General features: G+C 46.1%; 1 long non-coding RNA gene and 1 other non-coding gene across 2 annotated transcripts; one reads left to right on the top strand and one right to left on the bottom strand.

Moving 5' to 3' along the window:
- Nucleotides 1–4,965: 4,965 nt before the first annotated feature.
- TRNAW-CCA (transfer RNA tryptophan (anticodon CCA)) lies at nucleotides 4,966–5,038 on the bottom strand. The gene has a single exon. It is a non-coding gene; the product is annotated as a tRNA-Trp (tRNA).
- Nucleotides 5,039–26,509: 21,471 nt separating this feature from the next.
- LOC146170870 (uncharacterized) lies at nucleotides 26,510–59,451 on the top strand. Its single transcript, XR_014703090.1, has 5 exons — nucleotides 26,510–26,629; nucleotides 30,762–30,800; nucleotides 39,217–39,252; nucleotides 47,075–47,219; nucleotides 59,331–59,451. It is a non-coding gene; the product is annotated as an uncharacterized LOC146170870 (long non-coding RNA).
- Nucleotides 59,452–72,089: the final 12,638 nt, after the last annotated feature.

Raw genomic sequence — 72,089 nt, 5'->3', positions numbered from 1 at the left:
ATGCGAGTAGGACCCGTTAGCACACAAAAACACGGCTGCAAATCCCCAGTGTGTTGCCAAACAACATTTTATATCTATTTGATAGAAAACATGCGCGCTTGTGTAACTCCCAATTAGCCGACCTTGTGGTAATGCAGATTTCACAACAGCTGTTAGCAAGGCAACGGGATGCTTGCAGTATCTAATAAAATTAAACCATTATAAAAAAACACCGTAAATCACCCGAAGAAGTGAAAGCAGGAATACTGAATCCGTGCAATGAACATGCAGATTGAATCTTAGAAAGATAGAGATTTCGAAATAAGCATACATGTCAGTTAAAAAAAAAAACATTCCTTTAGTTGGATGGCTCGTTTATTGTTATATTTCACGTCAATGTATTTTTCATTTCAATGCAAGCATTTGCATTCATTCCATGGCAGCGACTGCATTTCGAATACTTTTTACTAAGCAAGCCGCTGTGCCACAGCACATGCAATCGCTGTGGTGCTGTTGTTGTAGCAGTCGACCAGAAATCACTGAAGAGAGAACTCCCACAGACGGCGGCACCTGTCAAGGCCAAATTCTGCTCTGCATACAATAATAGTCGTCAATGAAAACATAATTGACAGTGCTCTTTTGGCATCTTACTACAACTCCTTCTTTCAGACTGTATTTGTTATGCCGCCAGACACGTATGACTGAGCAACCGCCGTTTACGGAACCACATTCAGCAATGTCTGACAAAAATAACGTACTACGCATTCAGCAGAAAAAGTGGTTCTGTCGATTTTACCGAAAAGAAATCGAATGGTCCAGATGGCATACCAAATGAATTTTTACATAGGTACGCGGAACGGATTTCTCACTACCTGCTAGTTATTTGTTGCACCTAAATCAACATAAACAAGTCCCAGATGATTGACGATTACCTAAGGTAGTGTCAACACACAAATCAGGAAGTCGACAAAACATCGCAAATTATAGGCCAATGTCTTTAACATGCGTCATTTGCAAAGCTTCTGGAGAATATCACTTCAAAATCCATCTATAAATATATGGACGTAATAAATGTCATTTTCCCACCAGCACAGTTTTAGGCAAAAGCTTTCCACTGTAACGCAACCCTTGGAAACAACGGACCATTTTGCCAGGCCATTAGACAGCAGGAGAGAGGTTGACGCAATTTGTCTAGACTTGTCCAAAGCCTTTGACAGTGTCTCACCCGGACCTTATTGCAATACTAAAATTAAGAGGAATCAATTCTAACCTGATACACTGGATAGCTGCATACTTAACAGAGCTCAGTATGCTGAGAACGGTCATAAGTCAGAATTCTTATGCATAAATTCCGGCGCCCAGCAAGAATCTGTCCTTGGGCCAGAATCTTACCGTACGTCTTTTCGCTGCTGATTACTTACTTTATCGAGAAATAAGGACCAAGGCAGATGAATTCTTGTTAGGTGATCGTCTGATCAGGAATAAAAACTGGTGTGAGCAGTGGAAAATGAAAACGAATGACAAAAACAGTCATCCTAGGAATCACTAACAAGACTAAGCAAGTGCTTGATTATATTTACATGATGGGCACTACGGAACTAAAAACGGTCACTGCCGCAAAGTATTTGGGATGAACAATTGCAAGTGGTTTGAGAAGGAATGCCCACATTAACCAGACTTGTTCATCTGCGCAAAAGAAACTGTGGTTCTTACGTCGAAAATTACAACTCAGAACACAATCCTCTAAACTGACAGCCTACTTAATCTACGTGATGCCCACGTCAGAATATGCCAGTACTCTTTGGGACCCCTTCCGAATCGACTTATTTCAATTGCTTGAGAATGTGCAACGCCGAGAAGCCAGATTCAACTTATCGCTGTGTTCACGACAGGATCACACAAATGCTGAATTTACTACAGCTACCCTCTTTAGCAGATTGCCGAAATCTTTCAAAGCGTAAACTTCTTTTTTTCTTGTTATCAAGGAACACCTACAGCATTGACACAGCCGAGTATTTATTTTTAAGAGAAACAAGGAATCTGCGTAGAAGGCATGATTATAATTACCACACCCCACAAACACACATTAATGTATACACCTATTCATTTTCCCCGCACTGTAGCTAAATGGAATTATTTACCGGGTGCTGTTTCAGAGTCACATACGCTGTCGTCGTTTGAAAATGTAATTATAATAAACCTCTGAAATGCATCTTGCCCATACACTGTGACTATTTATGTTTTTTTTGTAGTGTTTTATTTTTTACAAACATTTACTTTTTGTTATGAAAAAGTGTATTATCTTCCCCCATCCTGTAACTGCCTTCACCGGCCAACATTATTGGAAAATAATAATAATAATAATAATAATAATAATAATAATAATAATAATAATAATAATAATAATAATAATAATAATAATAATAATAATAATAATAATAATAGAGGTACACATAGAGGTGGAGGGAAATGCGGGACTTTTCTCTATATGGTATGTTGAAAGCTAGGAACGTCTAGAGAGTACGTTTTGTGGCGGGCGTGGGATAGTCGAATCGAAACTTGCAAACTCGTTTCTGGTAATTTAAGCAGTCGAGAAGCAGCACTGTGATCCTGACGGTACGTGACAATGGGAGACCAGAGCCTTTCAAATATGCAACAGGAGCTGTACAGCCGTATTGCTCTCGGCGAAATGGCCGCGCCCAAATCTCAATATTGACAAGCACAGGCGGGATATTTCAAGGCAATGTGAAGTAACTAGGAGAACTTGCCGTTATGCGCAAAGGAATCTTGAGCTGAAAATAGCCACGAATGTATTACGTTTTTTCTCGTCCTTTGTGTATATAAAAAACCTAATGTATACGCTGGAGTATGGTAGCCATGGTTACACAACACACAGTGACACCCGATACCTGATAAGCGGCGTTCTTATTAACGGTGTACCGATGAGTGCGTGAGTAATAACTTTATTGAGTGTCCAGCGGTGTTTAGAGCGACTGTCGCCCACGTGGGGACCTCGAGATCTTGTCTCGCCACCGCCTTGAGGGCTTACTGGGAGGCCCAGAATTGAGCGTTGTGGCTGGAGCTGCGCAGAGCGGCGGACCTCTTGGACGAGACAGTTTCGGCATTCACGTGCACTTCCAGAATATGTGTTTTAGTGTGGCAATGTATTTTGTAGACCTTGCACGCGTTCGTGTTATATATTTCACGGTAAATCATGTTATGCTGCAGGGGTCGAGAGCGTTTTTGTCATTGAAGCCAGACGACTTCCTGAGCTTTGTATAGTTTGTTGTTAGGCACAGAGAAGGTCCGGCCAGGTTGAATGCTTTGGTCAAGTCACTGAAGCTCAACGGTCTGCCCTCCCCTCTTCTGAACGGCTCTCGGGACATCGTGCAATGGAGTGAGCGACGTCACTTCTTTTCGTCCGGCTGTATACCTCACTGACTGAGCGACCTCCTTGTGATTAGTGAGGTGCGGAGGAGCAGCGGTAGTTACGTGCATTTGTGCTTTAACTGCTGGTTGCCAAATGTTCGCAAAATTGTTGCCAAAAGGTATTTCTCCTCTGTTCTCATTCTCATGATCTACTCAGTTGTAAAGCAAGTTGTGTCTATCTCAATTCTACTGCACACGCACAAGCAGTCCTCCCCCCCCCCCCCTACACTTCTTACAAAAATACAAATGCACTCACTGCGCACTATGGCACACGTGGCAAGGACAAAGAAAATAAACTACGCAAAAACTTTTTCGGCTTCCGCTAAACAGATGCTGCACATGCGTCGCTTTACGCACGTGGAGTAAAATAAAAGAAAACAGCCAACGAGTCACCTGCTGAAACTCATCACTAGCAACGTTGCAAAAGAAGCATGCATCTGAAAAGAGCTCATATGTTTCATGTCCAACATAGGGGATAATGGTGGCAGTGTGCGTATGACTCAGTAAATATTTACAAGAGAAATTTTCCTTTGCTGGAATAAAGTAAGGATATATTCAACAATATCTAAGCATCAAAGCACGGCTAGAATTCGTTCAAATACAGACAGCATTCGCCTCAGCAGTCACTTACAACAGTGTGAGCACATCGCAAAGCATGGCAGCTTCAGCATTTGTTATTTGCTTCAGTCTGGCGGCCTCATTAACTGTGGTCCTCTCAGCTGACCCAGGAGAAAGCGGTGAGAAAATATTTGCTGCTATCTTGTCCTTACTTGTCTACCTTTTTCTGTCATAAATGATCTAAACTGGAATGGGATAGTGAATGTACATCAGCTTGCTTGCTTTGATTGTTGTATTTTAACGTCCCAAAGAGACATACACGAAATGGCGCCCTGTAGTAGAGGTCTCTAAGTAATCTCCACTACATAGAGTTCGTTATAATCGTTATGATCTCGCAATAAACGGGCGCCTTGCGTTACAGCTACAAAAAAACACGGATGCTGAACTTAGAACAAACACCGAGTCTTCTGGTTCAGCAGGTCAGTACCTTGACTAAAACTTTGCACTGCGTCGGCAGTGACCGAAGCTTCAGATTGCTCCTCCAAGAAAAACGTTTTAGATTTACTAAACATGCATCTTGTGGTTTGCGATCAGATTACGAAAATTACACGTTTCGTTGGCGCACACTAAAAGAGGTATCCTACTCAGATATACCACTGATTCAGTTCGAGTTTAAAACAGAACATGCAGTTCGCTTCCCAAGTCAAGCCATCGTTTCGCGAAGGGCGCTTGTCTTCCTCTGAGAGAGGAAGCCCCCTTTTCACTTAGAAGCAGAGCGTGCAGATGATGCCAAATCGTTGTATTTGCTTGTGAACTGTGACGTATATATATATATATATATATATATATATATATATAAGCAGATCAATTAAAGGGAAATGAGGGTGCTCGTTATAATACATGAAGGAAAGAAATGTTTACTTGAATAATCACATAAATTAGTAATGTAATCTGTTTAGGGGAAAGATAATTAAACACAAAGTAGAAGAAAAAACAACGTGCCGATGGTGGGAACCGAACCCACGACCTCCGAATATGGCGTCCGGTGCTCTTCCAACTGAGCTGCATCGGCCGCTGTCCCCCCTGCTACTTTCTTGGGTATTTATGTTGTCTGTATACGAACCTTGAGAGTGTTCACCAGCGCCACCCTCAGCCAATAGCGGCGGACGTGGAACGTCCTTTGTTACCGCCAGTGTCACGTAGAATTCGATCAAGAGCGAGGGCGAAAGCTGTGATAGAACCCTCTTACGCTACCTATGGCTTCAAGACTGCCAGAACCGAGACCCCCGTAAGCTACAAGCAGATCAATTAAAGGGAAATGAGGGTGCTCGTTATAATACATGAAGGAAAGAAGCCAACAGTCGGCGAGGCCAAGGAAAGCTTGGGATGGTACTTTGTGTCTTTTTTCCAATGTTCACTTGGATAATCACATAAATTAGTAAGTAATCTGTTTAGGGGAAAGATAATTAAACACAAAGTAGAAAAAAATACAACGTGCCGATGGTAGGAACCGAACCCACTACCTCCGAATATCGCGTCCGGTGCTCTTCCAACTGAGCTACATCGGCCGCTGTCCCCCCCTGCTACTTGCTTGGGTATTTATGTTGTCTGTATACGAACCTTGAGAGTTGTTCACCAGCGCCACCCTCAGCCATAGCGGCGGACCCCCATTTCCCCTTCATATATATATATATATATATATATATATATATATATATATATATATATATATATATATATATATATATATATATATATATATATGAAGGGGAAATGAGGGTACTCGTTACAATACATGAAGAAAAGAAGCCAACAGTCGGCGAAGCCAAGGAAAGCATTGGGTAATTTACTTTATGCCCTTCATATTTATATATATATATATTGTAATGTGGACAAGGCCGCTGACAAAAATGATGAGTCTAGGAGTGCAGGCAAGAAGCTCTTTATTGGGCTCACTTTCGCCCGCAAAAGAACTAAACAACTCGGCGGCGGCGATAGCAACAAACCTGCTCGTCGATCGTCGAGCTAAGCATGCCTGTCGCACACATCAAAGACCGATTTAAAGGATTCTCCGAAGGATCTAGATAACGTCGCGAACTGTTGCTAGCTCAACCTGGAATATTGTAGAAACATACGCGACTGGTCGACATCTTCGAGACAGATCTCGGGGCATCTTGCGCGACAAGGAAATTGATAAAGGTGCGTCTCGCGACATCGAGCATTAACAAACGAAGAATACATAATCGATATGCGTGCCAGAATCACAATGAATAGGCCGCATGCCGGCGGCTGTTAAAAAACAACAAACACAGTTTTGAAGCTTATATGTATATATGTATATAGTACTGCTAGGCAAAGCTTTCCCGACGGCTGTTTACAAGATCAGTGATATCAACAACATTGCTGAAAACGAAGCATTTAGTACGTCATCGTTTCGGCCAGCAGCTGACCATCGTCAGAACTCCGTATCGGGATTTTAAACATTGGCTTAAACAAAGAGGCCAGCAAGAAAATGCAAGGTGGCGTGAGAAACACTAACAACAACTAGAGAAAGAAGAAAAGAAACTAAACTCGAAGCGGAGGAGCATGGAGGAGCATGGATGGGCGGGAGAGAATGGCGGCTCATCAAAGCAAGCCCTCAAGTAGGCATGACCTCATGCGATGTAGTTAAGAGGTTGTGCGAGGTTCCCTATGCGTGTGGAGGGCGAAAGGAAGCCGGAGGGGGGGGGGGAGGAGCAGCTATCATTCTTTAGGGCGTTTTTCCTTTCCCTGGGGGGTGCTAGGAAGTGCAGTTTCTACCGTTCTATGGCTCATGTTGAGGATGTGCTGGCTCAGCATGCGCTTAACACGAGGTGAAATTTCAATAGGCCTCAATCATCTGAAGTGCGAACAGAGTGCCGGGTTTCTCAGTTATACCGATCTGAAGGTTGTTATATTAATAACCAAGTATGACTCCCTTTATTCCTGCTCATGGGAGTTGTTCAAACCGCTCTGCAGAAGGGTAACCCTTAGCTTGTGTAACTGATATTTCTGGCTAACGTGTTTTGATAAAGGAAGAAGGGGAAGAAATTTTATGTGAGCTGTGGTTATTAAATCTCATTCGGAATGTATTCTCAATCTCACCAGTACATTGAATTTGACACTCACCACACTCGCGCATGTACGAAACATTACTGCTGTTACAATTTAAATATTCTCCAGTGGAATTTTTTAGATTTGTGCTTTGTGCTATCGTTGGTGTCTGCGTATGCTAACAAACTTGGCATCAATTTTTTTCACAAGGTAGGCACCCTACAGACTTTCCTTTGCCGATTGAAGAGTGAACTATGGAATTTTGCAAATGTTCGGTTGTCTGTCCGCAACCAGAGGATTATTGGAAAATTTTTGGAGAGCCGAGGACTTTTCGGACGACGTTGAAGGGCTTTTTAAAAATTTTTTTCGATATCTGGAAGGTTGTTCGTGACAGTTAAGATGAGCTTGGAGCAATGTTTATTTGTGAATGCTGACAGAGGCTCAGTAAACACTTCATTGCGTTATACGTATTTATTTATTTGGGGTCGACGTTTGTTAGGAGCCCGGTCATAAGATTGTTGTTGCGTAAGCCCGTGTTAGGCCGAAACCTCGACTCCAAATAAAAGTAATAGGGCATTTGGGTGGAGGAAACAGTGGAGTATTCTGCGCACTTGTGCGCTAGTGCACTTTCGGCATGCACCCACTCTTGCAGTGCAGTGCGTTCGGCTGCAACGAGCAAGACACGAGTGTGCGACACCGTGCCGCCACCATAGAGGTCGACATTGAGGCCTGTAGCGCATGCTAGCATACGCGCCATGCAGACAAGGTAAACGCAGTCGTAGTTCTTTCTACAGTGGGTGATAGCAAATGTCAACGAAGAGAATTAAGTGACAAAGCATATCGAGCGGGCATGCATTAAAGCGACGCTGAACACCGCAATGTGGGCTGCATTCACGCAGCCACCGGCCGATGTCCCGTGCTTACCTTAGTCTATAATGTGTGCAAAAGCATGGGGCGCATAGAAACCGGCAAGCATGATGCCGTGGTTTGGTACATCATATAAGGCAGCAAAATTGCTTCTTAGCACTCGCTGCAAGCGATTCTGTGAACCTAGTATGGCCTCCGGTAACTTTCTCTCGGAGGCTACGCAGGGCAGAAACAGGAAGATTAACGTCACTCTGCGACCTGCGAAGCAGCATGGAGGCATGATCCTCAACTAAAGACGCAATAAGTAATCTCTATGAAACGTTTCTGCGCTGATATATATACAAACACAGTGTATCTGTTCCGTCTTTATTCGCTGCTAAGTTATGGGATATTGAGTTATAGGAATACATTACCTATCTGTAAAGCTGAAGTGTGTGTAAAGCACCTCTCACAAGAAACAAATTATTTTGTTCCTTTATTTACTTTTTTTCTTCTTTGGAGTATTGAAGAATGCAGTTCAATGTCATCGTAATCTAGTGGTGCATGCCTTAAGGAAGATAAGGGTGCGTTTGTGGTTGTGGGCGGACGCATTTTGGGGGCGACATGGATAAAATGCCTGTTTATAGCCTAAGGGTTCTGCACCGATGAATATTTACGGCACGTAAACGGCTACTAAATGTCCCAAAATATGTTGCCTGAGATTCGAGTCATCAAAAACAGGCGAATTTCTACTACCATGTATAAAAAAAAAATACGCAGACGCGCAAACACTCTTGCACACTGTTGCAAGCTCTCGCGTTGCCTAAACAGGTTTATACGGAACCATAATTACCTGTCCTACATATTGACTAAACATCTGTATACTGAACTCGAAGCCGGAGTAAAGCTGACAGATCAAATTCGTTCACAGCAGAAACTGGAAGAACCTACCCGTTTAGGGCACTATCCGGACAGATCATTTGGGTTCCCAGCTTGCCCGGTATCATGATATACTCTGAGAAGACATTTGCTGTTCGGAGCTTGAACAGCATGGCCCACTTCTGTATAGAGCTCAGATCGGACCGACTATGAGATGCTTCCATTTTTATAGGGCAGCACACTCCAGTTCGGAATTCTAAAAGGGAAGGCCATGGTCTCTCCAGCCTGATAGACCAGTCTAAGTGGATAATAAATCACAGTAGCCAGTCGCGTGTCTAAATATGCACTGTGTAAGTGTCCTTGAACTCCAAGACGTGTGTTTGCAGTCAGTTTAATTTTTATTGGGAGATTAGCGCTATAATAAGAAACGTAATATATGCAGTAGGACCTTTCTGTGTCGTAGTGGCATTATTGTTGCTCTATGAATAGCTCGAAGTTATGAGGCCATCGGAGTGCACCGCAGCTACCGCTGAAGCTCATCGCATTTCTTCTTAAGAGTTGTACTTCGTACAGCGCTTCGTTGAGTATTTTGACTTTCAAAAAGCACACTCTGAAGTGAATTATTAGAATCGATGCTCTACGGGATGTACCGTCTTTGCCAAAAGTAACCAGGCTGCTGCGAAGGCTGGCGGAGCAAGTGCGCGGCCGTGTGGCGGCGTTGCGCTCGCTGTGGCTTATCGGTGCTCTTCAGCTCCGAGGGTACAACAGCTGACGTAACTTCGCACCCTCACTCTCGCTGGTTGGATGATTAAGCGCGTATGATGTGCGGGCTGCGGTTTCACGTGTGCGAAGCTTGGTTATGCCCAGCGAGGGCGCTCAGTATAGCGACGGGGCTATTCGCTCTTCTCGGCAACTTCCCTGAAGCAGATGTCGTGTTTCTCGCTACATAATTATACGTGCTTGTGTTCTGCAATCCGCCACTGAAACACACCAGCAGAATTGCGCTTTCCCGCGTGTTTGATGCGCCTGTAAATAAAGAAAGATAACGCACCTTGAAATTTCAACATGCTTACTCCGAGATGCCTTGCGTACTGCAATTTTATGGGCCGTAACTCCGGTACAAAGTTATGGGAAAGCTTGTGAACCCTTCCAAGCCACCTTATCTCTCTTTTAGGCTTGCAAAATTATGCTAGTACCTTGGGGAGGCTGTGTATAAATAAGATCAATGTTTTGATTCTAACAAATTCTTGCATATGCTTGTAGGTAAGTTTTGGTATAGGTAACAAACGATAATGAAAACTTCCTCACGCTTAGCCATTACAGGCACATGACTACTTTCTCGTTCACGGAACCCTTATTTCAGAGCAGCATTGTCTGGCAAATCTAGCACATATTCGTCCTAGAAACGAACAAGAGCTCACCGTGTCTGCTATCGCCTGCTTTTTTGTTTTCCGCAGTTGCCGAGAAGAGATAATAGCCCCGTCGCTATACTGAGCGCCCTCGATGGGCACAACCAGGCTTTGCACGCGTGGAACCGCAGCCCGCACATCATACGCGCCTAATTTTTATCATCCAACGGGCGAGAGTGAGGGTGCGAAGTTACGTCAGCTGTTGTACCCTCGGAGCTGACGAGCACCGGTAAGCCACAGCGAGCGCTACGCCGCCACACGGCCGCGCGCTTGCTCCGGCAGCATTCGGAGCAGCCTGGTTACTTTTGGCAAAGACGGTACATAAAGCTAACTGACGTAATATACATATATTATTCCGGCAGATATCTGTGTACGCAGCAGCAATTATGTGTGTTCTAAGGCGATGACAAAACAGTCAGCACTGGGGCACTAGAATATCCTGAGATGCCCGTGAAAATAACCTTCTGCGTGATAAAGATTGGTGACGTAGGGAACACTTCTTGGCAGCTAGAAAAAAACGATTCCGCAAGCTTTAAGGCTAATCAGCAAAATACGGATTGTGCCTAAACTTGAGACAAAGCGTCGAGCTGGCAAAGAGCTCAGTAACGCTATATAAGAAGCAATATTAAGCTCTATTTCAACTCTCCTTGTAGAGTAGCCGTTAGCGTGCTCGGGTCTGACACCAAAGACTGGTGGTTAAGTTCCGGCCTGGACACATTGTTTATTTTACACCTTTCACTTTTTAGTAACCCCGTAGCATATTATAGAATTGTACGTTTTCCACCCTCTTTTGGCTTTTTGAGATCGAAACTGGAATCACACCGCTCCATTAATCTTTACACAATGTAGCAGGCACCACGGTAGCATATATAACTGGAAAGCATGATCAACGTGCCGCATTTCTTTACCGTACACGCCTCGTCCGAGAAGAGCGTACCGGAAACGCCGCTATAATTCGCAGTCGTGTCCAGAAAGCGGAAGAGACCGATTAAGAAGGCCTCTGTTTTGCCACAGCAGGTCGAATGCGGGAATTATTAATCAAAATAATGTGTCCTGAATGCGCGTGTTGGCTGCAAACAGTTCGCTCGAAGGGACGTGTCTTATTATAACCGCCAATGGGTTAAGTACGACTTTTGTTTTCGAAACTCTGTTAACATACAGCAATTAAGAATTTGGCAGACACCGTTTTTGATTAGTGGAGCACCGCAAGCATTCTGAATATGAACATTTTAAATACTTCATGCGTCTCATTACTACAATGTGAATTATAAGGGGCGATGTTGAATATCAAGATTAATAATTCGCATCGGCTTTACACCTGAAGGCATTTCGCGCTAACTGGACAAATGCAATGCTTTGTAATCGGCTTGAGTTCTGACGTAGGTTTGTGACCGCAAATAATGAATGATTTTTTATCTTTCATTAGGCTTTTGTGTGAATCTCACCCTGCCTGACATTGCTGGATTGGGAGAGGTAAGGCTATCTTCGGCTTATGGACTTTTGGCGCTCTTTTTGGCAAACCCAATAATATGCACTTGTACAAAAGCGTATATTGTGTCAATTATTCACCACAGTCTCTTGAAACCAGTTTGGGTAACTTCTTATATTACATGTAACACTTCTGACTAGAAGGATATCAGTAATGTACCCAATGGCGTCACATCAGACGAGTGAATACATATAATTACAGTGAAACTGGGCACGCTAATTCAACACAAAAAAAACTGCCCACGATTACGTTACTTCCGAAACAAATTTTCGGGCAGCTCATAAGCTGTTTCAGCTTTCTGATATGTTAAAGCAAAGAATTCCAGCAAGATAAGTGGCGAACGGCGGCGGCTATGCGCCGCCATTGATCCGGCGCTCTGACTGTCGCTGCACAGGGGTTGCACTGGAGGAGATGCGAAGAGAGCACCTTAGTTATCGGGAGGTTGCGGGAGAGAGCCGCGGGCTCATAGGAAAGTTGCGCGGAGAAGAGGCAGCAGAGACTAACTGGTGTGATGAAAAAACAGCGCTACAGATGTCTCTTCTGACTGATACCACTGATGCCGCTAGCGAGTGAAGTGACCGTGAGTTTCGCCTTGGGATGGACGCACAGAGATCCTGAGATGCCAAGCCGGCGCTTCGGCAACCAGAGAACACCATCGCCGCCACGCTGGGACAAGGGGGAGGTTACACGCATTGTTGAACACTGGCAGCAGAAGTGCGTGCCGCATTCGGATATCACACGCGGTAGCCGCCACGGACGAGGAGGGTGGGCGGAGGGGGGAGGGTACACGCAGCTGCTGGGTACGGTTCACCTTAAAGCAGCGCGAAATCTCGTCTCCTGTGTTTTTTTTTTTAGTCCTGTGTTTCGCGCTGCTTTGAGATGAATCCAATCAAACTCGAGCAGTTTTCTATACTCGTGCGTATGGTGGCGGCAGGAGCGCGCACATCAATCGGAGAACACGAGGGAGGTGGGGTATATGCAGCCGCGAATGGTGTTAGAAGGAGCGCGCGCTGCCGCTGTTGCGGAGCTGGTTACGAAGGACAACGGTGGCGCCGACGGCGACGCGAAGTGCAAGAACGGGAACCATGCAGCTGCACACTAAAACGTCGCGCAGTGTCACCATGACATGGCACTGTGGAATATACCGGGCCGCAACTGCAATCTCTCCAAACCGCGTGGCTCAGTTTTCTGCAAGTTCGGAGCCCTGGTACTAAGAAATGTGCTGTAAGACTTCTTCTCCTACTGTGCGCCGTCCTTGAGTGGCTTATCCCAGGGAGGCAACTAGACTGTAGGCACAAACAGTACTATCTTCCGATGCTTTAATCCACTTTAAGCAGTTAAACGTTTGCTTCAGCACACAAAACGCAGATCCGGTAAACGAGGTTCGACAACACAAGATGCGTGAGCTGGTGCAACTCGAGGCTATCTCTCCGCACAGAACGACATGCACCTACGCCACGCGACACGCTCCCGCTGCGACCGTAGGTGCACCAAAAAGCCCTTGCACGTCTCAGACTATTGTCTTTACCCTAGCGCCATAGAGTAAGGATCTGGCAAAAAGCGGACACTTCCACTGGGTCCAGCGGCTCAAATGACTGTAGCACACCAAGTGGCCGGTGCTTGACGCACATGCGCTTTCGGTTTAAAGCACGCAGTTTTAATTCTACCTAGCTATGTCGCACTGCCGCGCCCTGTTGGCACATTATTTGTGATCTGTACTGTATGGTGCTATTTTACTATTTATTTTCAACATCAAAATATAAAATTAGATTCCAGGCGCCGTTGACTGGCCATCAACCCAGCTGCGTCAAGGCGTTTGCCAAACAACAGTATTGTAGAAAAAACGCCAGGTGCTTTGTGAAATGAACGTTTGTTTTGCTTCGTATAAAAACAAAACCGACACATGTCTGTCATAATTTGTTGCATAAAAACAACCTGAAAGACAATTGAAACGTAGGATACCTAAGCCGACGTGTACATCACAAAAAACTGCCAAAAATATTACGCATGGCAAGAAACAATACACAGGCAGACAAATGTAGCGTGACAGCCAGATATACAAATTATGGCAAAGGATACATAATAAAATAGCCATATAATACAATGCTCACTTCCCTGTATTTGATTTTACACAAATATTTCAAGTAAATACACTGGACGCAGTCTTGGCTATTATTCCACAGAAGAGACAACACTGATTTCACCTTAAATGCGCACCCCTTCCCCATACCATATGCGCTTTTGGGTACGACCATGGCAACAAAACTCCAGCAAACGGTTACGTCTTTCATCCTCAGCCCTACCTTTTTCAGAAAGTATGAAGAAGTTTATAATATAAATATGCTGTAAGCCCGAAATAAAAGGAAAAACATCCAGACTCGTGTTAAAAAGTGTGTTGCATTCATTTCGCGATAAAAATATAACTAGCACTCGTTCAGTGCATAGCCACAATGCACAACAGTTTCAATATAAAAATGGCTCCTCTATTATTCGCGTCGTTATGGCTTGTGTCTCTTTGGTACGGTTAACAAGATAAGCCGATCAAATTTAGCACGAAATACAATGAATGTCATAGTCAATTTGTTGGAATGTGAAAATGTGTACTGATACAATATCTGTCAGGAAAAATCAGGAACATTTATTTCATGCTTATTGGCACATTTTTCAGGTAGATTCACTGCTATATCGTTGCAAAATTACATGATACGCCCTAAGTTATGTTAAATTGCAAGACGAAAGTGAAAGGTCAACAAACCTATCGACTTGTGGGATGCGTAAGATGGTTTCAGAACCTCTCACACGTATGCTGCAACGTTTTCACTAGGGCCCACAGCAGAGACTTCCGCTTCCTGGCATTAGCTGGAAGGTTTACAGTGGAAGTATTTGTCATTGCGATGCACCGTTTTTACCGAAACTCTGCAAATAGGCGAAACGTGATAAAGCTGTGAAGGAATGAAATTACGAACATGGTCAATGTGATTTATTGAATCTCGCGTCCATACCAACGTAAAATAAGCTTATTAAACTACACGGCAAAGATCGTATCAGTAATTTCCAAGCGTTGCTCAATTTTCAACGCTAAGTTTTGGTTTTAAAAGCAGCACTGAAAGCCTACTACGCGTTTCATTCGATAGATATATCTCATAGAAAGGCGGTAAGAACATAGGGGCTATCAGCCAGACATTGACAAGGCGCGTTAGGAGCGCGGGTGGAAGGAGTTTTCAGAAACGAACAGGACGGAATTTATCGGTGCGCCACTTGTTTAGTATCAAGCTTTTTAGAAAGACCTCGGCGTCTTGTTTTCTAATGCCATTTCCTAAAGCGCGTTCCCTAGCTGCGCGTTTGAAAAGCGGGTTTTTCGTCGCCGATGACAGTCTCTTGCACAGGTTTCTAGTTTTCCTGCTTTTCTGTGTTATCTTTTTTTTTTTTCGGCCGTCTTAAAAATAGCGGTACCTTATGTACTACGCGAGAACCTCGTCTTTAACTTATTAGCCTACTATTTCGATGCTGCTCAAGTTTCCCTTTGCCAACAAACATTACCTCAAAGAAATTGGGCGCTGGTGGAGGACATAAAAAACACCCAACACTCACAGCTCAACGCGAAACCACGCAAAACTAACCGCTAGATAAACCAAGCAAATAGCTCTGGCCATGACTTCACTCTTATCTAACTGCGCACCAACCGCGCGTGTCAGAGTGCCGAGCTAAACAGCGTGAAATGGATAGTATTTTGCAACCAGAAAATATTTCTCATCTTGGAGTTGCTGGAAGCTGCCGGGGTGTCATGAGCTGATTGGTCCATGACCTGTGTACCGGCGCCTCTTCACGAGGTGTGCAATTTGAGGGTCCGGCCGGCGCGGTCACCCTAAACTGACTGAAATGCAGCGTTTTGCGACGAAATAGCATTCCTCCAATTGGCATTTTTACAAACTAGAGTAGTTGCGCTTCGAAGGCCACGAAAACTGTAAAAATACTCAGTGAGTCCGCACGAGCAAACCCTCAGCCCGCGTAGACGGTCCTGCTCTTCCGCAGTCTTCTTTGGTCTGTGCCGGCGGCAGCCGCACGCGTGTGACTAGTGGGTCTGGCACCACCAATTTGGTGTTGCTGAACTAACGTTACCAGTCATGCATCATTTCTTGGGGTCAGATTTTGGCGAGTGTCCGCTTTTTACGAAATTATTCCTCTGTGATTGCAACGCTTATCATCTAGCGATGTCTTTTGCCAGGTCATTCATTCTCCAGATAAGCGATATTTCCAACTCTACGAAACGAGCATATTTTCGCTCGTCCACTGTGTTTCAAAAATCAGTGAGCGTAAAACTGAATAATTTTGGATATTTAGAGCGTAAAAAAAAGAGAGCCTGTGAAACAATGAGAGTGTGCTAATGTAGAGATAACTATCTGGGCTAGAAATACTTGAACTCAATATGTGCCCAAGACGCTGAGTTGTAGAGCTGTACTGACGCGCAACTAATACACATTCCTCACCTAATAATGAGCAAATCAAGCATGCAGCGCCGTATAAATATCACTCGAAGCGGCCGGATGCAAACGTCCTGTACCGTGTCGAAAAATGTTCACAAACTTATAAAAGTGGCTTGCGTGTGCACTAACGTTAATCTCTCTTGGACGCAGTGTTTGGGAAACACGCTCGTGACATGTGGAACCTCGCAGGTAAGGTTGTCTTTATCTTTCACGCCAAAGATGCTTGCTTATCTATTGATACGTCTTGGCCAATACTGCATTTAGACTTTAAGATATTGCCGCAATGTTATCTTACTGGCGCCGCCATGTGGCGAGCTCGGGAGACTGGCACACGCTCGTCTTCTTCGCTTTCGGTGCTCGCCCGCTAGTTGGTTCCGTGCCTGATCTTGCCGGTGCTTTTACTTAGTTGTAAGTAAACCTGCTGAACCAGTTTCACTGGCTTCTGTGACATTTTTTCTGGAGGTGCTGGGTAGATCTCATGTACGAAGTGCCTCTGGCTGCCCCCTACGCCCATCTACACACCGTGGACACGACACCTGTGCACAAGGCGAGCCGTCGCTTGAGAGGCTTAGCACCCGAGTGTGGCCCTTTTGTTTCGCCACCCCGAACCACGATGACTACAGCGGCAATTCAGACCACTCAGCTTCCCGTGAGTGCCCAGCAGCTGATATGCCATACTCCACGTATGCCCACGCCGTTTCATGGCGGCAAGTTCGAAGACGTTGAGGACTGGCTGACCAGCTACGACCGGGTCGCTGTGTTCAATGCGTAGGACGAGGAGCGGAAATTGCAGAATGTTTATTTCGCACTAGAAGACGCAACCAAGATGTGGTTCGAAAACCATGAGGCTACCATTTCCACCTGGCAGGATTTCCGGCGGCAGCTGCTCGCAACATTCTCCAACGATGCAAGAAAAGACGGCCGAGCTCGCTCTACAGTCCCAAGCACAGCGGCCTAATGAAAGCGTCGCCATGTTTGTGGAAGAAATGACTCGCCTTTTCAGCCGGGCGGATCCGTCCATGTCGGAGGTAAAGAAGGTGCGCTACCTTATGCAAGGCGTCAAGGAGCAGCTGTTCGCTTGCCTTGTACGTGACTTTCCACGTACTGTTGCGGATTTTACGAAATAAGCAACAAGCATCGAGCGTGCCTCGAATCAGCGATTTTTACAATTTGATCGCTCTGCGAACATCGCTGCCGTATACTTCCGCTTGCCAATGGCTGGAAACGACAGGGAAGCCCTTCGCGAACTTATCCAAAGCATCGTGCGCGAAGAGCTGCCAAAGTTGCCCTCTCTCGAACAACATCCACGTGTTAGGGGCATCACGGATATTGTGCGCGAAGAGCTCCGCCAAGGAGTGCCATCAGTACCGTCACCCCAGCCGCCTGTGCCACAGATCATGACGTACAGCGACGTGTTGCGTACCCCTGCGCCTGAACCATTGGCACCCTGCAACCCTGCTCCTCCCGCTCGCCATCCACCCCAATATCCACTTTCGACTGGTGTGCCTGAAGCTCGACCACCCGTTCGCAAAGCACACGCGTGGCGCACGCCGAACAATCTGCCTTTGTGCTTTCACTGTGGCGAAGCCGGTCACGTTCTGCGCCACTGCCCGTACCGTCGGATGGGCTTGCGCGTATGTTCCCCGGATGCCCCTTGGCCGCGCCATGCCGAACGACCTCGGGACATCGACCAATACCTCAGCGACCACGTCCGACCTGCGTCCCTCCAGCGACGCCAGTCCAGGTCGCCACCGCCGAGGCAGTTTACAATCAGCCTCCGTTCTTCCCTCAGGCAGTCCCAAAGTCCGCACGGGGAAAACTAAAGACGGCGACCCTCGGGGGTAGGGCCGCCGTCGATGGAATCTACGACCAACATCCTCCACTCACCAATTCCATCACACAGACCGACCTTCGACCATTCGCTCCGACGAACAGTCCCACCACTTTTCGACAATCGCCGAAGCTTTCCTCCGACGTCCCCAATCGACGTACCGTACGACCAACGAGTCCGACGACCTCCCACGATCAGAGAAGCTTACCTTCGACGCCGTAATTCGACGCAATGAACGACCCGTCAGCCCGACGATCCCTGACACGCCGCACTTTGACGATGGTGAGCTACATTCCGCCGAGATAGCGATCGTCGTTGATAACCATAACACGACTGCCCTTGTAGATACCGGCGCTGATTTTTGCGTTATGAGTCGTGGCCTTGCTACCATTCTGCGAAAAGTCCTGGCTTTTTGGCACGGAGCCCCGATACGGACAGCCGGAGGGCATGTGGTGACGCCGCTCTGAGTGTGCACTGCTCGCGTAGATATTCACCACGTAACTTTCTCGTGTTGCTTTGTTGTGCTAGCAGAGTGCTCCAAGGACCTGATTTTTGGCCTTGATTTTCTTAGAGAAAACGAAGCAAACATCGACCTCCGTGACTTCATGGTGACTTTTTCCACTAACCGCGCAATTTCCGACGAGTACAGACAGCACAGCGACGATACACAGACAGGCCAGTTTTCCAAGTGTGCGACGACCACGTCACTCTACCTCCACGCACCAGCTTGTTTGTTACAGTGCAGTTCGACAACCCCCCCGCCTTTCAAGGCCTCGCGGAAACGAACGTGAATTTATTGTTGAGCCTACAAGTCTGCGTCGCTCGGGTGATCTTTGCCTTGAGAAATAAACGAACTGAACTACTTTTAATGAACTTTAGTGCCGAATACCGCCATTTACCACAAGGTGTAGCTATCGCTTATTTTGACGAAGTCAGTGCGCCATCCGCCCATTGCGCCCTTTCGCTGGCCAACGAGAACCCTTCCGAGAGCACTGGACATACTGTTCAAACTGACGTGAACCCAACTTTGTCTCTTACCCAGAAACGCCGCCTTCAAGCAATTCTAGACACTTACCGTGACTGCTTTGCCGTCACTTCCAAAGTGAAACAGACGTCAGTGACCAAACATCGAATTATAGTTGATCCCACCGAGCGCCCTATCCGCCAACACCCCTACCGAGTACCGCCGAAAGAACGAGAGGCTATTCGGGCGCAAGTTCATGAAATGCTCCGCGACGATGTGATCCAGCCGTCCACAAGTCCATGGGCCTCACCAGTTGTGCTGGTCGCTAAAAAGGACGGAGCACTCAGATTCTGTGTCGACTATAGGAGGCTTAACAAAATTACGAAAAAGGACGTCTATCCATTGCCTCGAATCGATGACTCGTTCGACCGACTTCGCCACGCCCGATACTTTTCATCGCTCGATCTACGCAGTGTGCACTGGCAGATCGAAGTCGATGAAGTAGATCGAGAAAGAACCGCATTCATTACTCCTGACGGACTGTACGAATTTAGGTGCTTCCATTCAGTTTGTGTTCCGCTCCCGCAACCTTTCAAAGAATGATGGACACTGTCCTATCTGGCCTGAAATGACAGACGTGCCTCGTCTACCTTGACGACGTTGTCATTTTCTCTGCGACCTACGAAGAGGACCCCAAATGATTGACGGCCGTCCTAAATGCCATCCGCGGGGCCGGACTCTCACTAAAACCAGAAAAATGCCACTTTGCATTCCAGCAGCTCAAGTTCCTGGGTCACGTCATGAGTGCTGAGGGAATTAGCCGTGATCCAGAGAAGGCGGCTGCCGTAGCTGCTTTCCCGACCTCCACTGATAAAAGTTTCGTGCGTCGGTTTTTGGGCCTCTGTGCATATTACGGGAGATTTGTGCACGATTTCTCCCGAATAGCGGAACCATTGACTCGTCTAACAAGGGACGACCAGCCTTTCATCTGCGCCGACGAGCAGCAAAGGGCCTTCGAGGAGCTTCGCAAGCGCCTTCAAACAACGTCCATACTTGGCCACTTCGACGAGGAGGCCGACACAGAATTGCACACCGACGTCACCAACGTTGGCCTCGGTGCAGTTCTCGTTCAGCGGCTAGAAGGCGTTGAGCGGGTAATTGCTTATGCAAGCCGCACCCTGTCTCGTTTCGAAGCGAATTATTCTACTACCGAAAAGGAGTGCCTTGCAGTTTTGTGGGCGGTAACAAACTTTCGCCCGTAGTTGTATGGTGGGCCGTTTAGAGTGGTCAGCGAAAACCACTAACTCTGTTGGTTAGCCAACATTAAAGATCCTTCAGGCCGGTCAGCCCGCTGGAGTCTCTGCTTACAGGAGTTCGACGTCACTATTGTGTACTATGAAAAGGAAATAACAAGAAGAATAAGATTGGGATGGAGCGCATTTGGCAAGCACTCGCAGATTATGACTAGCAGCTTACCGGTATCGCTCAAGAGGAAAGTATACAACAGTTGCATCTTGCCTGTACTCACCTATGGGGCTGAAACGTGGAGGCTAACCAAGAGAGTTCTACTTAAGTTGAGGACAACCCAGAGGGCTATGGAACGAAAAATGGTAGGGGTAACATTAAGAGATAGAAAGCGTGCAGAGTGGGTCAGAGAAATAACGCAAGTTAACGACATTCTAGTGGAAATTAAGAAGAAGAAATGGACATGGGCAGGACATGTAGTGCGAAGAGAGGATAACCGATGGTCGCTGAGGGTAACAAACTGGATTCCAAGGGAAGGAAAGCGTAGCAGGGGGCGGCAGAAAGTTAGGTGGGCGGATGAGATTAAGAAGTTCGCAGGGGTCAAGTGGATGCAGCTAGCACAGAACCGGGTTAAGTGGAGAGATATGGGAGAGGCCTTCGCCCTGCAGTGGGTATAATCAGGCTGATGATGATGATGATGATGATGATTGTGTACAAGTCCAGTAAGAAACACAGTGACGCTGACTGCCTATCTCGAGACCCTATCCCGTGTTCTTCAAGTGAAACAGATGAGTCCGTCTTTCTCAGCGCTCTCTCGACGCCAGATCTCGCTCAACAGAAGGGAGACGACACCGAACTGCGGCCCCTCATCCATTACCTCGAAGGAACCGCCTCATCGCCGCCTTGCCTTTTTACGCGTGGCCTGTCGTCGTTCTGCTTGCGTGACGGCGTCCTCAACAAGAAAAACTACGCTTCCACAGACATTCAGTATCTGCTGATTGTCCCAACGCCGCTCCGTACCAACGTTTTGCAGGCATGCCACGACGAGCTTTCTGTGGGACATCTCGGTTTTTCGCACACCTTGGCACGAGTACGACAAAAGTACTACTGGCCCAAGCTTGCCGCTATGGTTCAGCGCTATGTTAGGTCGTGCCGTGATTGCCAACGTCGGAAGGTATCACCTGTCAAGCCGGCCCGCCTGCTGCAGCCTATTGTTCCTCCGCGAGTACCTTTTCACCAAGTCGGTATGGACTTGCTAGGCCCATTTCCTACGTCATCATTGGGCAAACGGTACATTATAGTCGCCACAGATTATCTAATCCACTATCGTGAGACGAAAGCTCTTCCCAGCGGCACGTCTACTAATATTGCGAACTTTTTCATCTTAATCTAGTAATTCGTCACGGTGCCCCTGCCATAGTTTTAACCGACAGAGGCACGGCATTTACTTCAGCTCTAACCAAGGAAGTGATGCGGCTCAGTGGCAGTTGCCATCGCAGGACAACAGCTTACCACCCTCAGACGAATGGCCTTACTGAGCGACTCAATAAGACCATCGCCGATATGCTTTCTATGTACGTCGACGAAGATCATGAGAACTGGGGCCAGATACTACCGTATGCAACATTTGCTTATAACACCGCATGCCAGGAAACGACCCGCTTTACACCGTTTCGTTTGGTGTACGGTCGCGAAGCTGTCACCATGCTGGACGCAATGCTACTGCCAGATGTTGCCCACCCATCGATTGCCGGTGCCGACCAATTCGTGCAGCATGCCAAGGCTGCTCGCCAGCTGGCTAGACTGATTGTGCGGACACAGCATTTTAATGATGCTCGACGGTATAACCTTCGTCACAGGGAGGTAATTTACCACCCTGGCGATCAGGCTTGGGTGTGGACACCTGTTCGCCAGCGGGGTCGCTCCGAGAAGCTCCTGCGCCGCTACTTCGGCCCGTACGAAGTACAACGCAAACTCAGCGACCTCACCTACGAAGTGACCCCGCAAGAAACTGTTCGCTCATCCCGACGGCAAGCACAATCGGAAGTTGTACATGTGGCCAGGATGAAGTCCTCCTACTCACGCTAGGTCAAGCTACATATGATTTTTTTCTTTGCTTCCTTTAACTACTTGATGTGAACGCGCATCCTCACTGACTACGGTTATCCTCCACCTCGCCACTCGGCATCGGGACGATGCCTTTCCCACCGGGAGGGTCAATCCGCAATGTTATCTTACTGGCGCCGCCATGTGGCGAGCTCGGGAGACTGGCACGCGCTCGTCTTCTACGCTCTCGGTGCTCGCCCGCCAGTCGGTTCCGTGCCTGATCTTGCCGGTGCTTTTAATTAGTTGTAAGTAAACCTACTGAACCAGTTTCACTGGCTTCTGTGACAATATCGTGACTAACCCTGCGGCTACGATTTCTGTCGTTAATGCCTCATCCCTCTAGTTAAGCGCAAATTCCCGCTGGGTCAAGCATTGAAAATGAGTGCAGATAGTCGCGTTTTTTACTGCTGCCCCTACGCGCAAAATGCTTTTCACCTTTTAATATTGCTCCTCTTCTACAGTCGTGTTTCACCTGACCAGGCAATATTTTTTTTATATCTTAGCAAACGGAAGCAGACCTATATTTGGGCAGTGCAGCCTTACTGGGTAGATACATTTAAGTACTCAATGTTGACAGCGCTGTGATTACTTGCTTGTAGAAATAAATCAAACCGTCTATTTGGCCGCAGACACCGATCGAAATACTACAGCCTCTCCTAACGGTGAGTCCACTTTTCTTTAATTTAGACATTTTGAAACATACAGCAATATACGAAGAAATATGTCTCCAGGTTTCCAAGCCCTTATTGTGTAGGGAGGAAGCATATATTAGTTGCCGAGAAACATATTGTCTATTAGTATAATGATTATTACAGTCGACGGTTATTGTGAATAAGGAACATAAACATGGCTCTGGTAAAACAAAAGGGCCTTCAATGTGCAGACAATTGGAAGCACCACATATTCGCAAGAAGCTAAATTTTTGTCACGCCTGTTAATTGCTCTAGAATTGCAAGATATTCCTCCGCTGCTAATTTTAAAATTCTCTGTACGCTATCAAAGTGTAATTAATATTTAGATGGCACTTTTAAGGCGTAACTTTTCAAAGAAATTAATTATGTCTTCACTGCAGCCTTATCATGCAGAATAAGATTTCTCATTCTGCAGAAAAATAGTAACACTAGGGACGCACAACATGTTTGACATATCCTAGAATTCGTCCTACTTGCCGTGTACAATACCTGTATTTTCTTCCAGGGATGGCTTCGTTGAGTTAATTCGTTGCGTTAGTATTGTTCGTTGCGTTCATTTTCCTATAAAAAAGGATTCACTTCGACAGTCTTCTGGAGAACTCAATAATTAAACATAGCTGCAATGACATTTTTGCGGAATATTAACATTACTCAGCTTAGTTAGACGCAGCGATCATTTTAGTAAACGTTGCTGCTAAATCACTTCGGTTTGCAAACACCAAGAATAAACAAAACTCCATCTTCAAACAAATGAAACACGCTTAGCATGCTTCTTCGATTAGGTAAGAACCAAAAATGACCTTTCACGCCACGTAAAAACGAGACTTGTCGGCATCCAAGACATTGCTTTATATAATCGTCATATTGCTAGAGAACCTTTATTTAAGACTAGCTCTGTTTAGATTCCATACCACGTTAAATGCGGTATTCAAATTCTCATGAAGCATAAGCAATTCAGGTAAATAAGGCAAAAGTCATTTCTAAAGCAGATCCTAAGCACCTCTATGCGGCGCAAATTTAGCGGACAGAACAAAATTATCCACATATTTGTTTACATGAATTGCTAGTTACGTAACAGCCAGAACTGCACATGGTTTGACTCTAAATTTTTTATCAACTTGATGCTGTGTTAATAAAGTTACCGGCATTTAGGCGGCTGGCTTACAGCACCGTCGCAATGATTTTCATTGAGCTTGGTATAAAAAAGTATGCTTGAAACCTTCTTCGCATTCAGAGCCCTAAATTTATTTACGTTCCCACCTCATGCAGTGCACATTACAAGTACTCGGAGAAAACGGATCCCTTTCACAAGTGTTGAAGTCCTTTGCTAACATATTTTATTTGCTTCTCAACGCTGTCAACCAAGGATGTAAGTAGAATGTGCAGATGACCAATATGACTGGCAAAGTAGCATATGCATTAGGCGAAGTGGTCACTTCTTCATTTATGTATTATTTGTTTTTTCATAATATTGCAGCTTTTCTCGCATTTTCTGACGACTACAGACAGCGGGATTTGGCAGCATCATTCAGTCTTGCAATCACACCGTTAGAGGGCGCTACCTCCCCTACTCTCGACCCAATGCAAAAAACACAGTGACAATTAATATTTCAATCTCCATTCAAATTTACCGCATGAACATTTTCCATGCTTTCTTCTTCTTCATGCCAACAATGAACAACCAGTTGGTAGTGTGCGCATCATCGATGTGAACGTCTTGTTCTAATCTCTTGCGTGTGCGTGCAGCGATGAAAAATGAAGGGCCAGAAGTCATCAGAATCATCCTACCAACTAGCCCGCACGCAAATTCTACTAATCGCTCATCACATTCCTAATACCACTCTTCTTGCCTCACTACTTCGCCAATCTCGGCCCGGTCTCTCAATGAAAAAGTTTCTTGGAATTAAAAGCCATTGTTAAAAGCTTCATCGCGTCTACTCGGGAGCATCCTGCCGACATTTTTTTTTCTTTTTCTTCACATTCAGTAACACAATATCCACACACCGTAAATGCCACAGGTTCAGGATGTTACCTGGCGTTTAACGGCACGCAGTATTGTATTTTTCGCGGCACCGAGGTAGACTAATGTTCCTCACTCCCGTCGTAACACTTTTATCTCTCCCTGTTGTTCGTCAACCAGCGCTTCGGCTGGTTTCAAGGGCGTGCGGATGATGCACTCTGCATTTTCTGTTCGCAATCTGCGGGCAGCTGTGCGATGCTGGGTCGTTGAAAAATAAGCGATGATATGCAGCGGAATCATGCAAAGCCACCTTCCGTCATGCGCTCACTAAGCCGCTGTTCCTATCTAGCTTTGTGCTGGTTGATTCGCCTGTGCAGTTGTATTTTCCAAATTTCTAACAATAGCGTAACATCATTCGCACGGGCTGCAAGTGGAGCTAGAGCTATATAGCTGAACAAAACGCATAGGCAAGTGGCACTTTCATTTCCGCCTAGCGGATATGTTTCATAAGCATCTAGGGAATCGTTCGCTCAGACTTTTCAACCGATTACGAGCAGCGCCACGTGTGCCCAGCTATGCACAGATTCACAGTCGAATATTCCATGTGGCTGGTTGACATCAAAGGGGGAAACCAGGGGTCCATGTGATTTGATTATGCAAAACAACACAGGGGTTTAATCCACGGTGCACATAAGATGGACCATACCAGCTGCACAGTAGTAAATAGGTTTTCTTAGTTGAAACCTTGCTAAATATATATGACGATGCTGTATCGTAACGTAAGAATTTTTCTAGCATTTATAATTTACGGCAATTAAGACATAGAATTAATATAATGCTACGTTACCCTATATTAACTATTCAGCTTTGTCACATCTGATGCTCTAGTATCTAATTCACTTTTCAATTACATAAATAACAGAACAAATAATACATAAAGGAAGTGAAATGACATTCTGATCGACATAAACTATCTGGAATACATATCTCTTGAATCTTTAGCGTAATGTTCAATTTTCCTTCGAAATTGTCTACTTGAGTTAAGTAATATGACCAGAGAGTCTTGTGCATTTATAGCCGACAGAGGCTATCCAAAGATATATGAATTGATGACGTTTTTCAAAAATCCTTTTCTAATAGCAATTACCTGTAATTACGAAACATAATTAGGAAAACGGTAAGTTACACAAACCGTCAAAAATGTGAACACAGTCATACGGCCATGCTTCAGATGGCCAATCCTGAAGCGAGACCTGTTGTCACGAGCTCGGTAATTACCCGAGGGCATCACCAAGATACAACCAAAGGGGGGTGGCCACGTAGTACGATTTTGTATTTTCTATGTATTTTCTGCATATGTCGAAAACAAGTCTTAATAATTTGTGGCATTTTTCTGTGAATAGATATGCTCTCCGGTGATGTAAATTTTACATTGAGTAATAATCGTCTCTTGTGGATCAAATCAAACATTGCCAACTAGTGCATTTTAGGTAATACTAATTTAACGCACGCAATAGCCTCTTTGTTCTTGTGGAAAAATACTGAAGCTCTCTATTGGCTGCTGCGGTAAAATACGCAGTGGCCACTTTTTTCCAGACGGTTGTTAAAAATCTTCCTGGCGGGGTGAAGTTAAGCGGCTGCGATGGAACAATCGTCGTCTCCATCCCGGATAGCTTAGTTGGGCAAGTAAGTAAAAATCTAGCCTCACTTTACGAAAGGCTGCTGCCGCCAAAGGCCTTTGTCAGAGAAAAGAGAACTCTTGGTTATCAACATTTCCTAAGCATGGAGAAAGCGCGTACTGCGGTGCGTTTGAAGCAATAGTTCTTATACGTTGCTCCACGCCAGCATTCTACCAGAATTAAAAAAAAGTAAAAACATTTGACAACGACACCAGAATCTTTTAGATGACTGCGGCTTCAGCATAGTAGAGGGAAGGAAGGTGCAGAACTCAACACAACCTTACTCATTTCAGAGCATCCGAGGTAACATTAGTGTATTTCTCAAATTAACGCCTTTAATATCAAGCGAGGAACATCCTTAATGGTCCATGCTTAAGAGAAATCACAAAAGGCGGATTCCATACCGGGATGTCCTGATTATTGCATGGGGAGGAAAGGTCGGCGAGTCAATGAATATTGCCGGTAAGTTGACGTTATTTGCATTTTAAAAAACTCACAACGGATAATTGTCATGGAATAAAGCTAGCAACTACAGTGTCATTAACAGTTTTGATGAAAGTAGATTGGGCGCTGGTTCCTGGATTGGGCATCTACGGCGTAATTATTGGCATAATCGGCGTAATTAGCAAACTGCCAGCGATTGCAGTTTTGAGCAGCGGGACGCGCAACCTTTCACGGTTAGTAAGTGACAGAGGGGACGCATTAAATTTGTGTGTCATAATGGGGATGGGAGGAGAGAGGTTCAAAGGCAACGGCTGGCGCACTGACTTAGGAGCTTGTGATGAGGATGGAGAAATTCGCAACTGAGGGGGGGGACTGCTAATGAAAGAACCCGGCTGGTGGCTGCAGGGGAAGGAAACATCTATGACAAAGGCTATGACAAAGGCGTACCCTGAGTCTGGCGCTAGAAGAAATGACCGATAGGGGACTACCTCGCAAAAGCAAGGTTAGGGCACGAGTGGAGGAATGCGAGGCTTGAGATTGACAGTAAGCTCGAAAAAGAAGATAGGTTTGAGGTTGTGTGGCGACAGAAAGTGTAAACTTTGACTAGTTTACGGAAATGCATGCTGTGCGGCTTGGCGGCGGAATACGGAAAACAAAATAATATGTAGGACATTGAAGGCAGGTGGCATAATGACAGCAGGCTCGACTGGTCGCGCTCAGTTTGAGCCGGCGGATGCATAATATTACCACGACAACGTTAAAGCTCCTTTTCAAGAAGAAATAACCAAGCCTCTATACGCTCTATTGGCGCTCTGAGAGAGAAATCAGTAGCATGCCTCTTTAAAATAAATTGGGTAGATAATAGATTGCATGCGTGGACACAGTGTCATGATTGGATAGAGGAGTTCTCTAGCTGCAAACTAGGGTAGCTCTTTTGAAAAAAAATTAAATTCCGCCATCTTATTCCAGAGTGATACACGCGACTCCTAAGCCACGCAAATACATTTCGGATTGCGTGCTTGAAATGGGGCTTTATATCTATATCAGGTGGACCTTCTGTGTGTTGATGATTTTAATCAGGAAATTATGCATAAGTGAGTCATGAAGTGAACATATGCACTACGTATTCAAAGCATAGACGAACAGAAATAAAACTGAAATGATAAACTCATGCGGTGCAGAGATATTGTAAGCACGATGTAAAAACCAAATATTTAAATATTCTACCAAATCATTCATAGTGAAATGAGCATTAACAAATAAGCATATATGCAAGTTCCAGACAGATAGAGGTGCCTAACATAACATAGCTAATGTGGGCCGCATGCCAAAAGCACTAATCAGCCTTACGTTTATAAAGACGGGTGCAACCCCCATGATCAACGTTTTAATGCTCGTGTCAGTTGATACCTCCAATACCTGAATTGTACCGATGCAGACTTCACCGAGCCCAGCCCGATTTGTGCTGGCCCATGTGTTGCCCTCATGTGTTGAAGTAGCATTTTCGGGGCTGCCCAAATTCCATTAACAGTAAATACGAAACACTGAGCACTATTTATTCACCTAGTAATCTAAACTCAGCAAAAAAGATAAATTTATTCCCAACAATAAAATAATATCGGTTATCCAGATTGCCCCTAAATGTTGGTGTGAAAATTTATATCGCCGTATGTGTCGTATAATAATGGCTCCGGGAAATATAACATGTAGTTCAGTATCTACTCGTAAAGAGGAACAGTTACTGCTGCCTCTTTTTCTGCTTATATACGCTTTGAACAGTTCTGTGGAACCACCAAAGGGGCAGTTAGCGGCGCGTGTAATATGAATACATAGCAAAATGGCACCTTTAAATATAGGATGTCGAATTTTCGCAGTTTTAAGGCTGCCTATTGCCAATTTGGGGCTCGCTGCGGGCTTCCATGCGCAACTGCGATTGAGCTCATCCTATATTTACCGCTAGAGTACGAATATATGTTTGCATGTGCCTCTAATACTCCATAAGAGTTCCACGCGGGCAGCGTCGGGGCATACCCGATTTTCAGTCCGGCTGCGGCCCGTGCATGACGTATTCGACTCTTGAGTGGGCGGTTCCATTTGGGCTAGCCCATCCTCTATTTGTTTTAGTCCCACAATTGCGCCACCTCTGGCCTACTGTGCCCCGCACGATATCGATGCGGGCCGCAGCAGGTATGACCAATTTCCAGCCCCACCACAGCCCATGCGAAAACTATCGAGATCTTCGGTGGGCAGCTAGCTCCATTTGGGGCAGCCCAAGAGTTTTCTGCATGAAGCCCATCGTTCAGTAGGCCATTCTCTCTAGTACCTCTTTAGGGACCCACGCAGGCAACTTGCGGGCATGCTGGTTTTTAACCCGCGCGACCTGTGAGGCCTTTGTACGGGCAGTCCCACATATGTTCATCCAAGCTTTTTCTACGTAAACATATAGTTTTCTCGGCCCTAAAGTTCGCTTTATATATATATATATATATATATATATATATATATATATATATATATATATATATATATATATAGGAAGGGGATTGAAGCTCGAATGGGTCCGGTAGGGCATAAACGTAAAGGTGATGACGCACGGTGGAAAAACAGTAAGCTTTATTCCTACGTTTCGGCCGGGGTCCGGCCTTTTTCAAGGAATGTTAGAAGCGTGGCAGATCTGTGTCGTGTGGCAGACCAAAGCTTGGTTATGGAATACGAGGTCTACCTAAAAATTACTTCAGAGCGTCTCGGCACTGGGAGGAATAGCCACGCCTCTGCTTTTGCCCAGCAGGGTTGGCTCAGAGCTTACGACGCTCGACTACTGTGCCCAAGGACGCGGGATCGAATCCCGGCATCGGCGGCTGCTTTTCGGTGGAGGCGAAGAGCAAGGCGCCTATGGGCTGTGCGATGTCGGTGCGCGTTAAACAACTAGAGGTGGTCAAAATTTCCTGAGCCCTCCACTACGGCGTCTCTCATAGCATGAGTCGCTTTGGCACGTTAAACCCATAAATTAAACCTATCCAAACTTCTGCTTTCACAATGGTCGCCATTTTGCACCTCGTGGCATAATCTTATGGTAGCGCTCTATTCATCGGTTTTCATAGCCTCCTATTTCAACGGTAGCTACCCTCCGCGCTCTTTCTAGTCAGTAGCAGGGTTACGCATGCTTCCGTCCTCGCCGTACAACAAAGCCAGTAAGCTACCGGTTGAATATGAAAGTCTCCCTATCTAATTCCCCGATTTGCCTCCTGGTGGCCGTGGAAGGTGACTCGTGGCCTGTTGCACTTCACTCTTCTTATCCGGGTTAACTTAACTAAGGAATAGATGTAAGGATCTCTTGAGGATCATAATGCTGCCATTTACCAAACTGTCCGAGAGGACTGTGTTTCGAATGATCAATCAGCGTGGCAGCAGGCCGAGCAAGTATTTCGCCCAAGGTTGGCCAAGGACCAAGTGTGGTAGGTTGCCCCTAGGATATCCATGGCTAACCACCGGTTATGCTGATAAGGATGGCGGTTGAGTCAGGAATGGGTGCCTAATTGCTACACTTCAAACACATTTTCTAAGTTTGTACTCCAGGGTTAAGGACATGGAGTTGCAAGTAACAGCAGAGATACGCTGTTGGACGGGGTACATCTAGATCTTTCCTACTTTCTTACTGCTGAGATTGTCTGTCTGTTTTTTCTTTGCCTACGCAGTGCACCACGAACCTAGGTAACCTGTGTTCGACAACAGTGGTGAGTACAAGTTGCAAAAAAGTTTTCTTTTCTTTCAAAAGTTGCAACGCGTTGCTATGAAGGCTTCAGCTACCATAAACATTTTTCATGTGGTGGAATTATATACAATGCGCTTTTAAAATACGCGAACAGCCAGAAAAATATTTCTGCATTTGTTAATTGGTATTATGTCTCTTATAAACAAACAATGGAGAATCCAGGTAATACGGAGCATAAAAATAAATATTTGCTGATTTTTTCCGATTATTTTTGATTTGGTATTGTGATTGAGAGTTTTTGTTTTTTAATAAAGTCTATAATGCAACTCACCTAATGATAAACAAGTTGCCCTGAAAAAGCAACTGTTTGAACAGTTTCACGAGTGCATACTTCTTTCGGCGGAGGTTCGTAGAAAGTTGGAAATCGTGCTAACAATTCACTTTGTTTGACGTTCGCCTCAAATATCGCTGTTATGTCGGTTCGATCAGTACGGTCGGTGGACAAGAACGACGCCGAACTTGCTTTTCCTGCGACACCTGCTCAGGGGCAAAATTCCTATTTATATAGGGTCAGTTCGGTCGGAGTAAACACTACGGATGTCGGGCCCGAGGTCAAGACGATTCGCCACGACCTTTGGCCAAAATGCCGCATACTGCTCGGTACGACCACAGCTGCGTCCCCTGTGACATCTCGAAGCTCTTAAAACTGTTTTTCTCTGGCGTTAGTAAAACCGCACCGGCATATGCTCAATAGCCACCGTACAGCCTCAGACACGTGGGAATTCACTCATAGAAGGTACGGCTCAGGCAAAATAGCCACACACAAAATTACACTCACTATCACCTAATAGTGACTAATTACTCCGTTGTTACAAATCTACTCAACCTTGAGGACTTCCCTTAATATTCGAGCAAGCATTATCCCCTGATATGTATTGCAGTTCGGTGAAGGGTGTACATTTCACAGCGTTTTTTTTTTATTGTAAGGCAGAGCGAGATCGCGGAGGCGTTTTAGCGACATGAGAGTGAGGAAGAGCTAAACGGCGGGTGATGTAGAAGAGTGAGAGCGACACGTATACTGGCCCCAAATTAGCTGCAAATGCTATAGAATGCAACATAACGCGCATACACCTGCTTTCTCCTTGATTACATACACTTATATTGGCGATTTTCCCATTGTATGCGCCGTGCTGCGATGGCGAAAACTATCAGCGATCATACCTAATTTCGTCTTATTGCGTCGTCTAAGAACTGCAGTAAAACACCCTATAATCGATCTCATCAGCATACGTCGCAAACCAGGCGCTAGCCACCATTCAAATATCTGGGTGCCCGCTAAAGAATAGCTAACGCTAAGAGATATGTCTGCCATATGCGTTCTTGAATTTACATTCTGAACAATGGCCGAGACACAGTCCCTGAACTGCCTCAAGGCCAGTTGTCTCTGACACAGTCGCCTTATGTACCAAATCACAAACCGATAATAGGGTATGAAAGAAGGTAATCTCATCCGCCTAGATCATGTTGTTTTTATTAGTAGGATTGTTTCATTCATTTCATTATATTTCAATATCAACATTCCGGATGCTCAGAGCAGTGAAAAAAACCTCCAAATTGGCTTATCAGGGTTTACAGCCCCCAAACATGGCACTGGCAATTGAGGATTCCAACACAACGGCTCAGACATGAAAGGATCTGGTACAAGATCATAATACAAGCGAGGGTAATTACAAGGTAAACAAAAAGCACTTGGTAGAATGCAGAAAAAGTAAAAAAGTACAGGTATTGTGATACGACATACTTTGCAAAAACAATACTCTGGCTTGAAGCATTTTGGTTGTTTAGAAGGCACCGGAGCACTTTGCGTAGCATCTGGCAGCCATATTTTGTGCGTGCTCGAGGTATTTCACAGAGTTCAAAACTACGGGTATTTCGTGCGTGCCCCACCACCCTAAAAAGCTCCCTACTTAAAACCTAGCGCAGCGGAAACGCAACGTGTCGATATCCCGACCAGAAGCGTATCCAAGTGAACTCGGTCACCCTATAAATACCTACGCCGAGCGCTTAATAGCCTGAGAAACTACAACACTTAACCAACTCGTGCATGTTCACCTCACCTCTCACAAAGAAAGGGTATTCCAAACAGCGACAGGCCGCTTTGTTTTTCACATCCTATGAATTAGTTATCCAGCAAAATGGCAGGAGCAAGTATTAGTGCCCACGAATCTGCGAACTCACTTAACGACTGTACCTCTTCCGAAACTTCTTCACCCAGAAGGTTATTCCTGCAGATGAGTATCAAGACCAAAGCCTTACACAGGCAATACTCCTCGAAACAAAAAGAGGCTATGTCGATGTAGCCGAACTTCTCATCCGCAATGCCTTCCAAGTTTTGGCTGTAAATTGCCTGGGTCCCCGTCACACGGCCGGCTCAGCCGTTGCTCCTAAAAGGAAATATTCACCGCGCTAGCAAAGAGACACTCACAAATACACACATAGGACAGGCGCCGACTCCAATTTCGTTTTCCAAACAACACCAAATTGCAACTTCTTCTTCAGAAACAAACGCAGCCACACAGTCAGCAACATATGTGTGCCAGTTTAGGCCTTCCCTATCTAAACAAAATTCAAAATACGGCTTTCTCCACTACATAGTGATACTGAGGTGTCACTGATGCAATCCGATCAAAGCCTTTTTATATAAGAGGCTTCGAGTAACTCACGAGCAAGAGTGTCCTTGCTCCTGCTTAGAATCCTAATTTCTGTGTTCACAGAAATTCTGACTGCTTTTCAAAGAACGCTTATGCTCCGCCGCCCAATCGCTCACACATCGGCCATTTTGGCTGATGTATACCTTGGTACAGGTTAAGGGGATTTGATAAATACCCCGGTGGCACATTTAGCGTAGGGCTTGATGTGCTTTTTAGCGTAGCCTTGTTTTCTATTGTCATCGCCCGTGACTCGTACGCGCATGCTAACCAATTGTTTGGGGCGGCGAAGGCCATCCTGACACCCTGTTTGCTAGCGACCTTCTTCAAATTATGAGCCACCTTATGCACATAAGGGGCAACAACAGGTCTGGTTGCAAGTTCCCATTTATGCTGCCTTTGCTTCAAACGATTGTGTCCCTTCATATTCTGTATCAGGGACTTCATCAAGGCCACCGCTAGGTGTTCGCGATAGCCCGCTGATCGAAGCCTCTTCAGCTGGTTATCGAAGCTCTCCATCATGGGGCAGCAGGATCTCTGCAAAGCACACTTGAGCGCTCGCATCGCGAGTGCTTGCTTAATTTTATTAGGGTACGCCGATTCGTAAGGAGGTAAATCCTCACAAACTCTGGGACGTAGCACCAGCAGTAACCTTATTGTGTGAACTTAATATTTAGGTCTAAAAACTGCAAGCGATAATGCTTCGCTATTTCTGATGTGAACTTTAAGCCCTACCCGCAATCCTGAAAAACATCTAGGATTTGTTCCTCGGTTTTCTTATAAAACCTGTCGTTCTGTCTCTTCAAAATGCCTACAAAGTCGTCATCGTATCTAAAAACATTGAGAACTCTCCCAGTTTCAAAGGTTACAAACAGGAACTGGCCAATAGACGGAAGAAAAATACTATTCACCAGGAGGAAGCTGAAGAGGCGGCGATATCTCTCGTGATAAACTCACATATTATCATCAACTAGATTATTCCTACGTCAGGGCGAACGTCTCTTCCGTACTCCTCTAAATAATCCCGCCCTGTGCTAGCTACATCCACGTGACCCCGGCAAAACCCTTGACCTCCACCGCCCACCTTGCTTTCATGTGCCCCCTGCTATACTTTCCTTCTAATGGAATCCACTTTATTACCCTTAGAGGCATTCGGTCATCTTTTTTTGCACTACCTGTCCTTCACATATCCAATTTGTCTTCTTCCTTTCCACTACAATATCCTTAACTCAATTTCTCTAACTTGCGTTAGAAAATTTATAAATATTCTAACGCAAGTGAGAGAACTTGATAGCTTGATAAGTCGTGATATATCACGACTTATCATTTCACGACACGTATTCACCACGCTACTGAAAACTGGCGCAGAGCGATGCCTTTTCTGCAGCACAAGCTCAAAGGCTATCGCGTAAAAAGCGGCTACGTTTCGATACATCTGCATCTCCTTATTGGCGCCTGCAATATCGACTAAACATGAGAGCAGGAAGGTTTAGAGCACAATGACCGGGCGGATGATATTGGGCAAAAAAGCTGATTCCTTAGCAGTTGAATTGCCCAGGCTATACTAACTTCGCCTCCTCGCATTGGCGCGCACAATGTGCCGAATGCTTTCAACGTGGCAATATTACCATACGGAATGCCTAATTGGTGATCCGGTGTTTCGCTATTTACCACGAACGGGCTTCCCAACAGTGACATAAATCTAAGGGAAATTATTTTATTTTGCGTTTAGTTAGTCATATTCCCGTATCGTCGCTGGCGCCAAAACGAGGAGGAATGGTCAAGAGTGCATAGCATAACATCAAAATGCCAAGATGACGCGAGTACTCATCAAGTCCTTGGGAACAAACAAGGGTCGCAGCTCTGGATAATCGATTAGAAATGCTTGAGATCAAGCTTCAGACAATAAAAAGCACTCGTTACACTACGTCAGACCTGTGGTATCGAAAGGACGTCGAAAACGTGAAAATTACGCGGACGAGCAAATTTCACCTTAACACACGCTAGCGCCTAAAATTTGTCATAGAGCGTCATCGTTGTTGTATTAAATAACTGCTTTATTTTTATTACCATGTTCTCTGCGTGTTTATTTTATCTTATTGTGCATTATTTATTTTGATCGTTTAAGATTCACACAATCCTGAAAGGGGATAACAGTCTTTCAAAATAAATAAATATTCTTTGCACCTTCTTATTACATTAATTTTTGTTATCATGATTTTGTTTGTTCGTGTGGAAACGAAGGCGAACTATCTGACACATTTCTCAGTGAAAATTTAGACTCACAACTAAAAGCAAAAATTCGAAGTACATTATCCCCAATTCGAATGCCTATGACAAACAAGTGGAATATGGCTTCTTATTGGAAAGAGGAATGGTAACATTGTACCTTGAACTCTGCATAAAGAACTTTGCACAACGGGTTTGATGCGATATCTCGCCGGTCCTTTTGACTTTTTTTCCGACTTGTTCTGTGGGGAGTGTGCTCCCTGAGCGCCTAGGAACACGTGGCCGCAACCGTTTGTATTGCTTGTTAGAGACCCTCCTGTGCGATCACAGCGAGAGTGAACGGAGGGCAATCATGCCACTGACCCCTTGCAAAGAGTGCGTTTCGGAGAATTACTCTCATGAAGCCTGCCTTACCATTCTTCCCGTGTCAATTGTCTCGCGTATCGCTTGCACCACTTCCCGGTGACGTATTGGTTTTGATGCTAGGCGGCGCACGGGAAGCGTACGGAGAGACAGCAATCGAATCAGGCAGCTGCAGGTGCGTAGGCTTTTACGCGCGTCCCCATTTCTTGTAAGTTGCCTTAGAGACAGCGAGCTGTCAATGCACGCACATTGTATGCTTGCTCGAGTTCATGCCCGAAAGGAGTCCAGCGGTCACCTGTGTGGCGCCGATGCTTCTAATTTGGGACGGCCTTAGTGGGCACGGTTCTCCGCCACTATACCGGTCCGTGCCGGCAGCGACGCGCGTTGAATTATCGACCTGCGACCTGTGTCGCAGAGATGTACTCTCCGCGTTCCTCATCCTCCGTCATGATATGTCGCGCTAGCTTTAATACTTTGACTAGCTGAGCGGCTTGCGAGCGCCCTTCGCTCCCTTGGCCTTCGTTCTGGCCCGAATCCTCTTTTGTGGGGGAGGTGCAACAGATTATACGCATTCCAAAAGTAACACCCCTGTTATTACGCTGTAATTGAATTTTGGGGTGTAGGACGAGCCCGGCTTTCAACCGAAGCAGCCCAATACTTTATCGCGTAAAATATAGATAACCCAGTCCTCTGCCGCTATTCATGACATTCTACCTGTGTCCGCAATTACAAATCTAAATAAACATTTATTAAGTTAGTATCTAATAGGTTTTCATGGGAGAGACTGGAGAAACCACAAAGTGAGATCCGGCCACATTAAAAGCTAAACTTCAACCATTAGGACCCACCAACACCTAGGTTCCATTTGGCATATGCACCATTGCAATCACTGTAAGATGCTAACTGATGGCACAAAAAAATGCGCCACGCTGTTGTCTAGTCTTTTGCACTTTGTGCAAGAAGCTTCATGGTATGTGTATACTCTTTTTAAGTTCCCTAAAAAGATCGGGGCGACGTTCTGTACCTGTACTGGCATGCCGGCGTTTATAAATGCCCTTAAAGTATGAGCTGCTCTTGGTCTTTTGCTGTCACCCCAACTTCGCTTGTCAGAGTACAGAAGAAACGCACAGGCTACCTAGAGCAGACGTTGCGCTTTGTGTCCGGCATGAACCATTAACAGCAGCACGCGAGCGTATTCACTTGTGGTTTATAAATGCACACGTGACAAGCACGCCTCATGAAGGTGCACTGAAACTCCCGCCAAGACACTGGCGCATTTCAAACCTGGTAAACCGAAAGCGCCACGGCCGTTAGAACCATAACCAGAAATCTAGAAGAAATAGTCACGAATCCAGCCTGGTGGCAGGTTTACTTTTGGCTCCAGAGCATCGAAAAAAATGCAACAGCTATTAGTACTGTGGACAACATGGATATACTAATGGAGTTTTCAGACTACGGCTAAATCTTTGTTTAGCTTTGAGTGCCCCATTCGAAACTATGACAGTTTTTTTTAGGTGATCAATGGTTGAATTTTGTTTGTATAAGCTTTTTCTTGTATTAATTGACTGCTACGTCTAAACGTTTAATGGGTTTTACTGCATCCTAGTTATAGTGCGTTAGGCATTGCAAAAAGGTAGCAACTTCAGAGAAAAAACGCACATCCGATTTTTCAATATGTCGCAGGACGGATAGTTACATTCTAATAATATTTTCTTACCGATTACACCGTCGGTTAAGACGCCATCGCCACGTCAAAAATAAACAAAAATTCTATTTTTGCAGCTTTCAGACCATTTAATGACGCGTGCGAGAGGAACCGGTGAGGAAGCGTTTGAAATGGGCGTTTGCATCCATCTTTACCTTAGATTATCGGTTGAGAAGCAAGAAATTGAACATTATGGGCCGAACATGAACGTGTTCAAGTGGTTCAAGCTTAACCTGTTCAAACCTATATTGGACGGAGATATGTTTATGTCTTATTTATAGTGCCGCGTCTGCAACAGCAGCCACAAACCGGCTGCTCTTCTCGAGCCTCGTGCGCTCGGTGAAAGACGCTGAACATCTTCGGACCGCTCTCAGCGCATTTGCCTCTTGTCCCGGTGCCGTCCAGGACTACCTCCTAAAAATACTTGCGTCTTGTGCCAAAAGGACTACGTGACAATATGTGCCTTTTCCCGCACAAACATGTACGGCCCTAGATGCCTGCCAGACGGGCGCTTTTTCTATCCGTGTACACTTAACTTTGTGAAAGACGCCTCTTAAAGAATTCAACAGACCTGCATTCTCTTATAAAGCATGTTTAAAAACCTGTATATAATATTGAATTGAGTTAGATTTTGAATAGTGGTTGAAAAATACTTGACCGGGGGAAGTTTACCACTCGGTAATTCCAGAGTAGGCTGGAAAGTAAACAGCCCTGACAGATATTCTCCCCCAGACAAACAAAAATTGGCGTGTGCTGCCACACCGACACGAAGACAGAATGATCGACACTTATGGAAGTTGAATAGATTATAATTAAAGGTTAGCCGTAAAGACAAGGTGCAAAATTCCGGTAGTCGGACGACATTGGGAGGTTTGTGAAGTATGGTGATCAGGAATCGGCAAGGTAGAGTGAAATGGAAATAAATTTTAGAACCATTTGACCCAAGGCAGGGGGCAGAAGAACAGGGCTAATTGGAGAAATATGGATATACTAATGTAGTGGTCATATTCAGGCTTATACTGATGATGATGAGGATTTAGGAAGGTAATAACAATATTGGTGAGTCACTCAGTCATGCTGCATTCAGAAGTTACTTATGCTGGCCTTAAAGGCAGTATGTTAGCTTGATATAACATTCTGCCTAACATATAACACGACTGCTCTGCTACATGAGGAACACAAATGTATTTTGTGTAAAAATGACTCCGTGTAAAAAGTGGTCGCAGCCAGTTTAGCTACAGCCTAATTAATAGTGCGGTTTTAGCAAAGCATTGCCCTCGTAAGGAAATACTTTTCCAGACATTTATATTCAGTAAAAAGTCGGATTAAAGAATTGCTTCATCTTCTACAATGGTTTTGGAGAAGAAGATATCTGAAATGTATCTTATGCAACAATGCCATAATACTAATAGTGTTCCTACTCTTTTCTTCAGGGCAACCTTGTTCCGGGGCTTGTAGACGCCCTTTCGGTAAGTACCAATTCAAAAAATAGTTACATTCATATTTTAGAGTGCGTTTTAAGCTAATTATTTACCAAAGGAGGGAGCTGAATATTGACGCCTCCAATCAATGTATAGTGAAACGCCCATGTTATTGTTTACTGCAGCTGCAGAACAAAGTATCAGTGAAGAGCCTATCAAAGTAAATCATGTATAATTCCAGGGCTTTGTGTGACAAAAAGTCCATAACTGCTTTTGGTTTGCTTTGCTTTTAGTGTACGTGCTTCTAACATACAAAGCGATTAAGGCTGTGAAAAGCGCCATATTAACGGCTGCGAAAGTTTCGACCTCCTGAGGTCTTTTAACATGCATTAACGGCGCACAACACACGGGCAACTTGTTTTCCGCCGCCATCGAAAGAGCTGCCGCCGCAGCTGGGAATCTTTCTTCTAGCCATGTGTATCTATAAGTAAATTTTTGTGAGTTATTACAGCGCATTCTTTCCACTCCTTCTGCCAGCCTCAAATAAACCTAAAAAACAGACTAACAGCGCATTGATATTTTATCAGGGTGCATAAAGGCCATTTTTCTGACTGCGTAGAAAAAATTTGCCTATCTAACCAATCTTCTCCCAAACGTTGGCCTGCATACCTCGGAAGTATATATGCTAGAGGAACATTATTAGTATTTGATGGCTTAGAAAGAGTCCTTACAGCAACCATTTTGAGGCAGCATGAAGCTAATTGTTTTCCTAATTAGCAAGAAAATATGACTCAGTAACACAGACAAAAACAGGCACTAATTGCAAAGAGTTGTTTAAAGCTAAGTAACAAAGCAGCGTTGACACAATTATGCGCACGCATGCTGTATGGAGTGCTATTTGACAGTTATCAGTTTCCACTGTGTCTAAACATTAAACCTTTTTTATAAATAAACGCCTATACGACTTGTTTTATACAAATATATTCGTCGTATTAGTAATAATATTATTAGGTTTTATATGAACCACGGCTTCGCGTGTCCATGCCATTGCAGCACCTAAAGTCTGAATGGTCCATGCAAAACAAATGACTCAAAGCAGCTCCACCAAGATATTAGTGTACAATATACTGAGAAGTAATAAATCTTGCTGCCATCATTCGTGTCCTAAACATCTTGCTTTTCAAATCTTCTCAACTTTTTTTTCTGTTGCTCCTATCTCTGTGCTTAATCTGTCATACCTGCACATTGTTATTGCATACATTAGCTTCTTACATTATGAATATATGTCTCATTGCATGGCAATGTGAATACAACATTTTGTATAAACAGTGTAATATTGAATATTAATTTGCAGCCATCTCAATTCAGAATTTAGGACATACTTCGATATGTAAATGAACCAGTGAGAAAACATATTTCCTAAATGGTACAATCCTCAAACAGCGTTTTAGAGCATTGAGACATGGCTGCGCATCAGCTGTCAAATTAGTTCATAATTTTCCGTCAAAACACTTGTTTTTAAACTAAAATAATGTAGTTATGTCTAGAACATTCAATATGAAAGGAATGGTACTGATAATCGCGATTTTATACTAGTAACGTCAGTTGTAAGACTATGTTTACCTTGGTATAACGGCTTTTTTCTCACGAAAACATGCTGATGCCATGCAGAAAGGGGATTTAGATGCATGGATTAATTTTTTGTTGCTCACAGTAATAATAAATTATCTATGCTTATCTGAAAAAAAAAATGGTAAATAGGACGACATAAAACTAGACACTGTTGTTAGTAGGTAACTTGTGAGCTTTCTTACTGCCCCCGAAAAACTCAATGTCTTGATTGAAAGCTATACTAAAATTGTGGTAACCAAAGAAGGGATCTTACTAGCTTTTTTTAGCAGTGAAGCTGTGAAATTTTATACCAAGCTGTAAATGCATGCCTCCAGAAGCACCTTTCAGTTCGGTGCTGTGTCCGCTATTATTCAATTTTATATAGCGGTGGTATTCCGTCGACTGTAACAGCACCAATTACACTATTTCCTGATGTCTGCGTCATTATAGACAACTGGTTCACTTTATTACTTTAATTGATTACCTCGAAAATTTAACACTTACAATTGTTACTTCACTTAAAACATGAAAACATAAAAACATCTTGAAAATAATTTCGTGTGACTTGGTTTTGCCGAACCCGGCGATAGGCTGATTGCATTAGTAAGGTAAGCAGCCAACACTCAGAATGCGCATGTGTCATTTCGAATCCTAATCCCTTCCTGTAGGTGGTGTAAGATATATGCACCAGTGATCCTTTCAGCACAGCGGAAAACATAGCCCCATTGAACCTTTCTTAAGGTCGCAATCACTATCTTTGCGCAAAAAGCAAGAAAATCAGTGTCACGAGTTTTTGTTTTGTTTTTTACATTTACAATCCCACTTCAGCGTCTGCGTTCTCACACTCTCATCCTAGCTGAAGTTTACAATGCTATTTTATTGCATTAAAAATACGACAGCCATCTGTACCTGTTCTTGTAAAAGATAAAAAGGCTCGCCTACATTTAGTTTTGCATTTATTCCTACCTACCATTTTCATGAGACCCTCTTGACTGAGCGTCAATACGATGACTACTAGTTACATGGTCTTTCCTTGTTGTCTAGGCCGTTACTTATTTACAAAGTTGCAATTTTATTAAGGTGGTTATCTGCTTTCTAACGTTCTCGCCCAAGAAAGGCTTCGTCCTATTTTTGCAGTTTTAATGCCAGCTGGCATTTGTGTAAACTACGATTGCTCTACGGGGATTGTATTTTATACGCTATAGTTTTATTTGAAATTGATGCACGTGGCACATAGCAAACATCCGTCTTATTGTTAGTGCCTGAAGGTCCACTCAGTATTTCTAAACCTTCAAGCATGGTCCGCGTATGCTGGACAGACAACAAACCACAGTGTGTCATGTTATAGGTTGTAAGCTGTGCGCACATTTTGTGTATAATTTGCTAAGTGACCGACATATGATCGGCCCTTATGATTTGTTTAACATTTAAAGCTGCTAGAACCCTTAGTTCTTTTGTATTTAAGGACACTTTGCATTTGAGTTAAAGAGGCGGTGTATAAAATATATGTAGCTCGTTCAGGAAGTTTTTTATAATTTGTATATGCATATGCAAGAAAGTGTTTTATGTACAGCTGCAAATATAGACCATATTCTGCGAGATCATTTCTTAACAGAGGAAAAACCCTGAAGGAACACGGCTATGTCGATCTGATAAATTTGTAGCGATTTTAATTTATATTTGCTAGCATACGTTTATCGCGAAGAAGGAGAAGTTTCACTTTTATCATATTTGCACCCATCGTTTTATTTACTTTTGCTTTCAGAGTTGTTTACTCTCACAGGTTCGGAAAAAGAGAGCCTTAAGAAACATTTCTCAGCATGTCTTGTTTTATCATTACTTTGAAATCAATCACTTCCACAGAATGCCGTGAGGCTGAATATAATCTATTTTAGTCTATGTCGAATCCAGCACCATGATGCCTTACTTCTACGATTTTGTGTTTTAAAGAAAAACCAATTTCCTGTTTTGTGTTCTGCATATCAAAATTTCCAAAACAATTCATTCAAGACTCTACTGATGCAACTTTGAAGCTGCTATTGCTGTAATGTTCTCTTGGATGTAAAATGAGTTGTGCGTTTTTTGTAAAGAACGTGGCTTGTATCATCTGTTCGCGATAACGTAGTGTGAGGCAGTTCGGCTACTAAACTTGAAGCATGTTTTACATTGCTAAAACCAGGTTATCCGTGGCAAATATTTTCTTCCTTCAGGATGCTTCGAAATGCTATGCGATTATATGTTTCTATAACATTTACAATAATAAATGTTAGGGCATGATGCCAAATGTATTACATGCAAGATTCCATAAATATATTTCTTAATGTAAGAACCATGTACCTATGCCTGCATTGCTTGGTCTTTTATGTGGTGCTGCCCCTTCATGCATCACTGCCTTGTCGTGGCGGAGGGGCTTGCGAACCTCGATGAAGTCGTGAGCTCTGCTGTGTAGGGCCACCCAAGATAGACAGGTCACGGCAGAGAGTTCTGACAAAATGTGATTCACTGGAGAAGGTAATGGCAACCCTCTCAAGTATTTCCTGCCAAGAAAACCCTATGGACAGTCACAATACCATTAATGATATGGCGCCGGAAGATGAGCCCCCCAGGTTGGAAGGCGTCCAACATGTTAATGGGGATGAACAAAGGGGGATGCCTAGTAGCTCCAGGACGAATGAAGCGGCTGGGCTAAAGCCAAAAAGACGCTTAGTTGTGGATGTGTCGGGAAGCGACCAGAAAGTCCGTTGTTGCAAGGAGATATATCACATAGCAACATGAAATGTATGATCCATGACGCAAGGTAAACTGGATGTCATCAAGCGAGAAATGGACAGATTGAACATTGATATCTTGGGTATCAGCGAGCTCAAGTGGACTGGAATGGGAGAATTTAATTCCGATGACCATTAAGTATTTTATTGTGGGCACGAGTCCAGGAGAAGGAATGGGGTCGCTCTCTAGTATGTAGAAGGGACAAAGCAGTGCTAGGGTACAACCCCAAAAACGACCGAATGATTTCACTTCGGATCCAAGGTCACCCTTTCAACATAACAGTTATTCAAGTCTATGCACCAACCACTACTGCTGAAGAAGCTGACGTTGAGAGATTTTGTGCTGACCTGCAATGCCTTTTAGACCACACTCTATCATCAAACGTCCTTTTTCTCACAGGAGACTAGAATGCTAAGGTGGGGAGTGAAGAAATATCCGGAATTACAGACAAGTTCTGTCTTGGTGAGCCAAATGAAGCTGGGCAGAGGCTCGTAGAGTTTTGTCAAGAAAATAACCTGACCATAGCGAATACTCATTTTCAACGGTTCAAGAGGTGCCTCTGCACATGGACTTCACCGGACGATCTGTACACGAATCAGATTGATTATATTCTCTACCGGCAGAGATGGAGAAGCGCTACACAAGCAGTAAAAACAAGGCTTGGGACCGATTGTGGCACCGATCATCAGCTTCTTGTTGCCAAATTTAAGCTTCGATTGAGGAAAACGCAGAAAACTAGAAGGCCTTTCAGGTATGATCTGGATCGGATTCCATTAGAATATGCTGTGGAAGTGAGGAATCGATTTCAAGAATTAGGTCTAAAAGACAGAGAGCCTGAACAGATATGGACTGATGCTGGTGATATAAGACAAAAAATTGCTGTTAAGGTAGTTCCAAAGCAAAAGAAATGTAAGAAAGCAAACTGGTTTTCTGAAGAGGCTTTGAAAATAGCTGAGGAAAGAAGGGTGGCAAAAGTTATGGGGGAAAGGGAAAGATACAAGGTTCTCAATGCGGATTTTCAGAAAATAGCTAGAGATAAGAATGCCTTCCTGAACATACAGTGCCACGCAGTTGAGGACAACAGCCAAATGAGGAACACAAGAGCTCTGTATAAGACAATCAAAGATATCAAAGGAAGCTTCTGTGCTAAGCTGGGCGTGATAAAGGACAAACGAGACAGAGACCTCACTGCAGCCTCAGAGATAAAGAAGAGGTGGCAGGAATGCACAAAACTGTACAAGAAGGACACGGATGTGCAAACTAACATAAGACGATTGGGATTACTGATTTCGAGCCGGGCATCCTGAAGAGGGAAGTTGAATGGGCCTCTGCCAGCTTTGCTAAGAACAAAGCTAGCGGAACTGATGGCACTCCAGCTGAGGTGCTTCAAAACCTCAACTATGACGACGCTGTTACCTTTCTGTATACATTATGTCAGCAAATGTGGACAACCCTGCAGAGGCCACAGGATTGAAGGAGGTCAGTTTACATCCCCATTCGAAAGAAAAGCAGTGCCAAAGATTGTTCCAACTACAGCACGATCGCGCTTATTTCACATGCTAGCAAGGTGATGTTGAAAAGCCTCCAAGGTAGGCTGCAGCAGTATGTGGATCGGGAGTTTCCGGACATGCAAGCTGGGTTTCGCAAGGGCAGGGGAACTAGCGACCAGATTGCCAACCTTCGTTGGATCATGAAAAAAGCAAGAGAGTTCCAGAAACCCATCTATTTCTGCTTTATTGATTATGCGAAAGCGTTTGACTGCGTAGATCACAACATATTGTGGCAAGCTCTCCAATAGATGGGTGTTCCAATTCACCTTATCTGTCTACTGAGGAACCTGTATAAAGGGCAAGATGCCACAGTCAGAACTAGGCATGGTCTTACTGATTGGCTTCCGTCTGAGGAAGGAGTGAGACAAGGCTGCATACTGTCGCCCTGCCTATTTAACATATATGCTGACGGCATCATGAGTAAGGCCGGTCTGGACGAGTCTTCAGCTGGATCGAAGATTGCTCGAAAACGGATCAAAAACCTTAGTAAACCTTAGATATGCGAATGACACCACGTTAACGGCGAAAAGTGAAGTGGAACTCAAGAGACTTCTGATGCGCGTACAAGAAGAGAGTGAGAAGTTAGGGCTTGAACAGAAGATTAAAAAGACAAAAATCATGGTGTATTTCTCTATCAAGTCCTGGAGCATCTCATCGCGGGACAAGTGGAAGCTGTCACAGATTTTCTCTTCTTGAACTCCAAGATTTCCTCGGAAGGAAATTGCAGCCATGAAATTAGGAGACGCTTGCTTCTGGGAAAGAGAGCCATGGCTAGCCTTGACCGCCTAATAAAAAGCAGACATTGCACTGCCAACCAAGATCCGTATAACTCGTGCTATGGTCTTTCCAGTTGTGATGTATGGATGCGAGAGTTGGACTGTGAAGAAGGCTGACCGCTGAACAATTGACGCTTTTGAATTGTGGTGCTGGCAGAGACTCTTGAGAGTTCCTTTGACGGCCAGTTGATGAAATCAGTCGATATTGTCGACCATAAACCCTGACTGCTCATTGGAGGGTCAAATTTTAAAGTTAAAGCTCAGCTAGTTTGGTCATCTGATGAGAAGAGAGGAGTCTCTGGAGAAAGATTTGATGCTGGGAAAGGTTGAGGGTCACCGGAGAAGGTGTAGGCTGTGAACGCGATGGTTAGATGGCATCCTCGAGGCGCTGCAGATGAAGTTATGTGATGCTAGGAGGATATTAATATACCGGTAAGTGTGGCATGATATGGTGCATGTAGGGTCACGAAGAGTCGGGCACGACTGAGCTACTGAACTGAACTGACCCACAATAGGACGCGAGACATCAAATCGAGAAGAATACGAGCATTGGTGCGGAGCGAAATTGATATGATTGATTTTTGTGCACGACAAATTTGTTCCAGGTACAGTCTTCTACGGCCTAAATCTGTTTGAAATAAGTTTGAAGTAGAAAATTGTTTTATTAACTGTGTCTTGCCTCACCATGCGTCGGCACAAGTGAAAAGCATAAAAGCTGCGTGTTCTATGGCGTCCCATTAGAGTGTGATGGCATAGCAATTGAGCAATAGGTTATGGCATATACGATCAGTAATGTGAGCACATTAATGCCCGTATATAATGCTGATCGTTTATACATCTAAAGTGCGTTTGCAGAAGATACATAGACGGGGTTCTTATCTACGTCTTGTCATTCCCGAGTGGAGCTGCATACTCCCAGCTTAGCAATACTAAACTATTTTATGCCGTATCGTACCGTACCGCATCATACCATAGGATGTACTATTATTACGCATTTGAACCGCTATCTGTCATACTTTTCCTTAAAATACGCTACCTTATCATCCATACCTTATATTGTATCATATCATACGATACTACACCCGACTATACCCACAACAATATGCCAATATACAATACTTCGTGTGCACGCGTTTCAAACTCACTTGTCAAATGCTTTTTCAGTGCCTACTGAAGAATGCGCTTAATAGCAGCCCTGGGACCACTCTTTCGGAACTCTTCTGTGACCTCTTAAACGTTCTAGATGTCGCCGGCGGTGTGCCCAACACTTTTCTTGACACCTTCATTGACGGTATAAAGAAGGACATCAGTGAGTACTGGACCCTTTCACATCGATGACTACGCGATCATCGAGTACTGTTAATCACTGCAAGGAGCATACACTACTAATAGCTAAAAGGACTGATCAGGCAAGCTAACTGTCACGAAAGTGACAAAGCTTAGATCTTGTTAATGTGTGATATGAAGATGTGAACGTATGAGTGAAGCGCTCCTGCCTTGTGCATAGTGTTGCATTTCAAAACAGTTTATGAGGCGCAATAGTACTATGTAGGCAAATGGGTTTCAACTCAGTATATGAATAAGTGTTTATTGTCGCTGTAATCAGGGACACGATATGTGCGTAGCATTCAGGAAAGAGATGCCAAACTGCAGGCAGCTGAATCTCAGATGGCTCTAAATTAAGCACAGTGCGCGCGCGCCCTACGAGACAGACATGGTTTTAGTGGGTAGTTCTTAACGTTTTCAATTGTGTTCTATTTGGTCCCATTTCATCAAGGCATATCTATTCAAATACCAGGTGTCAGTGCAGGAAGGAGTTCAACCAAAAGGAGGAGGTGCAAGAAAAAAGCGCCGTATAGTCATGCTTTTTGCTTTTTTATGCGTCTCGCCCTTTGAGCAATAGCTGTGCAATGTTGTTTAAAGCTGTGCTGGACGTACATCGTCATATTTTCTATCAAACAATGGCCTAGCGAAAATCTGTGTGAACTATTCTTCTAGGCTACACAAGAAAATGCGTTAACAAGCCGCTCTAGCGTTGCTTCTCCGTGTTCAACTGATATCGACATCCTTTTGCGCGTTGGCATTGGAAAAGCGCGGTGGATATATCTGTGCCACAAAAAAAAGGTGGCATGCTTGGTCATGTGTAATAATTTCTTTATGTCGTTAGAACCACCTCGCTTTCACTTGAAGATCCATAGATCAAGTCATATGACTGGGCAGAAAGCCAACAGTCTTTTCGAAGAAGTTTCCTACTAAAAAAATTGTATGAGGCAATAACCTCATATTTTCTCACGCAATCTCAATCAGTTCACATACGTAATCACGTACAAGTCGCATATAATTGCATAAGGTCTCATAGTTTCTTATACATTATAATAAATTATGCACAATATTTTAAAATAATGATGTGCACCGTATGGGAGTGTATGCGATTAGATGTGATTTTATGAGGTTATTGGCCCGTAGAACTTTTGTTTTTTCAGTAGGGTTGCGTACGATGCACTGCACATCCTTGCAACAGGGTTCAGACTTGCAACAAGTTACTATTTTTTCAAGCTTGAAATTATAGCCCGACAAGACAAAGTCAGGCCTACTGTCATTGCAGCTAGCTCTCGTGTTGTCATGCAAAAGCCACGCGTGCACTTAACAGATTCTAGCTATGCTTTCTGCATTAATGAAACCTCCTAGCGTTGTTTAGGGGAATTACGATCTTGCTGTATCTCTGGAGTCGTTCGGTACAAATCATTGTGATATTCTTGGCGCCATGAAACCTTTGCAAAATGCAACAGTCAATTTCCCTCATATACAATTTGTGTGCTCTTACCTTTCATTGAAGTCCGCAAAATGTTTTTCTCTAAGTTTAACAGACGGCGCAAGAGCTTTCAATATAGCCGAAGTCCATTAACCTGATACACAGAGGCGTCTACCCTGCAAACGAAAATCAACTGCACTGACGTTTAATCTACCACGTAAAATCTTCGTAAAGTCTTCACGTTACCATATAAGAAGTGTGCACTCCTGCTGTGACTGCAACTTTCTAGTGGGGCATTTATTTTGTTCTGGCATCCTATCGTAACAAACGACGAGCGGAGCCACGGAGGCACAATAATGACGTTGCACAATGTGTTTATTGTCGCTCAACCTCTGCATTTACTTGAAGGGAACTCATTCCCTGGGTGATAATTAGGATTACAGTCAAGCCTTTTGCGAAGGCGCTATTTGGTCGGCAAGTATGGAACCCGATGTTTGATTTCCGCATTCCACAGATGGGGGGGGGGGGGGGTAGGGGGCGTTTTTACGTGCCCATGATAATGGGCACTCCACACGCTTCCGTGTTATGAAAGTTTCCTTCTGGTCAACCTTATTGAGCTTCGCGCGAACATGCCTCCCTCGTAGGTAACAAAAACCCCGTTGGTAACATTTTGCTCCGCCATCTTGAATGTTTTCTAATCTCGATGTCTTGCAGAAAAGACAGGAACTCAGTTGTCGTGAATATGGTATGTAATGTAACGAAGGACGCAAAATAAATAGTAAAGTTTTTGGTTCGGATGTTGATGGGTGACTGGATGGTGGAGCAAGCCAGTAAGTTGGTGGAGCAACTTGTTAAACAACCGGAGAACTTTATACAAAAGAATAAGAGGTACAAGAGTTATATTAACAAAGGAAAACTAGCCGTGGTCGGCCGCGCCGACCGCTAAACAGAGCGACAAGGGACTCCGCGTCCCCGCAGTCGAGCTGGCGCCTCTTGCCCCAGCTCCAATGCAACCACTAGCTACTCCCAGCGCTCGCCAGCGGGAGCGTCCTAACGCAAGGAGTAGCTCCAGCAAAAAGACACTCGGGGCCCGTCCCGCGCTCCAGAGGTCAGCCGAGAGCGCGCCCCTTTCCACACGTAAAAACATAAGAACACAGTAACTGTAGCTCTTTCCCGCGTATGTGGGCCACTCGTCGCAGGCTGTCCGACCGTTTCGCTTACTGACAGTCGTGCACTAACAAGCTACACGTTATGCAGCGGGACGAAAGCCAGACCCCTCTCGCGGGATTTATGGCCCACGGCCGTTCTCGCTTGGGTGACGGGACCGCGGGGGGCCGCGTTAATGAGGTCCGGCTCGAGGGAAGCGGAGGGTCTCTCTCGTCTCCCGTAACAAAGGGACACGTGTGGCGGGGGTCCGAACGAGGAGCCTGCGCTCTTGAACTAATGGTCTCCTTCTAGGAAGTTAGTGTTTGAAAACGGACCAGACGCGCAGTTCGCACCACGGCACCCCGCCGAGACATTCCTTCCCAGTCAAGGGTGCCAAAAATACAAACGGCAACGCGCCGTATATTTGCTAGAAAATGGGAAGCTTGGTTACAGATGACATACTTGGGCAAGCAAAAACAGCTCGACCAAAACAAGGACTTCGTCTTCTTCGCGTTGCAAGCAACGTAGTATAGTGCCTAGAAGGTTTTCTTCCGTCTATGCACTATAACCATAGTTCCGCGCACAAGAGCGCCACTTTGTCCTCCTCCTTCACTACCCATGACAATCTCCTAGGACAAAAGTACCGTCTAGAGAAATAAAGGAGGAAGCGGTTGGGGGATGCATAGTTTTGGCTGAACCACGCGAAGGACGTTAGTTGCAGGGTGAGTAATGTCGACAATACTTCGATCACCAGACGAAGTAGGCAATAAGCGGCGCTGTGTGGCTACAGCAGCTTCTCACGGGGTACAACGCCGCGTGGAAGAATGCAGAGGAGGCCGAAGGACGCCGGGCAGAATTTGACGTCCTGATGTCGGCGAACGTAAAAACACTTCTGGCGGACTCGGGCAGAAGCGATATGTGGTCGGGCTACTTTGTGCGGCATGTCGGATGGTGCGATGGCAATGTGGCCGTAATTTGCAGCCGAAACGGCGCGTCCGATAATAGAGTGACCAAGGAAATGTAGTGGTGCCGGGTAGACGAGGCATAAAAAGCGGAAAATGTAGCGCTTTCGTCACGAAAATTTTAGGCGAATGCAAATGAATAACTACTTTGTACGAGTACTATTCCCGAGCAGTTGACCGCACTAGAGGTAATCACAGGGCCGAGGGAAGCCTTAGAGAGTCAGTGAATACAAGAAGGTGCCTGCAATCTATCGCCTCGAGCTGTACCATCCTAGAACAGCTTTCACACCATATACGACCTTACAGTGACACAGTCCCCCCAAAAAGAGAAATACCATACACAATAAACAATACAAGGTTTTCTTGCGTTAGATGACATATATAAAGATCACTACTTTTATACAGATGGTTTCAAAACAGCTTCATATGTAGAGAGCGGCGTAGTAGAAGAGAAATGCAAAAAAATTGCTAGGTTATGTCAGCCTGCAACAGTCTTTAGAGCCGAATGGTATGCCATCCTCTTAGCTGTAGAAACACTAGCTAAGAGCAGCTTTGAAAAGAGTTTAATCTACAACCAATCCGTCAGGGTAATCAGAGCACTAAACTCTAAAAGTGCAACAGATACCTTAGTAGTAAATATAACTCATTCTGTCAAAACAGCGGAGACACAAGGACACGAAATTAAATTGTGCTGAGCACCTAACCATGTCGGAAATAGCGGTAACGAGATAGCCGATGCATGCGCTGCAGCTGCCCGCAGTGCTAAAATAGGAAAAGTAAACATATTGGACAAATATATAAAAATTTGTAAAAAGAAAACGGAGCGAAATGGCAACATTTTTGGGACAATAAAATAAACACCTTGGAAAACCACTCATCAAAGGATTGAAATCGTGCAGTCACCAAAAACGCTTCTTTGAAGTAATTTAATGTCGCATTCGATCATACACACATATCTGAAGCGAAGTTTTTTCGTAGATAAACTAATGGGCTAAGAATGTGGACATGAAGGCTTGTAAGACTGAAGAAAAATATTTTAGAATATTTTGCATCCAATATGTACCATTCCATCCGAAACTGCTCCTATGGGAGGACACATTTGTCAGTATGTCATCTGTTCTCAGCTCTTTAGAAGAGTCAATGCTTCTAAGCAAGCTGCGATAACCTATGATTTTCTTAACCTTCTAACAATAAAAAAACAGTACACCTCGTACTTGGAGCATGATAGTCTTAGTTCCTTATGCGCCACGAAACACAACACAAAGCACCTGGAGTCAAAACTCTCGTCCTGAATGAGAGTCGGATGCTCTAACAGAAAACCACTGCTAGGTTGCAATCACAATGTTTCCCAAAGACATACGGAAAAACCCATTTCTCGGTTCTTTTAGGCTATTAGTGTAAAAGTTATAAGCAGGACTGAATTCTGCAGTGTAAAAAGTAACTTAAAAGCTATTGATGACTGGTGACAGAAACTAGTAGCCACTATCGGCAAGAACTTGTCGAGGGATGCCGCGTTTAAGGATGATGTCATTAGGAGAAAGTCGTTAACATCAGTAGTATAACTAGTCGGCAACAGACGCGTGGCTGCGTATTTTCTCAATAGCATGTGGCCAGAGGAATCAAACTATTACTTAAACTTAGTATTGCAATAGGGCACGACAGTCGAGGCCTACGTGTTTAAAAGGTCATACAAAATTTTAGGCCGTCGAAGGTGATTAGCCTGGAACAATAGTACCTTTTCTCGTCGTTTACGCAGAGGGTCACGAGCTGCCGCATATTGCTGCACAGAACTTGAAAGTTCTGGCAGAAATAAGCGGTGGCACACAAGAATATACGTACGAGACACACGAAGATGTCCGGCGGTTGGTTGGTTGTGGAGCTTATCAAAGACGTTCACGTGGAGCCGCTGGGAGAATGTGAGGCTCATCCATTCGTGAATTTCGGCAGAATAAAACATGCACTAGAGGAGTATACAAGAATGAAACATCGTGGCTGGGAGAGGCCGGGCATTCAATAAGTAGCAGCAATTCAATATGGCGGCAATGCTTCTCACCTAAGTGTAGCTAACCTGAAAAGGCCAAAATGGAAGGTCCCGCATCGCGGTCTCTTGTTTTAGGCATATCCACTTGGTTGCGTGATAAGCTGTCAGCGTCTTGGTACAGACGACCGGATTTGTAGGCGATGTTGACAGAACATTTTTGCAGGCACAACACCCCAAAACGGCCCGCTGGGTTCTTGAGGGAATAGAACTGCACAGCTCATGCTGGTGTGTCACGGCGGCGAATGGCCAGCCGAGCAAGTAAGGATGAAATTTAGCAACCGCCCAGACCAGAGATAGGTGCACGTGCTCATTGGCGGGATAATTGCCTGTTCGGCGCCGAAAGGATGCGGCTGGAGTGTGCTATATCCCGGTCATGTCAGCTCTGAATTTGATCTAGATAGCTTCAGTTCCATGGCTGCAGGCACCGCAACGAGCTTCAGTAGGAGCGGACGTGTCAGAGTGAGCTAAAAAAAAAGTGATTTGTTCTGATGGGCTATTTGCTACGAAAATGCTTTCACATTGGTAGGCACCGATGAAAAATAAACGTGTTTCAGTAAGTGAACGAAAGAGGATGTTGAAAGTGAATGAAAGGGAGAAAGCAGCAACATAATTCCGTAAAACTGTGCACAACCTTATGGACTGCGGAACAGGGAATGATCTGACGGCGTGGATTTTGATTGGGTGTGGAAAGGCTATAGCGCTCATCCTGTCTTCTCCTATGTCTGTGTCCTCAATACATGCGCGTCTATTTATATAATCAAGATACACAAACTACCCAGCTTTCTGCCTTGATTGTTTTCAGCTTTATAGAGACGTCGATGCGATGGCCGAGGATTATTAACTGGCGTTCACCAAGTTGACACTTCGTTGTCAAGATGAACAGGAGATCAGCTATGCGGAATATGCGAATGAGAGCTTTCAGTCTACTCGGATGTGTATCCAAAGTGGAGGAGAAAGCCACGACCCCGTCTTTAGAATAGACAAGTTGCTAACTTGAATGCACTGAGCGGGAAGGACATAAGTCGCTCGTAAGCTGCGGGTGAATAACAGACATTTGAAGTCATAAATTTTCAAAGGTGTCAACGGTTTTGAAGGCAAACTTTTCGCGGTGCCTGTGATCGACAGATACCGCAGTTGACCTGAATGCAGATCAGTAGATAAATAAATTACCTGGGTTCCAAATAATTGAAACCGAGTTAGGTGCGCAAAAGCACGGTCTAATTCGGTTTAGCTGGTGATCAGTATTTGTTTGGTTTTTGATATAAGTTTTGATTTGCTTGCGCTCTATGATGTACACACATTAGACAACGTTTTCACGTTTACCGCATATTCTCTATCTTTCCCACTCAGCCCGCCGGACAAGGCGCGCGTCTTCGGCCGGGAGAGTAAAAGAACCCAGTTACTCGTCATCCCTGCGTGGTCTGACGTGCCGTAGCAATTGCGCTGTGCACCTACGCAGGCACCATGCGCGCAGCATGATGTCAGTTGCATCGAATCGGGGCTGGGTCACTGTCGACGCCACACGAGCGAGACAATCCGCTTGTCCGCCAAATCCGATAGATAATGACCCCTGTCGCGAGGCGTGACCGAGAGGAACTTTGTCAGCGTCCGTCGACACACCGGATGTGCTGCCCCCTCCCCATCTTCCTGTGTGCAGCCTCTTTTGGGCTCGCGATGACCCCTCATGTGGCAATTGACTACGGGTGAGCTGTTGCTGTTGATTTAGCAAGCTCACACTCAAGATCAAGGCGGACAACAAGCCCTGGTTAGACCTTTTGAAACAGTGCATTCGCACTGATATATCATCCTCCATATAGATGTTCTAGAGCATCTTCTGTGAGGGGAAGGCGGAACATGTCGCTTTAGTCTTGTTCAGGCAACATTAACTGGTGAAAACATTTCATGCACCGTGTTGTTTTTAAACGAAATCAGCGGTAATGTGCAGTGCATAGATGATGGCTCCACGATGCCCAACGTAAGAATATTGGCCATTCATGTCGAACTATGGTCATTTTTATTATGAAGAAACACTCTAATACCTCCCGTAGAGGTGGCATCGTCACTGTTTTAAGGCCGGTAATAAAGGTCGAAGATGCCTAAAAAAAAAAGGGCGCAATACTACTGACATTATAAACCTGTTCTGGTAGCGGGTCCGGAGATATAGATTTCCAGTAATCGTTTCAGAAGGACGCTATAGGAAAAGACGGAAAACAAAAAGACGACCCATCGCGTGATGCGAGGGAGGAGATGTTTGCACACGTAAGGAAAATTCTTACGAACAATATTCCTTGAAGTAGCGGCTACATACAATTCATGAATTTCAGAACATGAACGGCCGTCCCGTTTCTGAAATACGCACGACTGTAAGCAGCAGATGACGATTTGAGCCAGAAGAATGTCAACAATTGTGGAAACAGCCTATACACTGCCGAGAACCTGCTGAAGACATTTCTAATATCTTTAATTGGGTTTCTAACGGTCAAATTCTACGGAAAATGATCTGTGGGGAACTAGTCGATCCTAGTGCGCCCGTTGGAAGAGATAAGGCCAGATGAAAGACAGTTCTGGCAGGATCGACTAGCGGGGACGTATCGGAAAGTCATCATCGAGGATGAGCTGACGAGGGCTGTGAGGAGAACAGAGGTAATGTGCCTGGCGATTTCTACAGGCACGGTGCACATGCCAACGTTGAGAGTTGTACCGCCATCAGCAACGCTATGCTGAGATGGCAGGAGCGAGCATTTTCAAAGTGAATGGTTAGTTCCCGCGTTAATCAAAGCGACGAAGGACATCCTGTCGGCGTGGACTCAAGCCATGTTCCTTTGGGGATGGACAGGTAGACGAGAAATTTTAGGTCGGAACATGAGAGCAGCATTCTCTCCGGACACTACAGCTGTCGGCTCTCCAAACGGGAGTGTTCTTGGGTGTCGGTGACGAAAGGCATCAGTTTTGGGGCGACGAAGATCGATGGCACTCAGGGGACGGCGAAGTCTTGATTAGATGGGTCTGAGCGTCTGGGCGCGGGGAGTGTGATTGAGAAGGGAACGAAGCGTGGAGGGAATTTTGAAACTCGGCGTAGTAGCGGGAGGTCTGTGGCGTTGTTTCTGCAATGCTGAAAGATTTACCATACTAATGACCAGTTAATGCGGATTGGTCTGCGGTCGAGGGCTTTCCAGTCGGCCTGTTACAGATGAGCAATCATGGTACTGATGTCCAGAGACGAGCACAGGGTCCATGCGGCGAGCATCTGGAGAGCTCATGGAGAAAATGGCTGGATATCATTGTTAGCAATTTACTGGCGGACAACAGCTTAGAATAGGGACACTGAAGCAGTTCGTTCGAACGCTGGCGGTTGAAAAGTATCGGGGTGATTGCCTCCAGCTTCCGACGCAAAAGTCTCGCCAGACTATCACAGGTTTTTCGGTATTGCTGTCTTTGCTTCAGAACTGGTATATTCTGCGTTTTATTTCAGGTTATAGAATCACATGTTATACTTGGAGTCGCATTTACCAGCACTTTAAGCTGGGACTTGATGGTGTTAATGTATTGTAGCGGATGAAATGGCTGTAATACCTTTGAAGGCTTAGTGAATGAAAGCCGGGCGCAAGTCGCCTAAAGCCCATGTTAGTTCGCGCGCGTCTCACTATTCTTCCTCCAACTACGAAGTATGCTACTACGCGGCGTAAACATTTCTCCGGGGGCAGACATTTCTCATCCTCGAGAAAATTAGGCAGATCAACCATGGCAGCGTTTCAGGCGAGCCACATGAAGGACTTGTGCCTTGCGGGAATAACCTCTCGTAACTTTGGCGACGACGTAATTCACGTAATTCAGTCGGTCCAACCGGACGATGGGACCATCGTACTTATCTAAACACTTCTCATAGTCTTCGCTTGCGGATAGGCGTCCAAGCCAGACGAAGTCTTCAGCAAAGTAGGTCTCTGCCTGATGACGCAGGTCATAGTACTCTTTCGCGTAGCTCTGAGAGGTCAATGTGTATAAGCGGGCCGTACAACGGGCCTCTTCGGCACGGCATAGTATCTGGGCACCAGAGGCGTTGTCGTTGGGGGGAAATGGGAAGATGGTATCGACGAAAACGTGGGGAGTTCTGGCATATAGTAAATAGAACGAATAATAGCCGGCAACTGCATGATTTCCAGTGTTATAAGCGTACATCACATACGATAGCACTGCGTCCAAGTTGCGATTGTCAGACGAGACGTACATGGACAGCATGATCGTCAGGGTGAGGTTGGTGTGCTCGGTGAGACCGTTGGTATTCGGGTGATACAATGTGGAGTGTCGGTAGTCTGATCCAGCAGCTCAACATGGAACCCGTTAAAGTAAGCGGTCAGGTATCTAGGCTGAAATTCGTTGAAATGCGGTACATTAACAATATCTCGTTGCTCACGTGGCACCCTACTTTCCTCTCAAAACAGGTTAGTGGAACTGTTGGACTCCATTTATTGTTGAATGCTGTAATGACAATATATTTGCTGAAGTGGCTTTACAACAAATTTAAACCAATTCCGGCCTTTGCAGCGCTCCCGCCGGCAGTGTTTGTAAATATATATATATATAAATAAAAATGACGCCTCTTTCTGCCGTTGCGGAGATCACGGCATGCCGAGAGGAAGGCCATGTAAGAATGCTGCTGTATGCAAAGTATCGGTGGCTACTCAAGCTGGGAAAGTGCAGCCAAAGCAATGAAGCGGGAAGAGGAACGGAGATGGCTTCAAACTTGAGGGCTACCCAATTTGTGCCTGTAAATTCTGGGGCTTCTAACGGGCACGGGCTCTCACAGAAGAAATCCACGCCACTAGCTTCGGCAACGAACGTGGCCGTAAAGAAGGGCAAAGCAGGTAACAGCAACCGGAATAAGCTGTTTATTGGGGATTCCCATTGTTCATTCTCGATCGTAGCAGCCTATCCGCACGCTCCGAAGTCGCGGCGTCGTCTCCCTCTCCACTGCCTAGGCTGTCCGTAGAGACGAAACGGCAGGGTGAAGGAGCAGCCGCCCGCCCTCCTAGTAGCAGTTTCGAGAGTTTCAGCAGTTTCGAGAGCAGTTTCGAGTAGCAGTTTCGAGAGAAAGAGGTCAGGAGGGGAAGGGTGATAGCTACCCTCGAATGACAGGGAGAGAGGGTTTGCCGCGTCGTGCGGGCGACAATAATGCCGAATCTCCACAAACTGAACTAAGTGTTCCCACGATATTTCGCACCATTATATTTTACGGTTCGCGTTCATTTCACAGTGAACGCAAAACTTGCCCAGTTTGTGCAAAACCTTTCCTGCAAAGACGGGCGAAGCATTCTTCATTAGGGGCTGCACAAATGTGTTCATTTTATTCGCTTTGAATGCGTTATAAATATTACCTATGAGGCGAAAATAGGAGCAGCCAGATGGATTCATATATTTCGGTCTCATCTAGTGCTGGAGGAGAGGTAACGATCTTAAGGGGCAAGTCGTCAGATACAAATATTCAAGTTCATAAAATTGACACTAAAATGGAAACTGTTTGGTTGTGTGGAGAAAATATTAGCAATATCAGCAACATGGAATGAAAGATTATAAGCTGTGTTATCTATTCATACCATATTTATAGTTCAAATATCGTGCAATGTAAGCCAGGAGAGTTTGACTTTGACAGCGTATATCAGTGAGCACATATGGAGGCCTTGTACAACAACGTAACTCTTACCCTCAAATGCCAGTTATTCCACCGATTCACATATGATGGCAGCCGCTTGCAGGGGCGCTTTGGGGGCTGGGAGAAAACCGCCTCAGTTTAGTGTTAATCCCTACGTATTTTCAGAAACCGCTGTTGATCAAACGTTCACAAATTAAAGGTCTGAAACAAAGCTAGGGAGACGTTCTTACGCTGCGCTAGTAAAATTCACTAAGGCAGTTATTTAATGTACCAGTTAAGGAATAGAGATTTTGAATGCAGAGCCACTAAGCAGATGCCAAGCACCATGTCTGTTTAGTTTTTGTGTGTTATTTTCCTGCCGGCTTCGTATTTGTTTTGCTCCATGCATAATGGCAAATAAGAAGGGCTCTAGAGGGGGACAGAAACATAACTAGCATGAGAAAACTATTCGTCTAAGTTAAAAGCAATTTATAAGCACCACGAGTAGGAAAAGCGAAATGCTAGTTTCTCCATGACTCAGCTGTGTTTGCAAGTAAACTACTTACATGAACTCCAGTATATTATTCGCGGGTCCTTGAGGACATGGTAGTTCGCCTTTCATTTATGTACAGTGACAAATAGTCTTTTTTCGTTCGGACATCGCAACCTTCAATTCATATTAGGCCAAGATTTATTTCCCTGTTCTCAACATCAAAGGAATCTTTTAACGCAATCTATGTTTTAATACAGTTAAAGACAGTAAAATATATAATTGCTCAGGAGGAGAATGACTCTATGATGTTAACATCAAAATCTATATGAGCTCACACTACTGTATATATGTAAGGAAACGGGGAGCGCTACTGATCCCTTAATTTTTGTTTCCATTCCAGAATGCTGAAAACACCAATCTCCGAGCAAGACAAGGAGGAATCTTTCCTTTCCACTTGGCGTCAAGGCGTTTCGCGCTCAAGATTTCAACCTGTTTTTGAGGACATTATGAATGTCAAAAATAAAATTCATATCTTTCTTTTATGTAATCAGATCCTTTATCGTAGTTGTCTTACTTTTACTTTTAGTTCTAAAAAGGTTGAATACCGGTAGCTGCAAAATATTTGCCTTGAAACGATGCTGAATATTTTGTTAGGTGCTCTGTATGACCGATCTAATGCGTCCTTAACGAGCGTCAGAATTTTCACAGGCATCTCAGAATGTTGTAATATCACTAAATCCGCTGTTCTATCATTGCCTCTGATCGCATGCAGGTAATTGTCACAGAGAGCTATATACTACGTGAGTTTGCAGTATAACGCGTAATTTATTTCTCACTTGTTATTTGCGGAAACAACGCTAATAAATAACTTCCAGGCAGCCATTCATGCTCAGAAACACGCAAGGAAGCGTTCAACAATTGGCAGCCAGCTTCGTTCATAATAAGAACAACAAAGAAACAAACGAAATAAATTTCATTATGCAATCAATCATCCTTTTATTTTCTCTAAATTAGAGGAGACAGGACTAAAAGCTCGGAACCTTGACAGAGGTCCTGCCCCATTTTTTCACATTGGCATTGCATGAGACAGGCGGCAATAAATTCTGCTCTATACATTATAGCACAAAGTAAGATTACACGCCGTGGAAAAAGAACCAAAAATACCAACACAAAAATATATGCAGCCTCATCACATAAACTTGTTCACAAAAAAATTCTTAACAATATTTTAATGCTAGAAAAGGTCATACATTTCTATGTTTTAGTTATTTAATAGCACTGGCAGGGTATAAGGTATATATTGTTCTGAGGTATATGCTCTAGGTGTCGGAACTAACCACATTTCTTTATTTCTGGTTTGCGGAATATGGGTGTTTTCTGCAAGTTCTGCCAAATTACCAACATAATTTTCATAGCACCGCAAAGCACTTTTGAAGCTCTTTATTAGTCTGTAATCCTGTGAAGTGAAGACTGACAGGATTTCGTATTTTAAAAAGAGGTTGCTCGTTGGGAAACAATAAGGGATACCAGCAATGCATCACACTGCTATTTTTTGAGGAGATGCAACCTGGTCAAATTCGTGATACCGGTGATAGCCCAAACAATGATACAGTATTGTAAGAGGGATTAAACTTTTGAGTTATACACCATAGCCCAGTTTTAACAGGACGAATGGTGCGCAGGCGCGATATAACTCCGACCGCTGATGATATTTTAGGTTTGTGATAATCAACCTGAACATTCCACATCAAGCGCTTTTAAAATTGACACCAAAATTTTTGACAGAATCCACTATCTTATCCACAGAATCCACTAATCCAATGTTTAAACATACATTGAGTAGCCTAAACATTACCTTCACTTTCGGCATGTACAACACTATTTTAGTCTCTTCAGGATTAATCTTCAGACATTTTGCTTTTGCCCATGTATTTAACGCATCAATTGTTCTACTTGCTTTTTCTTGGATATCATCCTGTGATTTCCTGGATATGAAAACTGAAGAATCATCGGCTAGGATACAAATGTACTAACAGCTTCGCAATGCAGCATACCATAAATATTACAAATAAAAGCGGACGCAATACATTTCTCTGGGGGACTCCTGTGTAAATATTCTGTATTGAAGACAAGGGACTTCTAAAATCTGCATAATCTGTTCTATGGGAGAAGTATGATTCCATTAAGTCTAGCGCTTTTACGTGGATACCGTAGGTTTTCATTTTGTGCAAGAGAATTTTGTGACTTAATAAATCAAACGCTTTTGTATAATCTATGTATACAGTCCAGCCACTTATAACGAACTTGATCGTCACGCGGCATTTGTTCGTTGTATCCAAAGTTAGTAGTAAGTGGACCACCTATAATACGGGCAAAAAGAGCAAGCCAGACGAAAGTGAACTTTATTTTTGAAAAAAGTCCGTGATGCATGTCTACTTCCTCAAAACTGATCGCATCACTGCCGCTTCTAATTATTCCAGCGCGGTAATATGTTCATCGCCAAGGCCTCTGCTGCACACGAGTTCCTTAAGCGACGCGTTGTAACCGATCGCGGTTGAAGCGTTCACAGCAACCGGCGGTAGAACAGCATCCTCGTCGTCGTCCTCGTCGGTCTCTGGGCAGTCAGGAAGGGCTCGCACTTCACGCACAATAGCTTCGTCAGTGCATGGCTCCACAATTTCGGCGTCGTCAGCAGAAACGAAATCGTCCCAGGCAACGTCAGGTCCGGCCAGCTGCGTGTCAACAACGCGTTGCCACAAGTCCTCGTGCGACCGGCCTTCCGGTGGATGATCTATGGCGTCCTCGGTGCCTGGGCCCATAAAGCCCGCCTTGCGGAAGCAATTTGATATGCACTCTGCCGTGAGTTCCATCCACGCCGCTTTCAACACCTCCACGGCGGCAAGCAATCTGATGCGAACTGGCATGGCAGCATCCATCGCGATCAACAAGCGTTGGATGACGCGCCGCCGGTAGCACACCTCGAACGCATGAATGATGCCCATATCCAGCGGCTGAATTTGGCAGGTTGCATTGGGAAGCAAGAAGAGCACTGTCACCGCACTAGAAAGGCTGCACATGGTGCGCCGCACAATCATCCAGCACGAGAAGGACCTTCCTGTTTTTTCGTGCCATGTCGCGGTCGAAGTCGACTACCCAGGGAGCGCCAAGGGGGACTACCTAGGGAGCGCCAGCGGCGACGGACGCAGTCCACTTGGGCTCCGCAATTTTCTTATCGTAACCCCGGACAGTGCGACTCCAGCGTACTATCATCAATGCTACTGGATTCCTAACGTCGTCAGGATCCTACGGATACCATTGCGAAGTACGTACAACAATTTTTGACCATTTACGGTCGATTTGTTCCGCGACCACGTCGTATGCTCTGCTAGGCCTACCGCACCTCGCCGCGGCTGCGCCGCCAGGTGCATCGGGCGCCGAGCGGGCCCACGCGCCGCCTGCCGCCATGAAGGTGACTGTGGAGGGCGTAGAACTAACGCCCGAAGAATTTCCAGCTAGTGAATGGCTGACTAAAGTGAACAAGCTCCAGGAAGCTAGAACAGTGAAGGGGACACCCGCACCCGAAGTTCCCGGCTCTCAGGATGAAACACCAGCGTTCCAAACGCCCCCGATGCTCCGGCCGATTGTGAAAAGATGCTAACGCTTCGCCAACGTGGGTGCCAACTCGCTAGACGCTCGGTAGCTTCCAACATCCCCGCCTGCCTAGCAACACGCTCAAGCTCATCGTCCGCCCCAGAGGAGGATTACTACTCTCCAAGACAACTACATTTCAACTGCTCGAAGCGGTCTGCACGGGAGCAAACTTCAACCGCGATTCCATCTGGCATGACAACCTTATACAAGCCAACTACCTACAAAACGCTTTTGCCTACTGCACACCAAATGTCGAACGCGCTGAGCGCCTCATACATCTTAAACAGTTCGTCATCGACCAACGATCGTACGGAGTATCAGTGTACTGTGCACCAGACGACTGTTCAGGAAGAGGAGTGATCAGAGGGGTTGATCTCCGTCTCGATCATGCAACTATTCAAGCAGAACTCCAGGACAACCGAAACCCTCCTATCGAAAGCTTCAGAGGACTCGGCAACACCACTGCCGTGCTGATCACCTTCGCCCAACCTAAGGTCCCTGCATGGATCTACTTTTGTAACAGCATACACCGCTGTACCATGTTCAAAAAGAAATATGAGGTATGCTACCGCTGCGCCGAGCCCGGCCATCGATCCGACGTATGCGTGAGCACAGTTACCAAATGCCGAGGCTGTGGGCTTCCCAAAACCGGCCAGCGACCACTCCTGTACGCCGACCTGCCGTCTCTGCGGGAAAGAACACATCACGGGCGACAGCCGATGCAAAGAAATATTTCGCGCTCCCTACGCCGTCAAGCGCCGTCAGTGGGAAAATCGCAGCCAGGCTGAAGCCGCTAAGCAACTAGAACAAGCCTCCTCACTCCGCGTAATTTTACAACACGCCAGCCGCTGGGACCGCCACCATTCCGGCAGCAATCAACGCAGTCTCAGGGACCGCTCGGAACCCTTCCCACCCCTCGGGCCAAATGCCTCAAGGCTATCATCTCGGACGCCGTCCAGAACGCGGCCAGGTACGCCTGCAGTCGTCCAGCAGCAGCAGCAGCAGCAGCAGCAGCAGCAGCAGCAGCAGCAGCAGCAGCAGCAGCAGCAGCAGCAGCAGCAGCAGCAGCAGCAGCAGCAGCAGCAGCAGCAGCAGCAGCAGCAGCAGCAGCAGCAGCAGCAGCAGCAGCAGCAGCAGCAGCAGCAGCAGCAGCAGCAGCAGCAGCAGCAGCAGCAGCAGCAGCAGCAGCAGCAGCAGCAGCAGCAGCAGCAGCAGCAGCAGCAGCAGCAGCAGCAGCAGCAGCAGCAGCAGCAGCAGCAGCAGCAGCAGCAGCAGCAGCAGCAGCAGCAGCAGCAGCAGCAGCAGCAGCAGCAGCAGCAGCAGCAGCAGCAGCAGCAGCAGCAGCAGCAGCAGCAGCAGCAGCAGCAGCAGCAGCAGCAGCAGCAGCAGCAGCAGCAGCAGCAGCAGCAGCAGCAGCAGCAGCAGCAGCAGCAGCAGCAGCAGCAGCAGCAGCAGCAGCAGCAGCAGCAGCAGCAGCAGCAGCAGCAGCAGCAGCAGCAGCAGCAGCAGCAGCAGCAGCAGCAGCAGCAGCAGCAGCAGCAGCAGCAGCAGCAGCAGCAGCAGCAGCAGCAGCAGCAGCAGCAGCAGCAGCAGCAGCAGCAGCAGCAGCAGCAGCAGCAGCAGCAGCAGCAGCAGCAGCAGCAGCAGCAGCAGCAGCAGCAGCAGCAGCAGCAGCAGCAGCAGCAGCAGCAGCAGCAGCAGCAGCAGCAGCAGCAGCAGCAGCAGCAGCAGCAGCAGCAGCAGCAGCAGCAGCAGCAGCAGCAGCAGCAGCAGCAGCAGCAGCAGCAGCAGCAGCAGCAGCAGCAGCAGCAGCAGCAGCAGCAGCAGCAGCAGCAGCAGCAGCAGCAGCAGCAGCAGCAGCAGCAGCAGCAGCAGCAGCAGCAGCAGCAGCAGCAGCAGCAGCAGCAGCAGCAGCAGCAGCAGCAGCAGCAGCAGCAGCAGCAGCAGCAGCAGCAGCAGCAGCAGCAGCAGCAGCAGCAGCAGCAGCAGCAGCAGCAGCAGCAGCAGCAGCAGCAGCAGCAGCAGCAGCAGCAGCAGCAGCAGCAGCAGCAGCAGCAGCAGCAGCAGCAGCAGCAGCAGCAGCAGCAGCAGCAGCAGCAGCAGCAGCAGCAGCAGCAGCAGCAGCAGCAGCAGCAGCAGCAGCAGCAGCAGCAGCAGCAGCAGCAGCAGCAGCAGCAGCAGCAGCAGCAGCAGCAGCAGCAGCAGCAGCAGCAGCAGCAGCAGCAGCAGCAGCAGCAGCAGCAGCAGCAGCAGCAGCAGCAGCAGCAGCAGCAGCAGCAGCAGCAGCAGCAGCAGCAGCAGCAGCAGCAGCAGCAGCAGCAGCAGCAGCAGCAGCAGCAGCAGCAGCAGCAGCAGCAGCAGCAGCAGCAGCAGCAGCAGCAGCAGCAGCAGCAGCAGCAGCAGCAGCAGCAGCAGCAGCAGCAGCAGCAGCAGCAGCAGCAGCAGCAGCAGCAGCAGCAGCAGCAGCAGCAGCAGCAGCAGCAGCAGCAGCAGCAGCAGCAGCAGCAGCAGCAGCAACCTGCTCCACCGGGGCAGCTCCAGGGCCCGGCTCCGCCAAGACCGCCACCGGCTCCACCTCAAGCGGTGAGTGCGCTAGGAGGGACTTCCACTTCTCACGCACTCGAACAAGCCATTACACACCTCACGGCCGTCGTAACACAACTGGTTCATAGAGTCGAAACTATCGAGAAACGCTTAGACGCCCCTCCTCCTACTTCCCCTGCATCAGCTCGCACTGCCGCAAGCGATACGCAAACGGAAGACATACACGCACAGATACCGCGCCTGAAGCACAGGGCGTTTTCTTTCAAGGCCGTATCCAATCGCTGGAGGAACATATTGAAAACTTCTTTCGCACACTCAGCTCTCAGTTTGCTCTACAGCTAGAATATCTTGGCAAGGCAATCGGCTCCATCGGAAAACATGAAGGCATGACCCCGCTCCCGGTTCAGACGCCAAATCACCCAACGACCTCCACTCCGAACTTCTCCCAACCTTATCATGGCGGCTCGCTCGGGTAACACTACCATCTAGCAATGTAACTGCAGGGGGTTCGCGCGCAAGAGCGCAGTCCTTCAGCAGTTCCTTACCGCGAGCGACCCGCCCCCAGAAATCTTTGCCCTTCAAGAAACAGGGAAACATGCGAAATTGGCTGGATATCGAACATACACATCGGGAAGAGCAAACTGCCAGGTGGCTACTCTAGTAGGCGACACCTTACGGTTATCTTACATGAGCTAGACTCCACTTTCCCAGACCATGTCCTTCTCGATATTCTCCCTCGGATCATTCGTGCGACCACGCAATGCCTTTTCGTGCTCAACGTCTATAGCCCACCCCGATCACGCAAGACCGCCTTCGGGCCACTTTTCCTCCGAGTGCAGCAGCTAGCGCGAGGGCAACCTCTAATTATTCTCGCTGATTTCAACGCTGCGCATCAAGCATGGGGTTACCACTACGACAAGGTTAAAGGCCGATTGCTTTGGGACGATTGGCACACACTCCATCTGAACCTCTTAACGGATATCACTCAACCCACTCGGAGAGTAACGGGTCCCTTTACGGGGCCGGGGATTGCAGCTACTTGGTGCAATTCTCGGGAAACATTCGGAAGCGACCACTACGTTCTGGAGATTGTCATTCAGGAGCCTACTCGACAACGTACGCGAACAGCTAAAGTGGTCAGCTGGGACAGCTTTCGCGCCAAGCGAAAAGAGCAAGGCTCTTCCCAACCTATCACAGACATCACCGCTTGGTCAGCCGACATCCTTAAATAAGTTACAGATTTCACTGCTGAAGTAGCGGTGGAAGGCTCCGCACCAAACTGCGACAGATTTTATGCCCAACTATGGGACCGCAAGTTCAAGCTGGAGGCCCTGATGCAAACTCGCAAGTGGGATTAGAATCTTCGACGACGGCTCGCCCGAGTCCATATAAACATCGAGAACTCAGCCGTAGAGCTTACACGCCAAAACTGGCACAATATATGTGACCAGGTGGATAAGGCTCCTAACACCAGAAGCACATGGAAAATACTCCGTCACTTCCTCGACCCTGAAGGAAGCAAGTTCCAAGCTCGCCAGCAGCTCCAGCGTATCTTCCACCAATTTCCCAGCACCTCAGACGCCCTCAAACAGGAGCTAGTAGACACCTACATCCACCCAGGACCGGTGAAATCTCTCCATCCTTATCAGGGGAAGGAAAACATCCGTTTAGATGCTCCCATCACTTTACCGGAAGTACAAGCCAAGCTCAAACGTCTCAAGACAAACTCAGCTGCAGGCCACGACCGAATATCTAACCGTATGCTTCGGAACCTCGACGACGCCTTGATTCATGCTCTCACAGACTTTCTGCAAAAATGCTGGGAGCGGGTAGCCATCCCGCATGAGTGGAAATGCGCCAACCTAGGGCTCCTCCCCAAGTCGGGCAAACCACCTACTCTCTCGAACCTCCGCCCCATTTGTCTCACGTCCTGCGGGGGAAAACTATTAGAGCATGTAATTCAGACCCGTCTTCTTCGTTATTTAGAAGAACATCACCTACTGCCAGACACGATGTTTGGTTTTAGACCACAGCTTGGGGCCCCAGACATCATGCTCTTGCTCAAGCATCAAGTGCTGACACATAGCACTTTGCACACCAAAGTTATATTTGGTCTAGATGTGGCGAAGGCCTTTGACAATATCCGGCATGAAGCCATTCTGCAGAACCTCCAGACGCTAGGGGTGGGACAACGATCGTATGCATATATACGCGATTTTCTCACGAACCGCACAGTGCAACTTTACACCGGCTCAGGAGATCCTTCCATCATCTCTCCTGGAAGCCGGGGTACACCCCAAGGCTCAGTGCTTTCCCCACTCCTGTTCAATATTGCGCTTCTTGGCCTACCCAATCTTTTGGCAGATATCCCCCGCTTGCACCACAGCCTATACGCCGACTACCTCACTCTGTAGATTACACACGACAGTGATGGCCAGATCGAGGAGACTCTGCAGACAGCCATCGATCGCGTTGGTACCTACCTGGCCACAGTCGGCCTATCCTGCTCGGCCACCAAGTCTGAAACAATCATTGTCCCAACCCACTGCCCAGATCACCTCCTGCATCCATCAATCAGCAAGTACAGGACCCATACCCCGTACTGACCGAATCCGTATCCTGGGCCTTCATCTACAAGATAATGGAGGAAACGCCACTACTCTTCAGCGAATAGATCAAACTGTCATCCAGATCAGCCGCCTGCTCAAGAGAGTTGCCAACAAGCTTAAGGGCATGCGCGAATCAAACCTTTTGCGCCTCGTACAAGCCTTCCTTTGTACGCGCATTGCCTACGCTGCCCCTTACTTTCGCCTAACGCGAACAGATCGGGAGCGACTGGATGCATCACTGCGCAAGGCATACAAGACAGCATTGGGTCTACCCATGTCCGCTTCCACCACCAAACTGATGACCCTCGGAACCTCCAACGCAGTCGACGAGCTTATTTAAGCGACTCTAACTTCCCAATAAGAGCGCCTCTCGCTGACACATGCGGGCCGTGCAGTACTGAGCCAGGTAGGAATCACTCCTTTGAGGGCGACTTCTACGTATATGGACCTCACGCCTGAGCAGATACTCAGTCTCCGTATACCTCCGCTTCCCAAACGTATGCATGCAGAGTATCATGCAGAGCGCAGAGCCGCCAAGCCCGGCAACTCCACCAACGTTTAACCGGCCATCCCGACGTTACATACACAGATGTCTCCCACCACCCCCGTCGCCCCGCTATTGCTGCGGTTGCATTGGCACGCACCGAAACTAGCACAACGCCTGCAGCGTCCTCAACGCCGCAACTGTTACCACCGCGGAAGAGGTCGCCATCGCGTTAGCTCTGACCGACCCCTTCACCAAAGTAGTCGTTAGCAATTCCCAACAGGCAATTCGTAACTTCGATGCAAGTCGTATATCCCGACAGGCGCACACTATTCTCCGATCTCTCCCCTTACCGTCTACACCTCGTCTTCGCATATGGGCCCCACCTCATGAGGCTCTCAGCGGGAACGCACAGGCGCATGCTCTAGCCCGAGAACTCAGCTACCGGGCAGAGCACTCTCCGCAGCCTGCCGCTTCCCCAAGGCACTCATTCATTCCTTGTTACATACACGGACATCCTCCAGCATTATCGTCTCGAACGGTGTCTATACCCCCCTGCACGGGGAACTATCCCGGCGCGAGGCCGTCCATTGGGGCAAAACACACAGGAACCTTTCCAAACCCTTGGTTATATAGCAAAATTTTCCCAAATCTTATTGCACCTAGTTGCAAACACTGCTCACAACCGGCCACATTCATTCACATGGTGTGGACATGTATATGACAAAACGCAGACACTACAGCTACAGTAGATGCGTGGGAGTCCCTCCTGCGTACCACCGAGCTCGCCCAACAGCGCCAGCTCATTTTGCGCGCATTGGAGGCCGCAGAGTCCCAAGGGATCCCTGCTGTCCTTCTCTAAGCAGTGCAACCAGTCTTTCGGCTGGTTCGCCTTTTTTGAGAGTAAAGTAATAAAGAGTTTATCATCATCATCATCATCATCGACAAGCCACTCGGCAAATAAGTCACGGCTCATCCAGGCTTTTGTATTGTTCCTGTAGCGTGCAGGCACGTAGCTTCCAAAGCATCGCGGATTACGTGACTTGCCAATGACAAAAGGCAGCCGCCGGTCACTGCCGTCCATATTGACACACAGAAGAACGGTTATGAGCAACTTGCTGTTCTTCCCTCCTGCGCACTTGTCGCCTTTCAAGGCATGCGTTTTAGATGGCAACATCTGATAAAACAATGCAGTCTCATCGGCATTGTAAACATTTCGTGGGCATAGCTCTTGATTGTTGGGAGGTTGTCGGGAAGCCATGCATCGACGTCCTCATTGTTCACAGACGCGGCCTCGCCGACGACCGCCTTGAAAACAATTCCGTGGCGAGGGAAAGTCCAAAAGGAGGGCGAAGTCTTTAGCCTTGGAGAGCATCAGCGGTCCATTGATCGGAACGTTGCGAGACCGGGAGTCAGCGAACCACTATAGCAGTGCGTCCTCAACGTCTCCGCAGGTCGCCTTCGGAAGGCGATTTCTAGTCGTCGCGAGTCGGCATTCACGGTATCACCATGAATCTTTTCCCTGCCCTTAGCAATGATTGAAATGGTCGATTTCGACACTCCGTACTTCTTGACCAGGTCGCAGTTTTTTGCACCTTGAGCAAGTTAATTAACAATGGCCATCTTCGTTGCGATGTCGACAGCTTACATTTTAGCACCGGATGAGGTCGGCGTACAGTCCTCCATCGCACAAGGCGCAAGTCAAGCCCTTGGGCTCTCGCGTTGAGGCAGCCTTCAACTCCCAGATCTGGGAAAGGCACGGATTCGGCAACGATGTCTACGCAGTGCCATCGCAGAGAAAGAATCGAAGGCGCAATGCCCTCAGCGCGGGGTGGCAACGGAGCAACAAATGGAGAACCGGTTTGAGCCGGTAGAGCAGGCGCCTGACTTTCTGGATTGGCCGACGCAGATCACGTGGATGCATCACAGCGACGCGGGGGCGCCACTTTCTTTTTCGTCACCGCGCGTGCGCGCTTTTTTGTTTTAATTTTTTACTTTATTTTAACCCCAAAGGAGCGCCGGGAGACGCTTTGTGCGCTCTGTGTTCGCGTCATGTCAGGGGAACAAAAAGTGCGCGAAATTCGCCTGCCGTGGGTTCGCAGTCGAGCGAAACCGCACCAAACACCGCCGGCTTCGTCAACTACGGGGACCCGACAGCTTCGCGTTCGCTCTAACCGAGTGTTGAGGCCACAACAGTTCGTTCTATGTACGGTAGCACCGTCCTCGTTCGTACTAAGCGAGCGTTCGTTATATCTGCGGCTATTATAAGTGGGCTGGACTGTATTCCTAAAACTAGCTCCTTATTTTGAAATTTATCTAATATTTATTTTTGTGTAAGTAAGGCTGTTTCTGTAGATCGATTTCTTCGAAAACCGTGCTAAAAATCAAGGAGAAGATCATGCTTGTCAAAAAAATGTCAGGAGTCTACCATGCAGTAACTTCTATTTGCCTTTAGAGAATACCGGTAATATAGAAATAAGGCGGCAGTTTGGATCAAAGATATGTCGCTACTTTTAAAACCCAGTTTCACCCGAGCAGTTTGGAGTTCTTTGGAAATACAGCTGTACATAATAAAAGATTGTAAATGTGCGTAATGGCAGTGCCTACAAGGTGACGAACATGTTTAATGGGTGCTGTTTCGAGGCCGCTTGGGTCCATTGACTTGCTATTTTTATATATGCTGATCATTATCATCATTCTCAGCTTGACTATACCCACAACAGGGCGAAGGCCTCTCCCATATTCCTCCGACTAACCCGGTCCTGTGCGAGCTGCATCCACTTGCCCATTGCGAACTTCTTGACCTCATCCGCCCACTTAATTTTCTGTCACCCCCTGGGACGCTTTCCATCTCTTGGAATCCAGTTTGTTACCATAAGCCAACATTGGCTATCCTTCCTTCGCGCTACATGTCCTGCCCATGCCCATTTCTTCTTCTTGATTTCCATTAGATTGTCAGTGACTTGAGTTATTTCTCTGAACCGCTCTACACGTTTTCTATTCTCTTAACGTTATCCTATACCATTTTTCTTTCCATAGCCCTTTGCGTTGTCCTGAACTTAAGTAGAACCCTCTTTGTTAGCTTCCACTTTTCAGCATCATAGGTAAGTACAGGTAGGATGCAACAGTTGTATACGTTCCTCTTGAGCGATACCGGTAAGCTGCTAGTAATAATCTGGGAGTGCTTGAAAAATGCGCTCCATCGCAGTCTTATTCTCCTTGTTATTTCCCTTTCATGGTCCGGATCTGCGGTTACTACCTGCCCTAAATAGATATATTGTCACGTAGTGGTGACATTTAACGTCGTTGACACCAAAAGGAGACACGGGCTTGATGGTAATGAAACTAACTCTGTATTGGGCTAAATTGCGCCCGCAGAAGTACTAAGCAACTCGGCGGCGGCGATAGCAAAAAACATGCTCGTCGATCGTCGAACAAAGAACGCCCGTCGCATTCGTCAACGCTCAATTAAAAGGTTGCTCAGAACAATATACATAACGTCGCCAACTGCTACCAGCGCAAGCTGGAACAATGTAACTGGAACAACGCGCGAGTCGCCCGAATCTTCGAGACAGATCTCGGTGCACCTTGCGCTGCAACGAAACTGATAAAGATGCGACTCGCGACATCGAGCATTAACAAACAAAGAATGCAGAACTGATACGCGATCCAGAATCAGAGGTATAAGACCGTATGCCGGCGGCTGTTAAAAAACAACACAGTTTTGACGGTTTCGCGGCATTAATCCTCCCTTAAAGAAAAGCATCGCCTCGTAGCTCCAAAATAAAGCAACTTACACATAAATACTACAAAGTTTAAACACCGTTCCCCTGTCCGTGTCGAAAAAAAAATTGTTCAACAAAACATTTGG

This window comes from Amblyomma maculatum, unplaced genomic scaffold, assembly GCF_055883805.1.
Source record: "Amblyomma maculatum isolate TAMU_Amacu unplaced genomic scaffold, ASM5588380v1 scaffold_30, whole genome shotgun sequence".
Lineage (NCBI taxonomy): Eukaryota > Metazoa > Arthropoda > Arachnida > Ixodida > Ixodidae > Amblyomma > Amblyomma maculatum.
The sequence above is the reverse complement of the archived record's forward strand: the minus strand, read 5'-3'. Positions and strand labels throughout refer to the sequence as shown.